General features: G+C 37.7%; 1 protein-coding gene across 1 annotated transcript; it reads right to left on the reverse strand.

Moving 5' to 3' along the window:
• Positions 1 to 2,825: 2,825 nt before the first annotated feature.
• On the reverse strand, positions 2,826 to 60,010 carry BMAL2 (basic helix-loop-helix ARNT like 2). The gene is made up of 15 exons (XM_080811339.1): positions 59,915 to 60,010; positions 49,296 to 49,337; positions 45,984 to 46,141; positions 38,980 to 39,059; positions 37,470 to 37,562; positions 35,469 to 35,586; positions 34,499 to 34,642; positions 15,780 to 16,020; positions 15,316 to 15,422; positions 15,011 to 15,161; positions 14,027 to 14,085; positions 13,204 to 13,312; positions 6,948 to 7,023; positions 5,023 to 5,131; positions 2,826 to 3,651 (listed from the first exon to the last, which is right to left on the reverse strand). Exons 1-15 carry the CDS (start codon positions 60,004 to 60,006, stop codon positions 3,515 to 3,517), a joined length of 1,716 nt encoding a protein of 571 aa, XP_080667465.1. The 5' UTR covers positions 60,007 to 60,010; the 3' UTR covers positions 2,826 to 3,514.
• Positions 60,011 to 63,537: the final 3,527 nt, after the last annotated feature.

Below are 63,537 nucleotides of genomic sequence, written 5' to 3' on the forward strand. Positions count from 1 at the left end.
GTAGGATCTGAAATGACACTAACAAACGTGGTCCAATAACTAGGTAGTGGTTATTTCATTTACTGTGCCCTGATGCTACAGAAATTCCTCAAATAGGACTAATAAATAGAGCCTTTCCCCACTATGACACTGTAATGAAATACTTTAATCCCATTTATTTACCAAAAGCCTCTATCCTCTACTTTCCTGTCTATTTCTCGGTGGATTTCCAGATTTAGTGATTGCAATAGGGTGTCAACATATACACCTGAAGTTTTATTTGATTTCAGGTTATTATCATGTAATGAAATAACTGAGAACATTTTCAGATTTACTAGTTTCAAAAAAAGTTTTAAATTTGGATACATGGATAGAGGTTCACAGTTATTGGATTATACTAAATCAAGGATCAATAAACAATTGTTCCTTAGCATAGCATTTAGAGGTAAATATCAGTTACAGTATAACCTTTGGTCTACTTCAATAATATCCACTTAATAAAATGTTTCAGAGCAGCACTGTCCAATAGAAATATAATATATGTCACATGGGTAATTTAAAATTTTCTTGTAGCCACATTAAAAAAGTAAAAACTAAAATGTTAATGTTTTATATAATTCAGTATATCCAAAATACTTGAGTATGCAATCAGTATAAAACTGCTTTCTTAAAAGATAGTTTTTTATATTTATTTTTCTATTTTTATTTATTTTTAAGTAAGTTCCACGCCCAACGTGGGACTTAAATTCACGACCCTGAGATCAAGAGTCGTGTGTTCCTCTGACTGAACCAGCCAGGTGTCCCATTATAAAACTGTTAATGTGATATCTTATGTTCCCTTTTATACTAAATGTATGAAATCTGGTATGCATTTTACATTTACGGTCTATCTCAATTTGCATTAGCTACATTTCAAGTGCTCAGTAGCCACACGTGGCCTGTGGCTCCATACCAGACAACACAGTTCTAGAGTCTGACCCTAATGCTCAAGTCCCATGGGTTAGAATCATAGAATCAGAACTGGAAGTAAACAGAGAGATCAAACCTCTTGTTACGGAGGAGGAAACTGAGGCACATACAGAGTGTTTAAATGGCTTACTTGAGGTCACACAGGTAAACGTAGGGCGAGCAGGCTCTTTCTGATTCCAGGCTCTTCCCCACTCCACTGTGTTATTGTAAGTAATTCTTAGACTTATGGGGGAAAAAAAAAACACTAAAATTTCCTTTTTATGATCTCTATGATCTCATTCAATGTGTAGATGCTTTTCATCAAAATGCAGAAAATTAATGGTTAGGAGAAAAAGTAATATAGCGTAAGCCATAAAAATATCTGTCTCTCCTAAGCAATTCAATGTAAATGCAATACATTTCAGAGAAAACACTAAACATGGGAGAGTTAGAATTATCCTGCATTGCATGGATTGGATTCTGGGTCCAGGACAAGATCTGCAAAAAAATCCTCCAGTGGGTTATTAAAGGATCAAAGCCTTAAATTGGCTATCTGCCCACCAATCTATGAACTAACACTTCTTCTTGCAAAGAGAAAAAAGTGCTTCTATATGTAGCAGTGATGGTCTCTAGAAATTCTGCCTCCCAGAGCCTTGCATCAGGAGGGTTTGCCCCTCTCCATTCAAGGTCATCCAGTCACAGTGACCCACCTTGCTACCCCTAGCTTAGGTCAACTCTGGAGGCCAAATCCAACCTGCAATGGTTTAGACCCTAAACTGTTAACGTTGGTATGGCCTCAGACTTAAAGAGGAGATGTGATCGTTTTAAGTCTGAAGAAGCAAGAACGACATGATCATTGCCTGCTGCAAGCCAGTCTCCCTCATCCTGTAGGATTTCTCTGGCTTATTGTAAACTTGCCATGTCCCTCAAGTCCCAGAACCAGGAGTGGTGCCGACTCTCCAGTATTGTATTGCCTGGAGGACAATGTGCCAATACCTCCTTCCCCATGAAGCCACTGCAGAGGTCCCAGCTGAAGGGAATTTGTGCTTTTGGCCTGTTACCTGGTGGTATGTTTGCCATTAACCAGTTTGACAAAAGTTCTAATCTATTATGTATAGCCAAAAGAAATACGCAAGGCCAAAATAATGCTTTGTTTTGGTGCGAGACTCGGAGAGCTATCTGCTGTAGCACCACATAGAGGAAGAGAACTGCATTGGCTCCCCCACATCTGAGCTTCCGGCTTCCCTATTAGCTTCCCAGACTATTGTACTTTCATTTGTGGGCACAAAAGAAAGTATATGAAAACACATTTGGTAAACTAGAAAGAACTATGAAAACATACAGTATTATGAAAGTATGACCTTCAGAAAGGTAGACATACATATATGATTTTAAATATTCTTCTTGTAATCTGTATAAGCCACTCCTCAATTACTAGTTAAAAAATGATCTCCAAATTTGTAATGATAGCTAGAAAATTGGTTTTTAAATTCTTTCTCATTGCCTCAGTTTCAAAACTACACTTAGCATTTGTATAATTACCTTTGGTTTCAGGCAACAGTAATTGTAATTGCCTATTCTAGAAGGCCACAGCTAGTTCTTGGGTCAGTTAACTAATAATTTAACCAGTGAGACCATTGTTTTCCCAAATGTGTATCAAGAAACTGATATATACACATTGAACATTTTAAAAATATAAATTTAACTGTGACTTCACACAAGATATTTAACCTGCTTGGGCTTGTATTTTTGTCCAGAGCTAATCTTTCATTAAGCTCATTTTCTGCATCACAAACTGGTTTTATATGTAATGAAAATCTTGACTGGTTACATTAGCAACAATTCTAACATGCAAAGGATAATTACCAAGATCTAGGCCCCAAGATCTTTCCTTTTCTGTAAGCCAAGTGAAAAATCCCTTAACTTTTTTTTTTTTTCCTGAGTTTTAAAAAAATTCTCTCACTTAAAGCCCATCTTAAATGCTTGACCAAGCATAACTATCCTGGTTACATTTGCCCAAGTTTACAGTGACTGAACATAGTATTCACTGCAATTATGACTACCAATTGTACCCTCTAGGTGTTCAAGGGCTCAGAGTTTTCTTAAAGTGTATAAGCCTTATCCTCAATTAAGGAAATATACAAGAAATGGAGATGTTCCAACTTCTATAAATCTACTATTATAAGTCCATTATAAATTAATCTTAGACACAGGAAAATGTCAATATATTAAATTCCCCACACTCAAAAACTGCATCAGAAAATAAAAACAAAACCAAAACAAGATGTATGTGATATTCTTGATGAGAAATATTTTAACAAAAAGATAGCAACTAGTGGGTTTTAAGCCATGTCACTGAGAAAAGGGGTCTGTCTGTAGGAAACTCTGAGCCATTCTTTGTTAAGGGAAACATCACATTTCCCCATACTGCCGTGGAAGTAAGGTGCACACCTGTAACAATTGGTAGACTATTAATAGGAATAAAAGATAAAAACAGTATCAAGACAGTACAGAAGATTATACAGTTTTTTTTTGTCAATGAAATGCTTTAACACATTCCTAATTTGTAAGAATTAAAAATCAAATGCTAGAGTGTCCAGTGGATGTCACTGAAGTCCCCGGGGTCTCCCAGGCCCCCCTCTGCTTCAAAGTAATTCATGAAGGCAGCCATGGCTGTGTCATCATTGTCACACAGGGCATCAAAATCCAGCTGGGCACTGTCACCTATCAAATTAAAATACAGACCTATGTGAGTATGTTTGAAGGTTAAAAGCTGAATATCATTAAGAATGGCAAAGCGAGCAAAAAAAAAAAAAAAAAAAAAAAAAAAAAAAAGAGAGAAAGTCCTAATTACAGAGAACAAACTGATGGTAATCAGAGGGGAGGGGGGCAGGTGGATGGGAGAGATAGGTGATGGGGATGAAGGAGGGCAGTTGTGATGAATGCCCAGTATTGTACATGACTGATGAGTCACTCTATTGTACACCTGAAACTAATATTACACTGTATGTTAGCTAACTGGAATTAAAATAAAAAACTTAAACTAAAAATTGCAAAGCGAGGCTAGAATAATATACAATGAAATTTTGAAAACAAAGCATAGGCCTTATATTGCGGAAGACTGATATATTTTTAAATGAGTCACCTATTATATAATCATGTGCTATCAGAGAAATTGCAGAGAACTCATTTGATGCACATAAATGAGGTGATCTATGAGTTTTCAAATAGAAAATAACAGCACTAAAAGGTACTGACTCCCAGACAATTGGAAGTTAGGGGCCAGTGTTTATGCACGTGTCCACATAGAGCCTGGAAGGATAAACTTAACTTTAATCTGCCTTGTGAAAATACTGTACGTCTTTAATCTGAAAGAGAAGGCTGACACAAAAGCATCCTCTCCCAAAAATCTGAAAAATCTTCTAAAAGGGGAAATAACCAGTTTTTTTATTGAAGAGGGAAATAAGAAGAAACCATAGAAACAAGATTTAAGTTAGAGATAAGGAAGAGGATCTAGAAATTATGGGTTAACATACAGCTACAGTTAGCCACAGTACTCTAGAAATCTTTCGAAGTACAATAGAATTTGAGATGATTAATGTGTGGTTCTCTGTGAAGCTGAAATCCAGTTTCTTTCAAGTTCTTTGATTCTCTTTGACATACATTTCCAGTAGATCAATGTTAGTTATGGATAGTATAAACCCGTGTCACTTCAATTTACTTGGTTTGAGTCTACATAAACATAGTTAAAATGAATAATTACATCTTAAACACTTTATGATTGGTACATTTAAAAGTGCTTATTCTTAGAAGTGGGCATTTTTCCCCTAAATAGAAGTAGCTTTGTTTTATTTAGATAGTATGTGTTAACAATACCCATAACTAGTTCCATTGATAATGGGATTTTTAATGACAGGTACATTCAGTAGCAACCATCTTGAAGTTGAGTATGATCATTGTATTTAGGGTTTTGAATGGAAAAATCTTAGTTTTAAAAGTCTTTGCTCCTTTAGAGCTCTCCTACATCTGAAAATATCATGATTAAGAAAGTGTTTGGAAAACTAAAATGGCGGGCTGTTGCCAAAGAAATTTTACCGAGGAGTGGCTCGTGACTGTGGGGAGGATCAGCACTCTGGTTTTGCCTTGTAGCCTCTGGCTTCCCTATTTCAGAAGGATTTAGTGGAATCGACTCCTTTTTTGAAGTCTGAAAAGAAAGAATGATAAATAGTAAGGTTCCTACTTGAATGAAATGAAACTTCTTAGCAATGATCAGACACAGGCCTGCCTCCTCCGTATGGCCTCTTGCATTCACTGAGGACTGTGTGCCAGGCACCCCCAGGCATTTCATGTTTCAAACGTCATGAGGTCAGGGATCCGAGGGCTAAAGAGGCTAACAGCTTGCCCAAGTGTTGAGGCCATTTTCTAATCGATCCACCTAATGCCGAAGTCCACATTGTTTGTAATAGTAACTGAATGTATATATTATATGGATTGAGGATTTTGGATTGAGGAGGAAGAGCTATTTGTTTTTAAGAAAAATGATGGTCAAACTTTATCTTGCATGAAACTACAATGGGAAATAGTGGTTTGGAGTGGGAAGTGGATTAAACTAAAGGCTTTTACCAAAAAGTTATCATACTATTACACAGTTACAGGTCCAACAATTCAGTAGTTAATGTAGCTCATCAACATACATCATTTATCAATATAATATTACTGACAGCTTATTAGCCTGGCAATTGCCCACTGATCACATCCCCTTTTCTCTTCTGCTAAAGTAACCACAATCTTGAGTTTTAGGTAAATAATTTTTTTTTGCTTTTATAATTTTAGCATCTATATAAATTTCCATAAGCAATGTATGGTGTCTTAAACATTATGTTGAACACTAAATAAATGCAATAATGCTTGGTGGAAAAAAGATATATCATTTACCTATGTTGTCTTATTAAGTTGATGAACTTGATCTATAAAATGTCTACATAATGTACACTGCTTGGAGATTATGTTGGAATGACTTAACCCCCTACTTCTACCCTACTGTCTGACACAAAAGAGCTACCTAATAAACATTGGCTAAATGTATGAGCAAAAGGGTAAATACTAGACCAAAAGACCCATGACATTTGTATAAAAACTTTTTTTTAAAGATTTTATTTACTTATTTGAGAGAGAGACAGCATGAGAAGGGGGAGAAGCAGAGGGAGAAGCAGACTCCCTGCTGAGCAGGGAGCCCGATACGGGACTCGATCCTGGGACTCCAGGATCATGACCTGAGCAGAAGGCAGTTGCTCAACCAACTGAGCCACCCAGGCCCCCTGTATAAAAACATTTTTTAAATTTCCTTTTTGGCCTGATCAGATTTAATTTCTCTTTTCTCCTACTTTATTTTTAAATACCACTTTGTTTATAGACCTACTGTAGATCTTTTTGTTTTCTGGGATCCATTAGAATTAAATTGTATGTCACTCTTCTAGATATTTACCACTATGTTTAGTCAATTTTATATATGCAACAATGTTTTTTGAATAGTGAGTATTTGTTTAATTGAATTAAACAGTATGTAATATTTGTACTGTATAGTATTAAAATTTTTTTCCAGACCATAAGGAGTACATTTAATCCACTGAATTGGAACCCATTACAATAATATCCTAGCTACCATTTATTGAGAGCATATTATGTACCAGGCACTGTTAAGTTTTTGCTTAGTTTTGTATCAAGTCACTTAATTCACACATCACTCTAAGAGTTTGCTATTACTGTCCCTGTTTCACAGAAGAGGAAAGAGAGGCACAGAGTTTAAATAACAAGCATGAGGTTACCCAGCAGTAGGTGTCTGAGTCACAACATGGACCCACATAGCACGTGTCCAGCAACTTTGCGGTCAACCACTAGTCTATATTGCCTCTTAAAAACATGAAAAGAGTTCATTTTTTTATGATGGCATCTTTTCTCAAATAATTAAGAAGAAACAAATTTCACCCACTTATTTCATGAATATTACTTATTCTACTTACTTTCCTGCAGTTGATAGCATGAGAATCTTTCATTAAATTTGTTGGACTTGAGTCATCAAGGGAGGAAGACTGTAACCTTCAAAAAGTGACACATAAACATTTTCTTTATATATATGGTACTTTTTTCTTTAAACACATAATCTGATAAAATACAGTGAAAAACAGGAGATTGAATGTCATGGCAGTTTTCTCAAGTAGACTAACTTTTTCAGTGCCATACTTAATTTTTACTATGGACTGCTGAAAAACACCATGTGGTAAATTGAAACATAAAACTCTGAGGTAAGAGCTCTTAGGTAAATCATGTTGCCTGTCTTAATACAGCATGTGGTAAAGTGATGGAATAATAAATAACCATTCAAAATAGGCATTCACATTAAGAATCCATTCCTTCTTGGTTCCTTAATAACAACAGAACTGAGAATAAAGAAAGCTTTCCTAATATCCTGTAACCTATTTAAGTGAAAAAGGTTATGTTTTTATTATAAATCATGCCCAGGTACAAAATCAGTGAAACCCAAAACAATATAAACAAAATCTTATGCTTTAATCATAAATCTCTTCAAGACTTAATATGACAGTATTAGTGTCTTCAGGACATTAACAGTATCCTATAAAGACAAAGACCATAGGGTTCACTCATGAGCTACTTAGAGTAGTCCCAATTCATAGAGACAAAGTAGAATGGTGAATGTCAGGGGCTAAGGGGAGAGGGAAATGGGAATCATTGTCTAATGGGAGTTTCGGTTTTGCAAGTTGAAGGAAGTTCTAGAGATGGACAATGGTGGTGGTTGCCCACGTGTATTTAATGCTACTGAACTGTATATTAAAAATGGGGAAAATACTCAACTTTGATTATATATTTTACCACAGTTAAACAAATAAAAACCCCTTCACTGATACAATGTTTTTCATTACTTAAGTCACTTAGTTGTAAAACCTTAAATCTGGAAGGAAACCGAATCCTATAGTGAAAATTAGTATAGGATTAAAGACTAAGAATGTTTATACACACTCGAGCATTTAAAAATTCACTATATGCTACTGTCAGTTTTATATATTGAGTGTTGTCAAGAAATTTATGATCAAAGTGTATGAGGGGTTAAATGCATATCCTTGTACATATGATTTATTGTACTTTCAATACTTAAAGTATATAGCATGTTGCAAGTATTCAGTATTGAATAAAATTGGGCAGACAGCAGTCACAAGACGAATGTCTCAGTGATTTTCTTCAATGTAAAGTTTTTAATGTGAAAACTTAAAAAATTTGGACTTATAAAAAGGTAGAAAGTAAAAAATTTCTTCCCTCTTCTACATCTCCCACCCTCCAACACCTAGTTGTATCTACGAGAAGAAACTAGTCTGAACAACTTTCTGTATTATCATATGTTGTGGAGTTTAAGGTTCTTTCTTTACAATTCCAAAATCCAAAATGCCTTGGAAACTGATTTTCCATAATTCATGTGGCAGCAAAATCAGAATTAATCTGAACTCAGCAAAATTTGAAATGATGAGGCTAATGTTTTATCCTACTTTGCCCTGCTAATATTGACAATTCACTCCAGAAATAGATCTTAGAACTTTTTTTATGGAAAACTTCAAAAACTTCAAAAAGATATAAAAGTAGATAATAAAATAAAATAATAAAATATAATAAAATAAAATATCCACCAAACAGCTTCAATAATTCTTTTCTAAATCTTATTTAATGCATTTACCCCAAACTCTTCCCCTCTCCTCCCATGTTTTATTATTTAATCTGTAAATACTTCTCAAAGCATAAATAACAATTTAATTGATTATGGGTGCTGCCCATAATGTAACTAATTGCTCTCTTTAAAAAACTTAAATTCCAGAACAAGGTCTTTCTAAAATCCAAAGATATTCTAGGTTCAAGGACTATCTGGTCTCAAGGGTTTTAGATGAGCAATTATGAGCTTGTATATACACATATTCATATATAAACATGTATCTTGGGGCACCTGGGTGGCCCAGATGATTAAGCGTCTGACTTTGGCTCAGGTCATGATCTCCAAATACTGGGATCAAGCCCCACATCAGGCTCCCAGCTCAGCAAGGAGTCTGCTTTTTCCTCTCCCTCTGCCTCTCTCCCTGCTTGTGTTCTCTCTCTCTGATGGATAAACAAAATCTTAAAAAAAATCTTTTTTCTTATACAAGTGAGTTATTTTTTATATATATCTATACACACACACACACACACACACTCATATAGTTCTTTTCCTGTGCTTTCTACTAACCATATATTTTAAAGACCATTCCATATTAGTATAAATAGACCTAACTCTTAATAGTTGCACAGTACTCCATCGTATGGGTGTGCCATAACAAGCTGTAGTTGTAAATATTTAAATCACTACTGTAAACAAGCATACAATGAATGGCCTTATTCATAGACTTTTGCACAATTATGTAAGAATATTTGCTCCTGGAGTAGAATTTCTGAGTCTAAGACCATATTCGTTTACATTTTTGAGTATTGTCAAATTGCCCTCCAGAGTTGTTACATTAGTTTATTTCCTACAGTTTATGGGTTACTGTTCACTCATGCTGTCACTCACCAATATTGAGTGTTATCAAACTTTCAAATCTTTGACAATCTTATAAATGAAAAAAGTATCACCTTATGGTTTGATTTTGTATATACAGTTGACCCCTGACCAACAGGGTTTGAACTGCATGAGTCTGCTTATACATGAATTGTTTTTGATAAATATAGTACTGTAAATATATTTTTGCTTATGATTTTCATACTTTTTTTTTTTTTTACATCAAAGTTTAGTTGTCACACAATGTTATACTAGTCTCAGGCATACATAGTGATTCAACAACTCTATGCTGTGCTCACCACAACTGTAACTACCATCTGTCACCATTGTTATAATTGTCTATATTCCCTATGCTCTACTTTTTATCCTTATTCATTCTAAAACTGGAAGCTTGCACCCCAACTCCCCTTCACCCATTTTGCCCATCCCACCACGTTCCTCCCCTTTGGTGACCATCAGTTCTCTGTATTTATGGGTCTGTTTCTGCTTTTTGTTTGTTCGTTTGTTTTTTAGACTCCACATATAAGTGAAATCCTACAGTGTTTGTTTTTTTCTGTCAGACTTACTTCATTTAATATAATACCCTCTAGGTCTCTGATGTTGTAAATGGCAAGATCACATTCATTTTTTATGGTTGAGTAATATTCCTGTGTGTGTGTGTGTGTGTGTGTGTACACACACCACTTCTTACTAATAATTGCACCTCTGACAAATCTCATTGATCAGGATACTCTACTATGTAAACACTATTATAACACTTCTTTACCCATTCATCTATCAATGGACACGTAGATTGCTTCCATATCCTGGCTATTATTATTAATGTTGCAATAAACATAGGGGTGCACATATCATTTCAAATTAGTTTACATTTTCTCTGGGTAATTACCCAGCAATGGAATTAACAGGTATATAGGTATATCTATTTTTAAATATTTTATTTATTTGAGAGAGTGTGTGGGTGCAAGTGGGGGGACGGACAGAGAGAGAATCTCAAGCAGACTCTGCACTGGCACGGAGTCCAATGGGGGCTTAATCTTATGACTCCTGAAATCATGGCCCTTTGTTGAAACCAAGAGTCAGACACGTAACTGACTGAGCCACCCAGGTGTCCCAGTATTTTTATTTTTAATTTTTTGAAGAACCTCTATACTGTTTTCCACAATGGCTGCACCAATTTACATGCCTACCAACTGTGCACGTGGGTTCCTTTTTCTCCATATTCTCCCCAACATTTGCTAGTTCTTGTCTTTTGATTTTAGCCATTCTGACAGGTGTGAAGTGGTCTCTCATTGTGGTTTTGATTTGCATTTCCTTGATGATTAGTGATGTTGAACATCTTTACATGTTCTATTGGCCATTGGTATATGTTCTTTGGAGAATGTGTATTCAGATCCTTTGCCCATTTTTAAACTGACCTGGAGAGAGAGAGAGATCCAGCAGCTCCCTTGGGATGTTTTGACAGAGTTCCAAGCTGGTTCCTGTATATTCTGGTTGATCTTCTAAACCATGCTTTTTTGTGTGTGCCCCATGGTAGACTTATCCGCTCATAGTCCCTCAGTACTGTTTTTTCCCACTACTACTTACAGTGTCAAGGGTGGGGATTCCCTCTTTCCATTTGTTACAGTGTCTGTATTTCTCTTACTATTCTTTATGTAGTCTCTATTACTTCACTTGTACAGAAGCTCTTCAGTCAGCCTTCAGTTCTTTAGGAGAAACTGCTTTATAAATAGGTGTAGATTTGGTGTGTCTGGGGCAGAGATGAATTCAGGGTCTTCTTATGTCACCATCTTGGAAGAGAATCTCTTCCTTATGATTTTTCTCTATTTTCTTTTTCTAGCTTACTTTATTGTAAGAATACAGTATTTTATATATATGTGTGTGTGTATGTGTGTGTGTGTATATATATATATAAATAAACATGCAAAATATGTGTTTACTTACAGCTTATGTTATTGGTAAGACTTCTAGTCAACAGTAGGCTATTAGTAGTTAAATTTTGGGGGGAGTTGGAAGTTATATGCAGATTTTTGACTGGGGAGGTGATTGATATCCCCAATCCCAACGTTGTTTAAGGGTCAGCTGTATAGGGGGCACCTGGGTGGCTCAGTTGGTGAAGCGACTGCCTTCGGCTCAGGTCATGATCCTGGAGTCCCGGGATCGAGTCCCACATTGGGCTCCCTGTTTGACAGGGAGTCTGCTTCTCCCTTTGACCCTCCCTCTTCTCATGCTCTCTCTCTTTCATTTTCTCTCTCTCTCTCTCTCAAATAAATAAATAAAATCTTTAAAAAAAAAAAAAGGGGTCAGCTCTATATATTTGTAACTGTGAATGGTGTTGAGCAATCATTTTCTGTTTTTTGTTTTTTGTTTTTTTTAATTTAGTTGGTTAACATACAGTTCAATATTGGCTTCTGGGGTAGAATTCAGTGATTCATCATTTACACACAATACCCAGTGAGGGTTGAGCAATTGTTGAAGATTCTTGACCATTTATGATTTTTTAAAATTCTATTCTCCAACTTTTTTATTGAGCTGTTTTTAAAAATTACTTAATAACTTTATGCTCTATATAAAGTTTAAAATAAGTTAATAAAATTAAAGTTTATTTATAAGGCTTAAATAGCTTAATAACTATTTCTTATACTATAAAACTTCATATAGTAAGATATATTAAGTCCATTTTATCACATGGAACACATTTTTCACAATTTATTCTTTTACCTTTGTCATGATGGTTATTGGCTTAAGTTTTGAGTTTTTAATATAACTTATCTACTTTTTTCTTTATGAATTCCAGATTTTGTGTGATGTTTAGAAAGGACTTTCTAAACTAAGATTAAAAAAACTTGTATTTCTGTCCTTGAAATAGTTCTATAGTTTTTAAATTTTACTTTGAACTCTCTGGTTTATCTGACATTTATTTTAATGTAAAGAATAAAATTGGTGTTCAGCTTTTTTCCCCCAAACAGTTCAAGTTATTATAATGCTCTTAATTGTTTAATCCATTTCCCCTCACTGATTTGAAATGCCACTTTTACCATATAATAAATTCCTATACGTGGGATTTTGTTTTTTGTTTGTTGGTTGGTTGGTTGGTTTTTTTTTTTAGTCATTACATTTATTTTAGTCATTACAATAGGGAAATCTTAAATTCCTATATGTGTTTGAGTCTATTTCTGAAATCTATTCTTTCCCATTAATCTATCTGTGGGTTGTGCTGAAATGTTTTAGTGACTGTCACTTTATAATATATTTTAATATCCGTTAGGGTTAACTCATTCTATTAATTTTTAGAATTTTCCTCAATATGGTTAGTATCATTTGTTGGATTCTAAAAAACAAATGCAAGATGCCCTTTTGACAGGATTCACACTGAATTCATAGATGAGCTTAACAAATATTGACATCCTTACAGTATTGTCTTCCCATTGAAAAACAACTATCCAGAAAGCTATTCAAGTCATCTTTTATGAACCTTTGGAGCATTAACAATTTGTTTTCATAGAGTTCTGGATGCTTCTGAAGTTCATATCTAAATACTTACCTTTTTTGTTGCTACTGTAAAAATTATCTCTTTCATTATCTTATTGAACTAGTTACTGTTTTTATATGGGAAACTTACTGATTTTTGAATATTGGTTTTATAAATACAATAATTCACTTGTGAAAATATTTGAAAACATCACCTCTGGAAATCCAGGACTTCGCTTACAATATCTGTCCCAATACTCCCAGCACCAAGTACTATTCCAGTAGATATTCCAGGCACACTAATACAAGACTGTTTAGAGGATTCTAAATAATAACAAAAGGAAAAATTCAAATGAAGACTTTAAAAATGTATATGTAACTTTTTTTAAAAAATATTTTTTATTTCAACTCCAATATACTTCCTATTTCTTTCTTTGAAAGAAATAGTCATGCTTGTATTATAAACATAACTCCTGATGGTTTAAGGTGCATATGAAGAATGATAGGAATCAACAATGTAGAACATCACTGAGGGTACAATCATAATCCATAACCCTTGGGTATGGATATTTCCTTCCCATTTTAATCTCCACACTAAAGTCAGAGCAATATTGCTTTCTTTTTAGTATTCCTTAATATTTCTTTTATTTATACAAGTAATTTGTTAAAATATTCTCATGGTGGATAAGCAAGATAAACAAAAACTCCCCCTTAATGCTTTCCATTGATTTACCCAACAGATATGTACTGAGTAACACAAACTACAGGGAAATTCTAGGGATAGATAATGGATAAAATATCATTCCTACTCTTGAACTCAGTCTAGTGGCAGGCCAGTTGAACAAACAACTAATTGCAAAAAGATGTAAGATTATAATGGAAGTGTGATCAAAGTATTCTAGAAATTCTGAAGAGGATAACTTAAGCCCTAGAAGTCTTTGCAATTTTATCTTGAAATGTTTCCCTCTCCAAGACAGAAAAAGATGGTATCACAAACAGTCCTAGTAATAAATCTCCATCATTTAAAACTAAGCTTACCTTCTGATGATTGAGAGCTATAAGGAAGTAATGACACTTCTTTCATCTCACTATGTCCCCTAGAATTAAGAAACATTATAGGTGATTTTTTTTTTTTTAAGTGAAGGAAATTGTTAAAGCCACTACATTGTAACTCTGTGTACTTATCAATTCTTGGCCTTTTTGTTTTATATATACACATTGTTAATGTCACAACCAGAGATCAAAGCACTGATGTGCTAAGTACCAGGGCATTTACCCAAGGCCCTATTACCCTGTGAATTACACTTTCTCACGGTTACAAACTCTCACTTTGTATATTAATGATAAGCAGGCAAGGATTATCCGAATGAATAACAGGGAATACTGCTAGAGATACCAAGCTTTGGGGGCCTTTTTAAAAAACTATAGTAGATCAGGAAATAGGATTGGTTTGCTGCAACCTTACAACAATTACAAAGAAAAACCTTACAGAAAGATAATACTTAGAATGGGCTCTGTTAGTTTATTAAGCAAATCAGGAAAAGTTGGCTGTTCTTCCAGGCTGGCTGACACAGCCACAGCCGGGCTTGGCAAGTAATCCTTCGGCTGGATTTCTGCTTCTCCCTCAGCCAAATACTCCCACACAATCCATCACATGTGGTACCTCAGGCTTAGAAGATGTGCATGCAAAAATGACATGCGGGACAAAATGATTTCTTACAATGATCTATAGTTTTAAGTTACAACTACATCATTTTGTGACAGGACAAGACAAGAGCATGAAGGGCAAGAAGAAAGAGCTTGACCTTTTATACCAAGCAAAAAGAAAGCTATTAAAAAAGGGAAAACTTTCAGCTTAATTCTCAGAAGTAATACCAGTGAACAGTGAATGAATTACAAAAAATATATACTCAAGTTATAAAGCCAGATGATCATACAACTTTAATGGTTTAGCAAGATGAGAAAAGACACTCATTTGAAGTTAACAAAAAGGTCTTCACAACATAAAAAAAAATTACTTACAAAACCAAAGTGTTGACAGACACAATGTATTCCAGTTCTTTGGTCCAAGGATTTGTGAAACTAAACCACTGGCTTTTTAAAGTTACAAAAGAGCCATCTTTCTTTCTGAACTTGTATAAATCTGTAAATATTTTCTCTTTACTCTGTAGAACTTAACAAGAAAAGATAATAATCAGCATAATGGGTTACCACGATATAAATCAATCCCCTGAGGATTAATTCAAGTTTCAGATATCACAGAAATGAGAAATGAGTTGAAGCTATAATTAAAAAGTACCCCAAAAATTAGCCCATTCGATGCATACCTGCCTTGTGCTTGTCAGTCAAATTACTATGGTCATCTTGATGAAAATATTCATAGCAAGAAGTTCCCAAAAGCTCCTGAGGCAGATATCCTAAAATTGCTGTCGTCCTGGTTTTAAAATTGAAAATAAACTTCAGATCGGTGAACGCAATCCCTTCCAGAAAACTGTAGGTCCATATATGGTTGGCATAGTAGGAATGTGGAGAGGGGGAATGAGTAACTGATAAGCATCACTGGGATCCCTTTGGCTGCCCTAGACCCAGACTAGAGGTACAACAAAGAATGGACACCCACCCAGTCCAGAGTATACTCTTCTCCTATTCAATAAAACAGACCATGCTCTGTTTCTGCACCACAGGCCGAAAAATATTATTCCAAGTTTTATCCAGCAGTGCTACTAGGCACATCTTTAATAGCCTTAAGTATCTCATTGCACTCTAATCATTATGGTGTATAAATGTTCACCTTTGGTCCACATAGACAAATTTTCCATTCATTGCAAACCGGGTTATAAATTCAGTTGGTTTCACTTTAATCTCTCCACTGTTCTGTGGGACAATATATGGATGTAATCTCCCAATGGCAACAAGGCAGGTAAAATTACTACTGTCTTTCTTCTTGTCCCTTTCTTCTTCCATTCCAACAATATTTGGAGGCCAGCTTCTCAAGTAACCAGTGCAGTGGATAGTACAGAATTTTCTATGATCTAATTCAAAAGTTTGAAAAAAAATTTGAGTAATTGTGAATCAGCTCTTAAATTTCTTTGACATTTATAATAGTTATAATTGTGCTATAAAGCATTCTTTAAGCATGCTAAAATATGAAAGGGGAAAGGTATTGCATTGAAAAGAAGTCATCAATTTCATTAACAACCTTATTCTTAATGGATTATTTTTCTCATAAACTAAATTATACATGCTACAATAAAAAGTTAAAAGATTAATTTAGGTTTAAATAGACCTAGGGCTTAATATATTTTCAAGCCAATTTTTCTAAATTGCTTTAAGCCACAAAGATACCATTTTTAGCTTTGTAACTTTTGGGTATAATGCATATCTAAAAATTCATAAAGATTTAGAGAACATTTAGAGAAATTCATAAAAGCTATAAAAATAAAATTTGATATAAATTTTACTTTTCAGAAAACTCCCAAGCAATTAACTCATAGGAAAAAGCTTGTCACACAGGCCCAATCAAAATAATGAAAGACTGGAAATAATCCATATGCTCAAATGTCAGGAAATTCTTAAAACAGTGAGATACAACACAGGCATAAAACATTGGAAGTATACAGATTACGGCATTCCACACACACACAAAAGCTCACATAAGGGTTTAATAGGGTTAAAGAGAAGGGGGGGGAAAAGCTTGGTAAAAATTATGGAAAACAGTGGTTTGTGATAAGATTTAGAAAAGATCAGAACATTCATTATTTTAAACCAGCACTATTTGGTAAGACTGTTATTACGACAAATCTTAAAAAAGTTGAGCAGATGATATGGGCTGTATTACAAGACAGAAACTGGTAGTAGTCATAGCAAAGACTTGGAGAACACTTTGCGTGCCATGTTGTTTTAAGTGCTTTACATGTATAATTAATTGATCTTAATAGTCCTGTGAAGTGTTCTTATTATCAGTACCACTGTCTCAGGAAACTGAGAGTTAATGCCAAAGTCATAGCAGCAAGGGTGGAGCTGTGAGTGCTTTGTCTTGGAAGGTGTTCAAACAGGAGTTGTCTGGGTGATGGCAGAGGGAGGATACAAAAAGTGTTTGAGTCAGAGGGGACAGCCAGTGTAAACCCAGAGCCAAGAGAGGGTCACATGTGGCTGAAGCCATAGTCTGTGATGGGTAAGTGGCTTGAGAATAAAGCAGAGAACAGATAGGTATCTCTTCTAACCATGCATAGAACATTGCACTCATCACTTAACAGACATCTCCCCCCTCCATGGTCCACAGATGCCTTAAATTATGTCATTATCTCTTCCAATCCCAAACCATATGTGTACGTTTATTGACACCATAATCAACCCAGGTAGTTAAATGAGAAAACCGGGAGTCCTACCAGGTTCCTTTCTTTACAACATCCAAGATACCTTAAGGGAATTAAAATTGGGATAAATGGTAAATACAAGGTTTTCATTCCTATTAAAACTAGATAGTCTTACGTCAAAAAGCTTATACACTGAGTCTGGCATTTCTGATGGCACTTGCTTGCAAACTTACAAATGATACTGATTAAAAATATTCTTTTCAATTAAAAATGTAGATTAGAAAAGTTTCACATTCATATGGAATCTCATCACACAGGACCTAGCATTTTACTTTGATTCTTCTCTAATAACAGGGTTGCTGACCAAGTTTCCAAATTAGTCTGTCTCACAGTTCTTACTGTGAACATTTATTCAATTGGCAGATTTTTAGTTGGGATTATGTAATTCCACCCATTGCAATCCATTTGATAATCGTTTTAGGCTTTTTTTTTAATCCCATAAAATACCGCTTATCTCAAGAATTCCTAGGGGCACATGGGTGGCTCAGTCGGTTAAGCGTTCAACTGTTGATTGCAGCTCAGGTCAAGATCTCAGGGTAGTGAGATCAAGCCCTGTTTCAAGCGCCACACTCAGCCAGGAGTCTGCTTAAAATTCTCTCCCTATGTCCCTCCCTCTGCTCACATGCTCCCTCCTTAAAATAAATAAATCATCATAAAAAAAGAATTCTTTAGATTTTTACCTAAATATTGGGGTCATGCCCCAATCCTTACCAAACTGTTCACATGAGCTCCGCAGGGTAGATTCAAGTATAACTTACTCCATGATTTTTGGAAAGAGGGAAAAATTTATGTTAACCCAAACACAGCCTTCGTTTATAGGATATCTTTTCAAAATCCCTCAAGAAGTTTTTCTTCAGGTGGAGGGCTAGGTCTCTCAATTTGGTATCTTGCTTGAATTCTCAGAGAAGCAGATCCTGAGACAGGGATTCAGATACACAAACACATTTGAGAGGGGATCCCAAGAATACTAGTAGGGAAGTGGGGTGAGAGAGGAAAGGGAAGGAAGCTGTTAAGGATATGTTGTCCAGGAAGTTGCCACTTTGGAAAATCAATGTTATATCTGGGTGGGGTGCATTCTGGGAAAAATTGTAGATCAAGAGCCTCAGAACTAAGTAATCTGAAGAAAAAGAGAATTAGGATATTCATCTACCACCTCCCTTCAGGCAGTGGTTGAGGGGTGCTCACAGGGAGCATTGACTCCCAAGGACTTGAGGTCCACCCCTAGCTAATGTAGGCAGTCTCTGAAGAAGAGAGAAGGTCTAGCAGAGTCATGGATGTTGGACATAGGAAACAAGGTCATATAACCTTCAAGTGGTAGGTGCTAAGAGGATAGGTCACAGTGTACTGACAGCATCTTCCACACTTGCACAGGGAACCAAAGAGATTCTGGGTGTACTGCTCTATTACTGATGATCTTATTAAGATGTCTGGGAGACACCCAAGATATTTGGCAGTAGTCCTCCATCTTTCATCAGCCCTTGATTTCACAAGTAGATACACATGAGTAATTTTATCCCTATCTTAGAAGCTTCTTCAAAGTTTGAATCTCTAACATTCATGTTAGAATCAGGACAGAAATAATGCTTTTAATGTCAATTCTGCTTTAAAAAAAAAAACTTTTTATTGTGGGAAATTTCAAACATACACAATCAGAACAGTATAACGAAACCCCACTTGAGTGATTCATGGCCAATCTTATGAAATGGCTTTTCCATAAATTGTAAGTTCGGTTTTGATTCGCCTAAAAAAGAGCTGCTTTCTAGTTTCTTTTAAATTTAAGTGTAACTAAAACAAAACTATGGAGATAAGAGATGAGCGGTTGCCAGGGGTGGTGGCAGTGGGGAGAGGAGCAGGCAGAGCACAGTGGATTTTAGTGCAGGGAGACCACTCTTTATGTTATAAGGGTAGATATGTGTATTATACATTTGTCTAAACCCACAGAATGTACAACACCAAGAGTGAACCGTAAGACAAACTTTGGACTATGGGTGATGATGATGATGTGTCAATATGGGTTCATCCTTGGTAACAGATGTACTATTTTGGTAGGAGATGTTGGTAATGGGAGAGGCTCTGCATTCGTGGGGCAGAGATAAATGGGAAATCTCTGTCCCTCCCTCTCAATTTCATTGTAGACCTTAAACAACTCTAAAAAATAGTCTTAAAAATAATTGAAAATTTTAAATGTAACTGCCATGACATGGTAAACAGTAAAGGTGTTTTCTTAACTATGAGCTTTCCTGATTAATAGGGAGTCATCTTAAAACATAATCCTATTGGCTAATTATTATTATAATTATTATTGGAAAGACCATGTAGGAGCAACTCTATGTAAAATACAATTATTTCACTCGATACTCTCCTTGGCTAAAGTAGAACACAGATGATCTCATGTGTGGGAACCCATCCATGTGGCCAATCAGGGTTCAATTTTGAGTTACCTCATCCTGCCCCAGCTCTCTGTCTACCTGTCTGTCTCCAGGCAGTTGTTCTCTAACCCAGCACTGCAAGGAAAGGCCACCCTGATTGTCAACACATGCCCTTTCCATTCCTTCAGACAAACTAGCCACATGCCTTTGGCACAGAGCTCTGGAGTATAAAGGGAATATTTGGTGCAAGTGCTTGGGAAGATTAAAAATTCTTTTTCGGAAAGATATTTGACTGACTGCCGGCATCTGTGTGGCCCAGCTTGATGTGGGAGTGAACATCCGTGTGTGGGCAGGAATACGTTCCTTCCACAGAAGCCAGCCCCCTTGCTGGGTGTCTGCTGCAGAAATCATCCAGAGTGGGTCTCTTTCATTAGTAACCTTTTGGCTCCTAGGAAGCTGTTTTAGTAGGTGGTATAGCATAATGGAAAGAATACAGATTTTAAAGCCACGTTCCTGATTCTGCCACTTTCTATGTGACGTTAGACAAATTACATAAGCTTATTGGGGGGGGGGGCTTCTGTTTCTTCAGGTACAAAATAAGGACAGTTTACTCAGGATTGTTATTCAGATTAAATTAGGTATTTACTCAAAGTGCTTGGCATATGGGTTTTAAATAATCACTGATTTTCTTGCCCAGGAAGCAAATTTTATTTTGTTTTCCTTCTATTCTTTCTGAGCCACAAAAAAGGGCTTCCATTTATTGGGTGCCTACTGGGAGCCAAGCACTGCATCAGCCACATGTAATCCTAACTCCCACGAGGGGGTATTATTATTATACCCATTGTATCAGTCTGCTAGGGTTGTGATAACAAAATACACAGACTGGGCTTAAACAAGAGAAATTTATTTTCTACTTATTTCTGGAGGTAAAAGCGTTGGCAGGTTTGGTGTCTCTGAGGCCTCCCTCTTTGGCTTGTAGATGGCTGACTTCTCACTGTCCCCATATGACCTCTTCTTTGTGTGTGTGCATCCCTAGTGTCTCTTCCTCTTCTTCTTCCTTTAAGATTTATTTATTTGGGAGAGAGAGGGAGAGCGAGCGAGAAGGAGAACGAGCAAGGGGGAGAGGGAGGATCCCAAGCAAACTCCCCATGAATGCAGAGCCCAACACCAGGCTCAGTCCCAGGACCCTGAGATGATGACCTGAGCTGAAACCAAGAGTCAGAGGCTTAAGTGACTAAGCCCCCACACCCCCCTCTTTCTCTCCTTAGGAGAAGACCAGTCACACTGGATTAGGGCTCTACTCTATGACCTCATTTGACCTTAATTATCTCTTTAAAGGCCCCATCTCTAAATAGAATCACACTGGGAGTTAGGGTTTCAACATGTGAATTTGGGGGAAACATGATTCAGTCCATAACACCCATTTTCCATATATTGAGAGGAATTTGCTTCCCGTTGCACAATTGTTAAGCAGCAGACATGATGTTAAAACCCTACTGAGGGGAGCCTGGGAGGCTTAGTTGGTTAAGCATCTCCCTTTGGCTCAGGTCATCAGGTCTTGATCCTTTCCCTGCCACTCCTCTCCACCCTGGTGTCCGGCTCCCTGCTCAGCAGGGAGTCTGCTTCTTCCTCTGCCCCTCCCCCCCATCCATGCTCACTCTCTCTCAAATAACATCTTAAAAAAAACAAAACAAAACAAAACACATCCTATCGAATTCAGAGTCCAGACCCCTTCTACTCTGTCCTAAAGTCTGACCAGCAGCATGGCTTATTGTGAGGCAAAGCCTAATATGAGAACTTGGAACACTGGAGAGACTTAAAAATGTGACAGTTCCTTTAGCTCATCATGAAATTCATCTATGAATTAGCTTTAATTTACCACTTGAAATATATTTTTCCAGTAAGGTTACCAATATTTAAAAAGGAAAAAAATCTTCTTTGTCTCTTCTGTAAATTTTAAACTTACAATATAAAAATTCCATTTAGAAACCATGCAGGAAGACTAAAGTGTAATTATTACATCCTTCAAAAATGCTGCTTGGAATTTTTTTTAACCTATGACTAGACACATGTGTTTTGCTTATGATTCAGTATTTACAAAATACTGTAATGGTACAATGCAGTTCATGGAGGACATCTTACTTTCCCTTTTGTATCTTTGCAAAAGGGTTAAAAGATCGGACACAAAGTATCATTCTTCTTAGATTATTATTAGTGACGTACTTGAGCTCCATTATTTAAGAAAAATCCTCCAAGAATGTATATATTCAGTCAAGCGCTGTCCTAGAATTCCACAAAAGCTGAAATAAAAAAAATCTAAGGTGACAGAAGAACCTAGACGAGATAGTGCCCCCCACCGATCTGTGACTCGTAGTTCCATATTTCAAGCCAAATTATAACATGCCTATTTAATAGATGTAGATGTACTCAAGACCCAGATTCCTTTAGTCCCCACTGCAGACGGAGCCCTTCCAGATTTACTTCTCATGAGAATCACGTTACAGAAAATGATCCTGTTGATGGCTGTCTTAGCTAATGAGGGCTCCCGTTACACCGTATCCCAGACTGGGTGGCTTGAACTACAGATTATTTCCTCACAGACCTGGAGCCTAGAATTCTGAGATCAGGATGACTGCATAGTTGAGTTCTGGTGAGAGCTCTCATCCTGGCTAGTAGACAGTGACCACCTCACTATGTGATATAGTAAACTCTCCCCTATCTCTTCTTATAAGGGCACTAATGACCTCATGAGGACCCTGCTCTGACAACTGAAACTTTTTGGGATCAGATATTTTAAAATGTTTAAATTGCCTTTTGGGTGAAACAAAAACATCATGATGTAGATTAATTCACTGGATTCTTAATTGTTCTTGTGGATCTGAGAGCAATTATGTGGTCAATCTGGAAAAAAGACAAGAGGATGGTCACTTAGGACTTCTATAAATGTCTAGAATGTGTCACACATCACAGAAACAAATGAAACTCTCATTCTAATGTGGGACGCAAATACAAAAAAAAAAAATTCTGATACAGTGCATCAAAGACCTCAGGATTATTAATAGGTTACCTACCAAAAGTGGGTAGCTGGGACTTAACCCAGCAGAGAGAGAGGGATGTTAGGGAAGATATCCTGGAAAGAAGTGTTGCCTGTGTTCTAATGGTTCTGGATCTGCCCATAGGCTTTCATTCTCCATTCCTTCCAGCAGGATGGCCTCATGCGGCTGCTGGTATTCTGTTTTGGAGATCTAAGCCTGGTAAACCCCCGGGGCCATCTCGGTCCCTGCTTGGGGCTTCACAGACTCCATCTTCCCTTCCATAATGGCACTTCTCAATTCAAGATAAATGTTTGCTATGGTGAAACAAGTCATCAAGCTGCCCTCTTAAATCTTTGATGTTACCATTGATCGTGCTGTAGAGTCTGCCTTGTTAGGAAACAACAGATCATTTGAAATATTTCTTAAGGTTCTCCCAGCTGGTCTACATGTCTTGGCTCTCCTGTGGTGTTAATGTGAGGTCTTAAGTGGGGGGAACATACTCAGGGTGTCTTATTTGGTATTTCATAATCTACTGTAGTGATGGAAATGGTCACTTAGCTCCCAATGGACCCAATACAACACAGAACATTCTTCCTTACTATCTTGGCAGGGGTGGGGGGGCATTCTACTAAAAATCCAGAAATGTTCCTAGGGGCATCTCTGAGGTTCATTTGTTATTTTTCTAATCTCTAGAGCAATGGTCTTCATTTTTTATTTTGCATGCTATAAAAAAAAATGTAAGCACCCTTCATGGGCCTACATTTTCTCTATCAACTCTTATACAAATATGTGTATTACAAAACATAAAACTAAAATTAAAAAGAAAAAAGTTGAAAACATTTTAAGAATAAATTTTATTAATGGCAAAACTTGTTTAAAAATTATACATCTTGTTTAATGAGCTATTAAATATGCTTTATTATTTTTAAACACCATGTTTTAACACATTGTGAAACCGTGATTGGAAGGTCTGGTTCTAAATCTAACTTGTTCTATTTTCTTTTTCTTCATAGCACTTATTACCATCAGCAAAATTTTTGTTCTGTTCATTGCTTTGGTCCCAGCGTATGGAATAGTGTTTGGCCCATAGTGTATAGTTAATAAGTATTTATTGAAAAAAATTCTTTTTGAACACAGTACCATATAATGGTGTGTTCTTGTGTATCCCTCCCTATTCATGTTCAGTGGCTTCCTGTTGGTAAATGTGTGACTGCTTTTGCCACAGAAATCAGCACAGCTACAAAGTGGGCTTGAGTTATTGTTTATTTTCTTTCCTGGTTGTTTCCATCTATGAAAATGATGGACAAAATATTAATAATGAAGATTAAACTTAAAAGCATGCTGTGCCTATAGTTGTTATATGGTAAATAGCACCAAAATTGAGCAAATAGTTCTCTAATATGAAAAAAATAATCATTTCAGCAAAGTCCCTAATATTTAAAAAATGAGTGAAGTTCTGACCACGAGTCTTCATGATTTCACTTGCATCTTGTTAATGTAAAGGAAAATGTCAACAAACATTCAGACAGAACTACACTCAGAGCTGGTTGTTAAACACTAACCAGCATACCACTGTCCCTCGCCCATGTGGACCTACAAATGTGGCCTCAGCTGCCCCCTTCCTATCACTATCTCCTGTATGTAAGATCTAGTCACACTGTTCTTTGTTAAGCACCCCCCAAATGCCACTTTTTCCTACCTCAAGGTCTTCACACTTGTCTTTCTTTCTTTCTTTTTTTTTTTTTTTCACACTTGTCTTTCTATCAGTAATTTCTTCCCAGAAATGTGTACATAGCTGGCTCCTTACCATTCAGGTCTCAGATCAAATGTCACCTTAGAGAGACACTTTCTGAGTATTCTAAAGTAACTACCTCTTCCTAGTTCCTGTCCTCATTATTGCATTTTATTGACTTCTTTGCACTTCCTACTGCCTAAAATATTTATTAATGTACATGCTGACCGACTGCCTCCTGTCGCTATGATATAATGTTCATTAGAGCAATGACTTGACTGCCTGTCTCCAAGGTATCCTTTGCATTTGGTATGGTGCCTGGCACATAGTAGGAGCTCAGGAAGTAATTATTGAGTGACCAAAATCTATTTAATTAGAAACTACTCTGTCTGACAATGATACCATGCTGGTTGCTACCAGTGTTACTTAAGCATAGCAACTATGCAGGGTTTTCTGAAACCAAGATTATGATAGAAGCTGTGAGAACATTCAAGAGGGGGAGATTCTCCTCCAAGAGAATTTCAGCACCAGTCTTGGGCACTGCTGCCCAGGGCATCTGTTCTCCTCCACTCTCTTTGCTCTTTCGTCCTCTTCTGCTCCCAGATAATCTCATACTTGAGAGAAGTGTCTAAAGCAGTGGTTCTCAAAAAGAAGAGAGAGATTGAGAAAGCTGTGGGGCTGCAAAGTTTAGAAGCAAAGAGTAAGATGGTAGGGCAGGCGGTGGAGGGTGAAGTCAAGTTTTACAGAAGCAGAACAAGGTGACACTGGGCACTAACAATGCACCAAGACAGAGACATGATTAAAATACCAGTACTACATAAGACCATATGGGAAATGCTTCTCTTCCCAGAAGGAAAGACAAATTAATCTGAAAATCTTTTTAATTATAGTTGATACATAATGTTATGTTAGTTTTAGGAGTACAACATAGGGATCTGACTGGTCTATATGTAATGCTTACCACAAGTGCAGCTGCCATCCAACACTATAACAATATCATTGACTGTATTCCCTATGCTGTACCTTTTCTTCCCAGGACTTACTCATTCCATAACTGGAAGCCTGTATCTCTCACTCCCCTTCCCCCATTTTGTCTATTTCTTCCTCCCCACCTTCCCTCAGGCAACTATTGGTTTGTCCTCTCTATTGATGGGTCTGTTTCTGCTCTTTGTTTACTCATTTATTCTGGTTTTTAGATTCTACACAGAAGTGAAATCCTATGGTATTTGCCTTTTTCCATCTGACTTACTTCACTTAACATTATACCCTCTAGGTCCACCCATATTCTTGCAATATTGTTGCGATGTCAAGATCTCATCCTTTTTACGACTAAGGAATAGACCAGTGTGTGTGTGTTGGGGGGTTGGAGTTATTGGGTGATGGGCATTAAGGAGGGCATGTGATGAAATGAGTACTGGGTGTTACATGCAACTCATGAATCGCTGAACTCTACCTCTGAAACCAATAAGAGACTAAATGTTAATTAATTGAATGTAAATAGAATTAAAAATATTCCAGTGTGTGTGTGTACCACTTCTTTACCCATTCATCTACTGTTGGACACTTGGGTTGCTGCTTTATCTTGGCTATTGTAAATAATGTTTCAATGAACATAGGGGTAATAAATTTTTTCAAATTAGTGTTATCATTTTGGGTGTGTTTGGGGGGGGGGTTAAATATCCAGAAGTGGAATTACTGGATGATACGGTATTTCTATTTTTAATTTTTCAAGGAAACTCCGTACTATCTTCCAAATAGCTGCAGCAATTTACATTCCCACCAAAAGTGCACACTTTTTTCTCTAAATCCACACCAACAGTTGTCTTTTTGACTCGAGCCATTCTAACAGGTATAAGGTGATACTTCATTGTGCCTTTGACTTGCATTTCCCTGGTGAGTAGTGATGTTGAGCATCTTTTAATATACTTAGGTCATGTGTAGGTCTTTGGAAACAAGGTCTATTCAGGTCCTTTGCCCACTTTTAAACTGGATTATTTCTTTGATATTTCATGATTTAAGTTATTTATATATTTTGATATTACCCCTTATTGGATGTATCATGTGCAAATATCTTCTCTCATTCATGTCTTTTCATTTTGTTGGTTTCCTTCACTGTGCAAAAATTTTTCATTTTGATGTAGTCAAAACAAAAATAGTTTATGTTTGCTTTTTTCCCCCTTACCTGAGGAGACCCATCTAGACCAAAGAGCTGCTAAGGCCAATGCACCAAGGATTACTGCTAATTTTCTTCTAGGATTTTTGTGATTTCAGCTCTCACATTTTGGTCTTTAATCCATTTTGAGTTTATTTTTATGTGTGGTCTGAGAAAGTGGTCCAGGTTCATTCTTCTGCACATAGCTGTCTAGTTTTCTCAGCATCATCTATTCAATATACTGTCTTTCCCCCTTGTATATTTTTGCCTCCTTTGTTGTAGATTGACTATATGAGTGTGGGTTTATTTCTGGCCTCTCTCTGCCTATTTTTGTGCCAGTATCATACTGTTTCGATTACTATAGCCTTGTAGTCTATCATGAAATTTGATATTGTGATACCTCCAGCTTTGTTCTTTCTCAAAATTGCTTTGGTTATTTGGGTCTTTTATGATTCTATAGAAATTTTAGGATTGTTAGTTTTAGTTCTGGGCTGTTTTTAATAGGGATTGCACTGAATCTATACAATGCTTGGGTAGTATGGACATTTTAGTAATATCCATTCTTCCAATCTGTGAGCATGGTATGTCTTTCCATTCATTTGTGTCACTTTCAATGTCTTTAATCGATGTTTTCAAGGTTTTATCAATGGTTTTCAAGGTATAGGTCTTTCATCTCCTTGGTTACATTTATTCCTAAGTAGTCTAATCTTTTGTGTGCAATTATAAATGGAATAGTTTAATTCTTCTCTTTTGTTATTAGTGTATAGAAAAATGACAAATTTCTGTATATAAATTTTGTATCCTGCAACTTTACTAAATTCATTTCTCAGTTCCAGTAGTCTTTTGGGAGAGTTTTCTATATCTAGTATCATGTCATCTGCAAATTGACCATTTTTTTTCCTCCTGACCCATTCAAATGCCTCTTCTCTTATCTGATAGTTGTGGTTAAAACTCCCAGTATGGTGCTGAATTAAAGTGACAAGAGTGGAACATCCTTGTTCTTTATCTTGGAGGAAAAGCTCTCAGGTTTTCAGCATTGAGTATGATGTCATCTCTGGGTTTGTCACATATGGCCTTTATTATGTTGAAGCATGTACCCTTTAAGCCCACTTCATTGAGTTTTTTCCCATGAACGGATGTTGAATTTTGTCAAATGCTTTTTCTGTATCTATTGAGATGATCATGGCTTTGATTTTCATTAATGTGATGTATCAGTTTCATTGATTTGCAAATATTGAGTCATTCTTGCATCCCCAGAGTAAACCCCACTTGATCATGCAGAATGATTCTTTTAATCTATTATTGAATATGGTTGAATATGGTTTGCTGATATTTTACTGAGGACTTTTGCTCTATGTTCATCAGGGATATGGCCTGAAGTTTTCTTTTTTAATACCGTCTTTGCCTTGTTTTGGTATGGGAGTAATGCTAGCCTTATCAAACAAACTGGGAGGTGTTCTTTTCTATTTTTTGAAACAGTTAGTGGGGAATAGGAATTAACTCCTTAACTGTTTGGTAGAATTCACTTAGGAATCATCCTGGACTTTATTTGTTGGGAATTTATAAATTACCAATTCTATCTTATTACCAGTAACTATTCTGTTACGATTTTCTGTTTCTTCCTGATTCACTTTTAGAAGACTGTATGTTTCTAGGAATTTATCCATTTCTTCTAAGTTATCCAATTTGTTGGTATATAATTTTTCATAGTACTCTCATAATCCTTTGTATTTCTATGGTGTTGTCAATTACTTCTCTTTCATTTCTGATTTTATTTGGGTCCCCTTTTTGATGTATTTGACTAAAGGTTTATGAATTTTAATTGTTTTTTAGTCTTTATTTCATTTATTTCTGCTCTGCTTTTCGTCATTTCCTTTCTCTACTCACCTTGGGCTTTGTTCTTCTTATTCTTTTAGGTGTAAGGTTAGACTGTTTGAGATTTTTGGTTTTTGAGGTAGGCTTGCTATAAACTTCCCTCAGAGCTGCTTTCACTGTGTCCCCCAAATTTCGGACTATTGTGTTTCCATTTTCACTTGTCTCCATGTATTTATTTTTTTATTTTTTTTTAAAGATTTTATTTATTTATTTGACAGACAGAGATCACAAGTAGGCAGAGAGGCAGGCAGAGAGAGGGGGGAGGAAACAGGCTCCCTGCTGAGCAGAGAGCCCAATGCAGGGCTTGATCCCAGGACCCTGGGATCATGACCTGAGCCGAAGGCAGAGGCTTTAACCCACTGAGCCACCCAGGCGCCCCATCCATGTATTTATTTTTTAAAAGATTTATTTTTGAGAGAGAGAGCACAAGACAATGAGTGGGGGAGGGGCAGAGGGACTCCCAACGAGCCCAGAGCCCGAGGTAGGGCTTGATCTCATCACCCTGTGATCAAAACCTGAGGCCAAAACGAACAGTTGGATGCTTACCTGACTGAGCCACCCAGGTACTCCCATCTCCATGTATTTTTTTTATTTCCCCCCTGATTTATTTATTGACCACTGATTGTTTAGTAGCATGTTGTTTAGCCTCCATGTGTTTAAGAGTTTTTTCTTCTGGTTGATTTCTAGTTTCATACTGTTGTGGTTGGAAAAGATGTGTGTATAATTTCTATCCTCTTCAACTTATTGAGACTTGTGTTCTAACCTGGAGAATGTTCTATGTGCATTTGAAAAGAATGTGTACTCTGTTTTAGGATGAAATATTCTGTATGTGTCTGTTAAGTGTATCTAGTCCAATGTGTCATTCAAAGGCACAGCTTCCTTATTGATTTTATGCATGGATGATCTATTCATTGATGTAAGTGGGTGTTATAGTCCCTACTGTTAGTATTACTATCCACTTCTCCCTTTGTCTTATATTTGCTTTATGTATTTAGTAGGTACTCCTATGTTGGATGCATGAATATTTACAATTATTCTATCCTCTTGTTGGATTAATCCTTTTATCATTATTCATTGCCCCTTTGTCACTTGTTATGGTCTCTATGTTAAAGTCTATTTTGTTTGATGTAAGTATTGCTATCCCAGCTTTTTTCCCTGCTTCTATTTGCATAGTGTATCTTTTTTCATCCTTTCACTTTCAGTCTGTATGGGTCTTTGGTTCTGAAGTGAGCCTTTTGTAGGCTGCATATAAGATGGGTGTTGGTTTTTTTTAATCCATTGAATCACCCTGTGTCCTCAGTTGGAACATTTGACCATTTACTTTTAAAGTAATTGCCATTTTGTTTGTTTTCTGGTTGTCGTTGTAGATCTTCTCTGTTCCTTCTTGCTCTCTTCTCTTATGATTGTGGACTTTCTTTAGTGTTATGCTTGGCTTTCTTTCTGTTTATTTTTTGTGTACCTATTATATGTGTTTGCTTTGTGGTCACTATGAGGTTCATATATAACATCCTAAGTATATAGCAGTCTATATTGAGTTGATGGTCACTTAAGTTTGAACATATTCTGAAAGACTTTTTGCTCCCCTTCCCCAAGTTTAATTTACATGTTGTCATATTTTACATCCCGTTATTCATGATTTTCTTACTTCTAAGTATGGCCTTTTCTTTTCCACTTCAGAAAGTCCCTTTAACTTTTCTCGTAATGCCAGCTTAGTGGTGATGAGCTCCTCTAACTTTTGTTTGTCTGGGAACTCTTTATCTGTCTTTTAATTCTCAATGATCATCTTGCCAGGTAGAGTATTCTTGGTTGTAGGTTTTTTCCTTTCAGCACTTTGAATCGGTCATGGAACCCCTTTCCAGTATGCAAAGTTCCTGTTAAAGAATCAGCTGATAGTGTTATGAGATTTCCCTTGTATGGTACTTATTGCTTCTCTCTTGCTGCTTTTAAAATTCTCTCTTTATCTTTCTTTAATCTTTGACATCTTAATTGTGATGTGTCTTGATGCAGAACTTCTTGGGTTCATCTTCTCTGGGGCTCTCTGTGCCTCCTGAGTTAGAGATCTGTTTCCTTTCCTGGGATAGAGAATTTTTAGCTCTTGTTTCTTCAAATAAGTGTGCTGCTCCTTCCTCTCTCTCTCTCTCCTTCTGGGACTCCTATAATGTGAATGCTTGTTTGACTGATGTTGAAGAAATTTTTAACCTACCCTCACTTTTTAAAATTCCTTTTTCTTTTTGCTCTTCAGCTTGTGTTCTTTCCATTACCCTGTCTTCTAGATTGCTGATTGATTCTTCTATATCCATTAATCTGTTGATTCCCCCTAGTATATTTTTCATTTCAATTATTGTATTCCTCAACTCTGTTTAGTTGTCTTCTATATTTTCTATCTCTTTGTTGAAGTTCTGAGTTCTTCCACCCTTCTCTCCAGTCTGGTGAACATCTTTATGATCATTACTCTAAACTCTTTATCAGGCATATTGCTTATTTCTGTTTCATTTAGTTCTTTTTCTCAGATTTTATCTTGTTCTTTCATTTGGAGCATACTCCTATGTCTCCCCATTTTGCTTGTCTATGAATTAGGCTGAAGAGCTATTTCTTTCAAACTTGAAGGAATCATCTTGTGTGTGGTCTTTCCCTGTGTAGACTCTCTATCTGGTGATTTGGGCTGGCTGGTTGGAACTGTAGCTGGTGTCAGTGAGAGTCCTAGGGCACTCCGTGCTGGGACTGCGCTGGAAGGATGGCTGGAGCTGAAGTGGGCACAAGTCGAGGAGGTCTTAGGACTATCTGCACAGAGAGCACCCTGGCAGGACAGCTGAAGTGGACACAGGCTAGGGAGGTCCCTGCATTCTCCACAAAGAAGGTACCTTAGCAACTCAGCTGAAATAGAAGTGGGTACAAGCTAGTGGGTCCTGAGGCTCTCTGCACAGAAGGCATCCTGGTGAAATCGCTGAGACTGAAGTGTTGGCATGGGCTGGGGTGGTTTTTGGGTGCTCTGCACTGATGGTGCTTTGGCAGGTTAGCTAAAGTGGATGCAAGCCAGGGTGTGGGGGTGTTCAGCCTAGAGGTTGCTCTGGCAGGGCAAATGGAGCTGAGATGGTTATGGGCTGGGTGTTCTCAGGGTACTTTGCACAAGGGGCACTCTGGTGGGTGAAACAAGCATAAGCTGGTTGGGGGGTGGGGAGTGTGTTCCAGAGCAGTCTACATTGGGGTTGCTCTAGCAAGCCATCTGGAGCTGAAGTGATGTGGGCCTGGAGTATTCCAGGCTGCTTTGCACTTGTGTCACCTTGGCAAGGCAGCTAGATTAGGGATGTCCTGTTGTGCACTGTTGTGGAGTTGCCTTAGGGTTGCTGTGGACTTGGGGCCTGGGGCTCACTGACAGAGAAGGTTAGCTTGGGCACCCAGACCCTGCTCTCATCCATATTATCAAGGTGGAGGGGGGAATGTAAACTGTGGTGCTCACCAGCTCCTCTGGCCTGGAGAGAGTTCCAGTAGCTCCCTGCCATTTGGTGGGGTTGTAGGGCTGGTTCCTGTGTATTTTAGACTGTGTGCCCTAGTGCAAACAGATCTGCTCACAGTCCCTCAGTACTATCCCTCCACCCTACAGTTCTCAGTGTAACGGTTTCCCTTTGTTATTGTTCTGTATGTGGTCTTTTATTGTGCAGAAGCTATTCAGTTAGCCCTCAGATGTTTTTCTGGAGAAATTGCTCTAAAAAAAGGTGTAGGTTTGGTATCTGTGAAGGCGGTGAGTTCAGGGTCTTCCTATTTCACCATCTTAGACCAGAACTACTACTCCTTAATCTGGTAATCTTTAAAACACTAAAAAACCTGATAATTTAAGACTTTACTCAACTTGTAACTTGTGTAAAACACCACAGAGATTTTCAACTACATTAAGGTAGTTGCGTTGGCTGCCATGTTTTTCTCTCACATGGATTGTTGTCTATGTTAGGTGATTCACTTATGGTTGGAGCTACTCAGTATGGTATTGGTTCACTTCTAGTTAAAGCCTAAGGGTAAAATGTACTACACTCCAGGGTCTACATGGGGTATGACTCCTTGGACCATCCACACAGAAAGCATATTCTTGCCCTTGGAGATTACTTTCACATTATAGTGTCATGTCAAATATAAGATTAATGAAATTAACCTAACTGACTTGGCAAGGAGGACAGAGAAAACAGGCACCCTGAGGTAATGATACCACCATCTGCTTGCACTGTCCTAAGAATTTAGGTGCATTATTTCCAATGATAGAACAGCTCCCCACATTCATCTAGTGTTAACAGTGCTAAGAACCAGGGCAAGCACATCATTTGTGTTAACTCCTTTAATCCTAACAAACACCCTAGGAGGGAGGTTCTATTATTTTCTTTCTGTTGTTGAAAAGAGTGAGACCTAGAAGGCTTTAGCAATTTATCTTGAGTCACAGTTACTCACAAGTTTGGATTCAAACCTGAACAGCTGGGCCTCGGAATCGATGCCTTTACCTAGTCCACAAAGTCATACCAGGCTGTGGATAATCTTGTTTCACAGATTCAGTGGGATTAAGAAACTTGTTCACAGCCACAGAGCTAGCAAGTGATAGAACCAAAATTTGATCCCAGGCAGCTGGATTCCACAGCCTCTTCAACACCAAGTCAACTGTGACTTCAACCCCAGGAGGCCTTACAGGTGACTTTGGACAACCCTTGCGCACTCAGAGTCAAGGGCACGAGGGTGGCCATGGATGGTTTACAAACAGATCCTCTCTTACCACTGCTGAGTCATTCTGCTTCTGTTTTTTTTTTTTACGGTGTAACATGAGAGTAGGGGCGTTAGATTTGAGTGGGAGTTTTGCCGATCTCCTTTTCTGCAAGTTACTGAAACTCTTCAAGTCTCCCTTCCCTGATTCTTAGTCAGTGGAAAGCATTGTGTTTTCATGGGGATTGAAACAGTACAGTCTCTGATCCAGCACAAGTATATGCTTGGTAAGTGAGTATTGAGTGATTATCGTCTTAGGTGGCTGCCAAAAAAGATTTGTCCAAAACTTGTAAATAAACTGAATCTTGCAGCTCAATTATTGTATTCCTCAACTGTTTAATGTCTTTCATATTTTCCATCTCTTTGTTGAAGAGAGAGAGAAGACATAAATAGACTCTTAAAGGATGGGAAAGAAAATCCCACAACAAAATTTGCATAGGAAATCCTATCTCTAATAGGTTAGTATATTCTTAGGCAAAGAAAAGTGGGAGGCATTTTTCAGTCCCCAGAATTTCCCAGTCAAGTAAAATAGATGAGTGTTAAATCAATAAAAAACGTAAATAAGACAAACCTATAAAAGATTCACAGGAAAACAGAACTAGAACTATTTACCAAAGAACTAAAAGCACTGAATGTCTTAAGAAACTGGAATGTCTTAAGAAACGTTTACCAAAATTAATCAAATCAGGCTTCTTGTACTATTGCAGTTTTTAAAAAAGCCCTAACTTGGGGTGCCTGGGTGGCTCAGTGGGTTAAAGCCTCTGCCTCCGGCTCGGGTCATGATCCCAGGGTCCTGGGATCAAGCCCCACATCGTGCTTTCTGCTCAGCAGAGAGCCTGCTTCCTCCTCTCTCTCTGCCTGACTCTCTGCCTACTTGTGATCTCTGTCTGTCAAATAAATAAATAAAATCTTTAAAAAAATAAAAAGCCCTAACTTTCATATTTTAAAACAATGGGATTTCATTCCCCCCCCATTGGAAAGCCCCCAAGCTGCGGTTTCAACAGCACCATTAAAATCATAGACAATAAAGGGCCTGCAGTTACCTGATAAATGTGAAAGATGTGATGAGTCAATCCAAATAATTCTGATTAAAAAACAATCTTATCTCCTCCGGTGCTTTTGGCCTCAAGTATTTGTCTTGACCACACACTTTACTATTTCTGTATAGAAAGCTTTTAGGACATTAATTTTATACCCATGCCTTAAATCACTTGATATTTTAAAATGATGATACCTTTCTTCTTTGAGGTGGATAAGCATTCATGCTCTTCTTTGACAGAGATTTTACAGCTCTTTATCCGACAAAAAAAGGATCGCCTCGAGCCAGAATACACATGCATCCTTCCACTGTGGAAATTACTGTGAACTTGGAAGCCAGCTTTCATGGCAGGAGGCAAGAGAACAGGTGGAAAAGAATATTTTCATATCGATAAGAAATGTTAGGAGACACATTTCAAAACCATTACCTTTTTTTTATACATTGAAAAAGAAAAATGGTTATTTAAAGCAATGACATCATTATATGGTAAACCACTAAGTGAAATATACCAAAAAGAGCATATGCCAAGGAATTATATTTTTATAACTTATAAACACTTATAGTTCATCTTCATTTTTTTCCCTGGAGGGGGAAACAAAGGTAACCAAAATGAAATGAAATTTTTTTTAAAATGAAAAAAACCCCTCAACTTACAGTAGTAATCAATGGCTTTAAGCATCATTACTTTATATTATAAATAAATGTTTGGCACTAAGCATTTCCAAAGTGGTATTTTCAGAGAAGATAAAGAATATTTACACTTCCAAAGCACAATTATACAAGGTATTTCATATTGAGTAGATCTAACTCATATAAGAAAGAGAACTATCTCAGCATATGGCTGAATAATGGAAACCCCAGCAATTTCTTAAATCCCAAATGATACTTTCTTATAAAGATTTTATTAGCATATGAAACATAGTGATTATAAAGCAATCACATATCCCCCAAAGCATCTTCATATGAACATATTTGTTTTTGTATGTGTATACGAATACAGGAGTTCTCTATTGTTTTTTGAACTCTAGGTTAATGACTGTAAGGTTTACTAAATCTCCTCTTGATAAAACCATAATTAGCTAATTTTTCAAAATATTGCATAGCTGTGCTTTTAAGTAATAATTTATTTACATAAAATTATGGACATGCTGACCTGAGCACTTACTTTTGGCATCGATCAGCTTCTCTCTTGGTGAAAGGTCAGAAGAAGAAAGTTGCTCCTTTACTTTGGCAACATCTTTTGGATGTAAGAAGTCAAATAAACTTTGTCCAGTCAAGCTAGCCTATTTATAAGGTAGATGTTCATTTAAAATCAGTACCATCATTTTTCTACATTTCTTCACGTGAACTTATGGTAAATACTGTTAAAACTGCTTTTCCTCAAGCTCAGAGATCCATCTACTACACTGTGACATTAACTTAGTTTTAAAAGCAGGGTTTAATACTTGTAGATAGAAATATACAAAACTGTATCTGGAAAGATACAAATCACAAACACCTAATCACTGATATTTGGTGAACTCTTGTTAACATCCCCCAATTCACTTGTTATCTAAATTATATGATTATTTAAATTTTTTTTATCCTTGCTAAAAGTAAAGAGATTGTATTGTAATATGGAAGTCACAAAGTATCTGTGATTTTACGGTGTGATTCAGATTTTTTAAAAAATCACTGTATTATTAAAAAAAAACAAAATCTAACCTAGAATACCTCCCATTTCCCATTTCACTTCTCCCAATATGTACAGCATTCCCATGTCTATGCCTTTGCTTGCATGGTCTCATCACCTAGAATTCATCACCGCTCTCTACAAACTCATAGTTCCCTTACCACTCCAGCCAACTGACTTTTGATCCCCCGACTTCCTCCTCAACTGAAATGTCTTCCTCCCCTTCTCTGCTCATCTTAATACCTAAGCAGACATTCTACTTTGTATATCAAGCCTTCCCTGATTTCAGTGATCACCCTCGCCTTGTGAAATCCTTTATTACCTAATGTAGACATTCTTATAGAAGGCAGAATACATGGACCAGCTAGCTGGACAAATGGACAAGTAGCCTAGATTGAGTTAGATATCTCATATTTTAAAAAACAGCATTAATCAATCTGCTGTGTGGTTAATAAGAAGTTCTACCCATAACTCTATGCTTCAAAGCAAATCAGGTTCCTGAATCTGAAAAGCTAAGGACCAAATCCTACCTACATCATGGGGATTCCAAAGTCTTCCTGAGAAGTCAGTATGTTTCTTGAATGGTCTGAAATACTAGGTCAGTGCCCAGTGGGACGAGATTCCATGTCACTAATTTGGAACTTACATGCTATCCTGAATTGTGAGCTGTGTGTGTGTGAGAGAGAGAGAGATGTTCTCTATCTCGTGTTAGGAAATAGAATAATCAAGTCTTGACCTCCCCTTGTGTCCCCAATGCCGATAAAAGCAGCTGCATGATTCATTTGGTTCTTACTCCCTCTGTATGTAGGCTCATAATACCTCTTCTTCTGTAACTTAACTCATTATCTACGAATCTTATCTCTCTAAATTTTCATGTTTGGGGAGAATATGGGTGAAGTCATTGGGAATTATTGAAGAGTAAAGCTGTGGTCTGATTCCTATTTTAAAGGTGACCACAGGACCCAGTTTATTCACTCCGTTGGATTAGTGTTAGTGCTAGAGCTTTTGAGTAACTAGCTCAAATTAAATGGTACTTGGGAATGAGGAGGTAAAGAGAAGAGAAAGGTGGTTAAATGAAAGATGACTTTTAAAGTTTGTTGCCAGAGCTTAGATCAAAAACGGTTATGCATGCAACCTAATAATAATGCTGTCTTTTAGAAGAAACAGAAGGACACCAAACATTGTTCAGACAGTCTCAAATGTGACACTTATTTTGTCTTTACAACCCAAGAGACAGGTTTAATCATCATTTCCCCTTGTCACGTAAGAGAAGGCTGCAGCTCAGGAAAATTAAATAACTTGCCAGAGGTAAGGAAGTGAACACTCTTATCAGAAATAAGAACCCATAATCTGTGCACACATTTCCGTCTCTCTAGGAGTTCTAACCTAGTGGAACCTAAACCCACAGCCCAGGGTTCAAGAACAGAACTTGGACATATGTGTGTGTTCAAAGAAATTAAGCCTCATGTGGAAAATAACCTCAGTTTTGGATACCTGATCATAATTAAGTATTTTGGAGACTGATTTAGAAACGAAGAGAATTTTTCCTCTTTCACATCCAACCACAAATAGGAAGCCTTCGGCAGTCTAGAATTTAAAAATATAAAAGTGAATACTTTTAAATATCTTCTGTCTGTCTTACACACTTCAAGTACTGTGAAAATTCCTATAGCGATAAAACAAAGAGTGGTCATAGAGCTAGTAAAATTAGGACATTTTCTTAAGCTACAAAAAGACTGATGAAGAACATCGAACTGAACCCCAGTCTAAACTAGTTTTTGACATGGAAAATTTGGCCATGGAATATTTGGTTGAGATATTTTCTAATATAGAAATGACCTACCCCAAATTCTATACTGCATATGAAACTACAAAGATATCAAAACACTGCAGTAACAACTGCCCGAGGATATGCTGAGATGCAGGGAATGTGTAGAGTGAGGACAAGAAAAAGAGCAGACGTCCTACAATATACCTTGTGAGTAATTACTAACCGCTCATTGGAAACTAAACTTAAAAAACTCTAACCTCAGTTAGATGAAGTCTGCCCAGTACATCCTTTGTGAAGCAACCTATATGGAAATGGACCTGTATGGACATAGGATGAGTCTAGCACTCCCATTGGACGTTGCCTTGAATCATTTCTACTAAGTGGAAACAAACATGAGGTGAGTTTGGCAGACATACTCTAGAAGGGCAGAACAAGTGTTATATTAGGACTGAAAGAAAAAAAAAAACACTTAAAGATTGTGAGAAAGCTTCCAAAGCATACTGTACATGTTGCTAACTTTAGATATCTTGATCTTCAAAAAAACAAAAACAAACAAAAAAAACCCCTTACATTCCTATCAGGAATCTTGTATTTAAATTCAGCTGTTTAGATAAAAGAGCTTTTTCAAAAAAATTGAGAAAAAAATAGACAAGTATGTATATGAAGAATCTGTTTCATCATGCTATGGTTTAAAGCCCAGGAGTCATAGCACAAGATTAAGACATTTATCCCCTCCTGGGGGCAGGAGAAGCCTATGAGATGGTCATATTTTCCATGTCAAATAACCTCTAGAGGAGAGAATCTGAAAACCCATGCATATGAATGGTGAGAACAGAAATGTCAAAGCATCGACTAATAGCTCATTAAGCAGTAACGGGCTAATGTGCTGAGAACAGGATCGAGATGAGAAAAAGATACAAGGTAGATGGCTTTTTAGGAGGTGGTGATGGAGGGGAAGAGACCCCATGGCACAGGAGGTGAGTACAGTGTAAGTTTAGGATCAAAGACAAGCTTGGCTCCATATTATGGAAATTGCATATCCTCTGTCTCTACTTTCATCAGCCCAAATTAAGACACGGTTACTTATGCAACTTATTTTTGTAGGAAGGGAGCTATGGTGTATTTGGGAGCCCTGGCTGTGGCAGCCGGAAGCGAACCGAAAAAAATCTGCCTCCCATCCAAGTAAAACTGAAAGGACAAACACAGCTTAAACAAACAGAACTCTGGACTTACCTTAAGGATTAAGTGTCTGAGCTCATTATCCTGAATAAATGAAGGTCTATAATTACCTCCTTCATAAGAATTTGTCATACCTAAAAATAAGTCCAAAAGTTATGGAAAATAGAGTAGAGTTGGAAATGGAGTAAATACTCAAGGGAAATAAGTACTGTTGCCGCTGCATTGGGAATGGTACTATTACTAGCACATTCTATGACTTCATCGTCCTCATTCTTTAAGTAGTATTAGATTAGGATGTCCTGATTTTATACTGTAAGTTCTTGGAACTACTTATTCCCTTACACTTGAATGTGTGGACAGTAGGAACTGATTTCAAAAGAGAACTATATTTTCTAATACACTATAATTCCTTAGCTTCTTCAAACTGCTCAAGGGCACCAGGGTGGCTCAATCGGTTAAGCATCCAACTCTTGATACCTGCCCAGGTCTTGATCTCAGGGTCGTGAGTTCAAGCCCTATGTTGGGCTCCATGCTGGGCATGGAGACTACTTGAAAAAACAAAAACAAAACAAAACAAAACAACAAAAAAAATGGATTATGTGAATTACCCTAAATAGGAAGATTGTGGAACTTTAAATCACTGCTCTGGATTCATAAGATTTTCCAAATGGCGCTTTAAAGATCATATGGAGACTTCTGATAATATATAAAAATGTATAAAATATAAATGAAATAATTCATTTTAAGCCCTTAGCACAGAGTTTAAAATTTTTTTTTTAAAGATTTTCTTTATTTATTTGACAGACAGAGATCACAAGTAGGCAGAGAGGCAGGCAGAGAGAGAGGAGAAAGCAGGCTCTCCACAGAGCAGAGAGCCCGATGCGGGGCTCGATCCCAGGACCCTGGGATCATGACCTGAGCTGAAGGCAGAGGCTTTAACCCACTGAGCCACCCAGGTGCCCCAGCACAGAGTTTATTGTATCAAAATTAAAGTCTCTAACTGAACAGCTGACAAAAGGAGGAACCAGCAGGCCAGGACCTACGTAAAAGTTTCAATGAGAGAAACACGGGGAGCACCAAAATCACATTTGCCCTAAAGGCATCCACCCTCCATAACAGCCCAAAGCTGTGCGTGGCCACAAGGGGGCGCAAGGGACAGTCCACCAAGTCAAGGTGCCCTGTCCCCAGATAACATCCAGGCAAGCGTAATTCACAGGTAAATCAATTTTCCCTGTTATACTGGTCAACTTTCCTAACCCCAAACCCCTCTTCCTGAGGACTGCAAGAAAAGTTGCTTTTGCAAGTGAAAGATGGGTTAATACCCTGAGAAGTTTTTGTTGTTGTTTTCCCGACCCTGGGACATTTTAACCACACAGTGGCCCTTGGAAAGATTTGCAGCTCAAACTCACAAAATACCTAAGTGCTGGCGGGTGGTGCGGTGGGGGTGGGATGGTGGTGAGGGGGTACCCAGAAAATCAAAAACACCTCATGGTCTTACTTGATAAGGTTTTTTTTCAGACTGGTAGCACCCATATGAGCCTGGCATAAGCAAATGAAATTCTCTTCCAGAATCTACCTTCTAGGTAAGGCTCCAAGAATTCCCTCAAATGATTTCTTATGATTATAAATGAATACACAGCAACCTGACGGGAGGGAGTTGAGAAAGAGCAGAAAGATACAGACTGAGTTCCAGGCCAGGGTCGGCCAAAAATCTATTTGGGCAAAGCAGTGTTATCTTCTTATCTGGCCTGAGGGTCAGAAGAAGTATGGTGGGGAAACCCTGTCGGTGTCAATCAGCCAGAACTGGGAGTGGGGACAGTGAGCAAGGACATGCTAAGGAGAAATGACAGGGGTAAGGGCAGAGCCAAAGCCAGGCTGAGGTATTAATAAAACACATGCTGTGATATTCTGGACCTGTGCCTGTGAGGGATAACAACGTTTTTTTAAAAGATTTTATTTATTTGAGAGAGTGGGGGAGGGGCAGAGGGAGAGGGAAAAGCAGGGATCCCTGCTGAGCAGGGAGCCCAACATGGGACTTGATCCCAGGACTCTGGGATCATGAGCTGAGCTGAAGGCAGATGCTTAACCCACTGAGCCACTAGGGCACACCAAAAGATAACAAACAAGGAAACAAGATCACTTACCTTTGTCACAGTGTTCATTAGGTTAAAGTGATCAAAATCACAGTAACTATTCCTCCTTCCCCCTCCCACCTCCACCCAGAGTAAACACTGCGCTTGCCCTTGATAGGTGTTAGTCTTTACTATTAACAATGACCCTATTCAGTAAATGCTTTTTCCCTATTTTACAGCTATAGAAGTGGAGGATTAGAATGTGAAGTGACTTGGGTAAGTCACAGAGCCATTAAGTAAGGGAGCCAGGCTTTGAACCCAGGAGGTTTGCCTCTGGGACCTCCATGCATGGACCACTGCACCCCCCCCCCCCCGAGTACCAGTACTATGACTGCACACACAGAATGCCCACAGTTTCTCTGAAGGCACCTGCTGAGAAGAAGGGCTACTCCAAGTGTGGTCTGCTGACTGGTGTCATCAGCAAACTATGGCAGGTGAGTACGGAAATGAAAAGCATTTTTAGGGGCACCTGTTTGGCTCAGTTAAGCATCTGCCTTCGCCTCAGGTCATGATCCTAGGGTCCTGGGATCGAGCCCCACATCAGGATCCCTGCTCAGCGGGGAGCCTGCTTCTTCCTCTCCTGCTCCCCCTGCTTGTGCACATGCCTGTTCTCACTCTCTCTGTGTGTCAAATAAATAAATCCTTCTTAAAGAAAGCAATTTTAGACACTTTTATGGAAATGTGACATTGTTGTGGCATCCCAGCCCATGATCATTTTTCCAGGACTTAGCTGTACTTTGTAATGGGTGGGGGTGGGTAACACTTGTCCTTCACCCAGATCATTTGAGAAGCACTATTTAAAGCATGTAGTGCAAAAATTCACTTCACAATCCATTTGTCTTTAAAGTAATTATGTAGGGACCAAAACAACATGCTCCGCAGGCCGCCTTCTGATGATGTGGGGTCCAGGTTTCTGCGGAGCAAGTTGGGTGGTCTACTCCAGTAAGGGCACTGGAAGGCAGGCAGACCCAGTTGCCTGAAGTCCTCTTACTCGTGGGCAGCACTGACCAAAGGGTCTGCTCAGGGTGTGTGATGAGCCCTTGAGCACCTCAGAAAGGCCACTGGCAAAAACTTGTGATCTGGTGTAAGGAATCTGCTCTGGATTTAGACAGTCCGTCCTCCCTACTGAGCTTCTCTTGCTCCTCCTCCCACTCCTACTTCCGCTGTAGCATTTATCACCCTGGATTTTAATGATCTCTGCCTGGGTCTGTCTCCTTCGTCTGCCATGAACCCCAAAGCTCAGAGATCTTGTTCCTTCCTTTTCAAGTTCCCCGCACAGACGGGAACCTACATGATGCTCAGTGCCTGTTTGTTGAATTAGTTGATGGATTCGTGACTTTTCCCCTTAGGTTCTCCTCCCTCCAGGCATTGCGAATGTGGAAATTGTTGGGTAATTTTACAGTTGCAATCAAATGACCTCAGTGGGGCCTGCAAATGTTCAATGCTAAAAGATTTCAGGGAAATATTGCATACAACTTATGCAAGATCCAGTTGTGGGTAAAAGGGAATCCTGTTTCACAATGGATGGTTATGAAAATGAGACCTTCTGTCACACTCCTGAAAGGATCCTGCCAAGCAGTATCCTCACACTTGCACTGTTCTGCCTGCCATCAGCGGGATCAAGGCTGTGCTTTCTTTTCCTCACTGCCTGCCCTCCAGATTTGCACATAGTCAGCCAGGTAGAGTACGGCAGCCACCATTCTGCATGTGGAAATCAAAGGAAGGTGATTTAAAGTATCTGTTTTTTGTGAAATTGACTTCTTAAGCAGGGAAGAAAAGGCCAAGACAAGAAAATTATGCAAGAAAAATATTTCAGTGGTAAAAACTGAATAAAGATGGTGGATGAACCACTTATAAAGCTAGTATGACCATTAAAAGACAAAAATAGTAAAATGATATCTGCAAAAATTAGTCAAGGAATACACAAAGTAAGAAGCTATAAAATGTGACCACATGTGTATAAAATGTGGAAAGGGGGAATACAAATGTAGTGCTTTTAGAATGTGGTCGAAGTTAAGAGACCATCAACTTGGTATACGTTGCTACATACTTAGGATGTTATATATGAAATTTATGGTTAGTACAACCAAAAGCCTATAATACATACAGAAAAAAAAACAAAGAGAAAGAAATCCAAGCATAACACTAAAGAAAGTCCTCAAATCACAAGGGAAGGGATCAAAAGAAGGAGGAAATGGAGAAGAACTACAAAAATAACCAGGAAACGATTTTAAAGATGACCATATGCACCTATCAATAATTATTTTGGAGCGTCACATTTATGTACATTGAATAAAAAATCACAGGGTGATTTTTGGATAACAATGGATAACAAAACGAGACCCAACCACATGCTGCCTCCAAGAGACTCACTTCAGCACTAAAGACACAGGCTGAAAATGAAGGACTGGAAAAAGATATTCCATGCAAATGAAAGCAAAACCAAAGATGGGGTGGCAACAATTATATCAACAAAATAGACTCCAAAACACTGTAACAAGAGACAAAGAAGGCCATTACATAATAATAGTAAAGGGATTTATTCAAAAGAGGAGATCACAATTGTAAATATGCATCAAACACAGGAGCACCTAAATATGTAAGGCAAGCATTAACAGACATCAAGGGAGAAGTTAACAGTGATACAATAATAGGGGACATTAACACCCTATTAGGTCAATGGATAGATTGCCAAGAAGGAAACAGTGGCTTTGAATGACTGATTACAAAAGATGGGCTTAACAGATCTACATACACAAAACATCCCATCCAAAAACAAGAGAATATACATTCAAGTGCACATGAAACATTACCCAGAACGGATCACAAGAAGACAGAAATTTAAAAGAAAGGCAACTGAAATCAAACATCTTTTCTGACTACAACAGTGAAATGAAATCAATCCCCCCGCCAAAAAAACCCCATGCTCCTAAACAACCAATGGATCAGCAAAGAAGTTGTAGAAGAAAGGAAAAAATACATGAAGTCAAATGAAATTAGAGACAATGGTTCAAAATCTCTTGGATGCAGCAAAAGCAATTCTGAGAGGGAAATTTATAGTGATACAGACTCACCTCAAGAAAGAAGAAAATTCTCAAACAACCTAACTTTATACCTAAAGGAGCTAGAAAAAGAAACAAAATCCAGTCAGTAAAAGGAAGAAAACAACAAAGATCAGAGTGGAAATAAATGAAACTGAGACATAAAACTGTTAAAACTTTAGCCAGATTCATCAAGACAAAGAATCAAAATCAGAAATGCAAGAGAAGTTACAACTGACACTATGAAAATGCAAAGATTAAAAAAAAGACTACAAAAATTATGCAAAAAAATTAGACAAAGTAGAAGAAATGGGTAAATTTCTAGAAACCTACAATCTCCCAAAACTAAATCAGGAAGAAAGAATCTGAACAAACTGGTTACCGGCAATGAAGTTGCACCAGTAATCAAAGAACTCTCAATAACCAAAAGTCCAGGGCCAGAAGGCTTCACAGGTGAAATTTACCAAACATTTAAAGAAGAGTTAATACTTCCCCTTCTCAAATCATTCCAAAATATAGAAGAGAAAGGAAAACTGCCAAATTCATTCTATGATGCCAGCATTACTCCAATACCAAAAACAGACTCTACAAAATAAAATTACAGACAAATATCCCTGATGAACACAAAAATCCTCAACAAAATATTTCCATACCAAATTTAAATATACATTAAAAGGATCATTCTCCATGATCAGGTGGGATTTGTTCCAGAGATGCAAGAATGGTTCAGTATCTGCAAATCAATCAACACAACACACATTATAAAATGAAAGATAAAAATTATATGATCACCTCAACAGATGCAGGAAAAGCATTTGACAAATTCGACATCCAGATAAACTCAACAAAGTGGGTACAGAGGGAACATAATAGTATAAATGCTATAAGTGACAAACCCAGAGCTAACTCCATCCTTAGTGGTGAAAAGCTGAAAGGTTTTCCTCTAAGATCAGGAACAAGACAAGGGTGTCCATTCTCACTACTTTTATTCAACATAGTACTGGAAGTCCTAGCCATAGGAATCAGATAAGAAAAAGAAATAAGGGACATCCAGATTGGTAAGGAAGGAGTAGAACTCTCACTATATGCAGATGACAAGATACTACATACAGAAAATCCTAAAGACTCCACTAAAAAACTACAATAAATGAATTCAGTAAAGTTACAGAATACAAAATCAACATACAGAAATCCATTGCATTTCTATACATTATTAACAAACTAGCAGGAAGAGAAATTAAGGGAACAATTATATTTACATTGCATCAAAAAGAATAAAACACCTAGGAATAAATTTTACCGAGACAGTGGAAGGATTGTACTCTGAAAACTCTAAGACATTGAAGATGTCTTAGACAATGAAAGACATTGAAGATGACACAAATGGAAAGACACACTATATGCATTTAAGATAAAGCTTTTAGTGAAACCAAGATTTTCAATATCCAGATTAGTATTCTCTCCACATACAGAATATGAGCAAGCATCAAAATTGATGCCTGTAAACAAACTGCTGCCTATAAAGCTGAAGACACACCTGTATAGAGTTTCAGGAGCCAACAACCACAAAAATGAATCCGGGATCTCATTTACAGGGTGGACTTCACAAATCCAAGTGCGGGGCCACCTGTGTGGCTCAGTCAGTTCAGTGTCTGCCTTTGGCTCAAGTCATGATCCCAAGGTCCTGGGATCAGGGTCCCTGCTCAGTGGGGAGCCTGCTTCTCCCTCTCCTCCCTCCTCATGCTATCACCACATCACTATCTCTCATATAAGTACATTTTTATAAAATCTCTAACATTTTATGATTTCATAAAATCTTTTAAAAAAAATCTTTAAAAACAACAACAACAAAAAATCCAAGTGCAGAAGCCATTTCCAAACTCACCTTTTAAAGATTTCAAGTGTTGGACGGCCATTCTTAACACTGTGAGCTTGTCCAGTTTCCGTGCCATGGGATTGCACTGAGGGATCATTGCTGACAGTTCTTCAATCAGGTTATTCATTTTATCTCTCCTCCGCTTTTCGGTTTGGCTATGAGCTTCTCTAAGAAGGAAAAGAACCTCCTTTATTTTTAACAACGAACAGACCCCCGGTTACCGGGGAGGCGCTGGCTGGAGCCTGAGGAGGCCAGCGAGCACACCCTCCTTGCTTCCAACTCTGGCCCTGCACTCCCGGTTCAGGGAAGAAGAGGGAGCTGCTGAGCACCAAAATGGCGCTCATCTCTCATCCCACCAACTACCCCTGCTCCTTCCGCCCTATCTTATTTCCAGAAACCTTTAAGAACTAAGATGTGTCTGAAGGCCACATGAGTAGTTTTAGAAATTCCCTCAGTCTTAGAAGGCTACCCAGCTCTTCCTTTCACTACAGATCACTGCTCTCTGGTATTCGCTTCAGCATCTTAACTTCATTCTCTTCTATAGCAGCTTCCCATAGGGTTGCAAGTGTGTGCAAATCTCTCTCTTTGGGGGAAAAAAAAACCCCACCTTTCCCCATTCTGAGGGGTTTTTACCTTGCTACTGTCTTCCCTTCTCAGCCAGCTTCCTGGATGAACACCATCTCCGCTCTTTTCTCTTCTCAAGCAGGCACCTTTCCACCCATCTATTAAAATCAACCTTCTGCAAACCCTGCCCCACAGACACTATTTCTAGCGGAGGTCATCCTTATATTATGCAAGGCCTTGCTGATCTTTGCCTTGAATTTGACGGTACTGACATTCCTTATTCTTCTGCTGGCTCCTGTGACCCTCCCCTGCTCCGCTGTCCTCCCTGCTCCGCTCAGTCCCCTTAGTCTCTTTACCAGCTCTTCCTCTTTCCTTAAAAGCAGTGTCCCCAAGATTCCCCAGTTGGCTCTACTCTTTCCTCACCTTACAACTTCACCCTGAGATAGCTCCTTCTCTCAGAGGCTTTACAGCTCTTCCTAAGCTACTATTAAATCTCTAACTCGTTCATACTTCACACCATTCCTGACCTTCATAACTTGCACTACACACTTAAATGATTCACAAGTGCCTTAAACCTCAGGTAAACCCATACTGAATATGTCCTTTACAGTTTACCCCCATTTTACATCTCCTTCCTCCATTACCCTTGACTTACTCCTGTAGAATTTATCTTGGTTGCTGATATCACTAGGCTCATTCTAGACCCTTCCTCCTTCTTCACTCTGAAGAGCCAAATAATCACAAACTTCTATAGGTTCTAGTTCTTAAAATGGTCCTTACATAGGTCTTCTCTTCCTCCCTATCCACTGTGTCACTACCTTGATTCATGAGGTGACAGCTCATTGCACTACCCCCAAAAGCCTTTTAACCTGCTATACTTCCAGTGTCTTCCCCTTTCAGTCTACACAAGCTCCGACTTCCAGAATTATCACTCTAAAACAAATGAAGTCATCTAATTCCATTGCATCAAACTGCTAAAATATATTTGTACTGCCTAAGAGGAAGGGTCAAACTCCCTCATGACATCCCAAAGTTCTCCATTTGAGAACCTCCAAATGAGGTTGCACCCTCATTTCCAGGTTCATCTCTCCGTGCATTCCCTACATCTCCACGTTACTCCACAGCAATGCCAAACAACCTGCCTAGTCCTCACACATGCCAAGTCACCTCACATCTCCTCTGACTCACTCTTTGCTAAGCTTATAATGTCCTTCCCTTCTGTGTTCTTGGAAAAATCCTCTTCCTTCTTCAAAACCCACCTCAGTTATTCTTCCGGGAAACTGTCTGTGACTACTATATGATGAATCCCTTTCCTCTCTCAGCTGCCTCTATGTCTTCTATTCTTCTACCATGTCACCAGACCTAAGTCACCATCTGCTGGAAATTCAGTAATATTTAATACATCACAAGGAAAGAAAAACGTTGCCCATTAACAGGAAGAGGCCATTGATGAGACCTTTTTCGTGGATGATAAAATGTAGGGGAAAATTGTATATCTTACATTTACATTTTACATTTGAGTTAGGCTCTTTTACTCTTCACACTTAACTGTAAACATCTGTCTGTTTCTCCTACAACAGTCAGATTGTGGCGCTTCCAGAATTTCCACAGAAGAGTTTAAAAAGGACAATCTGATGGGAAAAGAGGAGACTTGTTCTGACCTGTATTTATGGGAAGTTTAAATTAGACAAAAGAAAATGTAATTTTTCCACATAAAAGTGGGGGAGGGGAGAACACTAATGAAAACCAATGGAGATAATATTCCCCTTCCCACCCAACCATTCACCCTTGGGTCACACTACTCCTGGAACAAGATAAGTATTTTTGAGTGAATTGAATAGAATTCAAATTATATGTATGTTCACATAAAATTTAGTTATATACTCATACTTTGGTCCATTCAGGAACAATTTTTAGATTAAAATCTTATGTTTAGAAGAATGTTAGAGTTATCCTCCTGCTAGAATTATCACCTCTCATTTCTACCAGTATTACCCACTAGCACAGACATCAACAATGGGCAGAGATGCCTGTTTCCAGGAATGTACAGCAGATGGGGTCTTCTGTCTCTGAGGTAGGGGTTACAGAAAGGTGAGAACATGTGGGAGCAAGGCCCTGTGGAGAACAATGAATGATGATGGCAGGAGCTAGGAAACCCAGAAGAAGGCAAAATAGCTAGTTTTTGAAGGAGATGCACCTAAAGGATTTCTGGAAGACTGTATTAGGGAAAGACCTATTTACCAGAGGCTGGTTGTCTGATAATTTAGTGGCAGGGGTCTGGCTCTTAATTCTGCATACTCTTACTGCCACTTTGATCCTTGTTAGTGTTTTGTAAATTAGACACAAAACCAGAATAAATGAAGAAAAAGCAAAACTGAGATCTGGCCATGTTGCCAGATATAGAAAAATTTTTGTTGATGCTGAGAATATGTTGAAACAATTGACAAAGACTAACAATCAGATGCTCCTCAGAAGTAACTGGGATTTCTTTACAGCATGGATCAGCTTTGCTCTAGTGCTTAAAGAATAAACAGTCCCTCTAAGAAAAATTTAAAGGCACATTAAAACAAATGTTATTCCAGTAGATAGAAAAGGTAACAGGTACTTAACATTCACCACTTCTCAGAGCATATGGGATGAGAAAAACCTAATATTCGTGAATCAATTCTATCTTGGCGTCACCTTTTACTTTGGCTAAAGGTTTGTATCTGCAACATTTTCCACCCACCATCTGCCAGTCTCAATGGTTCAGTGTACCTGAAGGACTTCGTTTTTACTTGTTGTTCACCATCTTCCATTCTACAAAAAAGCAGGATAAAGTGTCAAACTACATGAAACAGCTTTTATGTCATTCTTGAAAGAAAATAAATGTGAGATTAACTACTATCACCCTACATCCTAAATCCTATTAAGTCTTTAGTTAGAAATGCTACCCTGAGCTCCTAATGACTGGAAATGATTATTACTGTTGACACAAGTGGTGGTGGTGGTTCTCCTCCTGAGGCTCACAGGCCCCTCCTCCCCATCAGGGCAATGAAAACTGTTAACTTGTGACAATGAACAAAAATTATCTCGTGAGTCCTGAGAAATATAATTTTCATATGAATAATATTAAATAGAATAATTTTTAGACAATTGGCTCCACCAAAAATTTTGTGGTGACGATATTAAAATAGCCTGAAAATGAATGAAAAGGAATTTATTTTGTTAAAATTTATTTTTTAATTAAAAATATCATTGAAAACTGGAAACTCCGGTCACTTGGCAATAATATTAATAGTCACAGTAGTGTATTCCCTAGCAGAATATGGCAAATGTGTATATGCATGTGGGGCTATATATGTATATATACACATGTGTGTGTATGTGTATGTAAGACACGTAGTTACCACCAGACCACTACTATAGTGGAATATACTGATGGTGACAGAATACACTCCACATTAAAAATGATGCAGGCTGAGTAGTTTTTAAAAATGCATATTTTAAAAAATATATTTCCAAATATATCAGAACAAACAAAAATAGACTCTTAAATACAGAGACCAAACTGGTGATTGCCAGAGGGGAGGTAGATGAGGGGATGGGCAAAATAGGTGAAGGGAATTAAGAAGTACAAAATTCCAGTTATAAATAAGTCACAGGAGGGGCGCCTGGGTGGCTCGGTGGGTTAAAGCCTCTGCCTTTGGCTCAGGTCATGATCCTAGGGTCCTGGGATCAAGCCCTGCATCGGGCTCTCTGCTTGGCAAAGAGACTGCTTCCTCCTTTCTCTCTGCCTACTTGTGATCTCTGTCAAATAAATAAATAGAATCTTAAAAAAATAAAAAATAAATAAGTCACAGGAATGAAAAGTATAGCGTAGGGAGTATAGTCAAGAATATTGTAATAACATTATATCCTGATAGTACATATATCATAGTGAGCACCGAGTCCTGTGTGGAATTTGTGTGTTGCACACACAATCTAATATAACAGTGTCAACTGAACTACAAAGGGGAAAAAAAAACTCGAAAGAAACGGTGAAATCCAAACCTACTGTACTTATGAAATCCAAACATACTGTTATTTAATGGTCCCTGGTAGAACAGAGAAAAAGCACGATCATATATTAGCCAAACAATTCATTTCTTGTTTGCAGCATAAACCTAGGTAAGTGCAAATGCAATCAAAACATTCTCTGGATTTGCTCCTTTTCATGCCTTCTTCTTTTTAAAACCTTCCTTTGGTTTCTGAGATACTACCCTACTTCAGAGCCATGTCTTCTCACATTTGGGGTAGGATTTCCTTCTCCTTTTACAGTGTTTAGGCCTGAATCCCCCCAGAGTATATCCTCAGTCCCCAAATCTTCCTACTCTCTACACTTCCCCCAGTGACCGCATCCATGCCAATCACTGCAATGGCTTCCTCAACATTAGAGATGTGTGAATCTCTATCTCCAGACCAGGTGTCACCCCTAAGTACCAGGTCCTCATATCCAACTGCCCGGTTGAAGAACTGAGAATTACCATGTTCTCATTGTGTCCAAAACTGAATTCACCATCTATCCCTTGATCTTAGCATATGACATCCTCCACATAGGTAACCAAGTCAGAAAATTTGGACACTTCCTGTATGCCTGCTCTCCTTAACCAACAATCATGAATTCTCTTTTAAACTTCTCATAACATGCCCTTCCCTTTCCATGCCCCGCTGTCCAGGACCTTACTCTCTTAGACCAATGCTCAGAAAACAATCCCTGGCAAAACTTCTCAGCTATTTTCTCCTGGGTTTCCTCCCTTCAGCCCATCCTCCGTGTTGTTTCCCAAGTGATTCTTTGAACATAGAAGTCTATACCACTTCTCACCTGGTAGGGTAGCTATATTCTTTTTAAAAATGGACAATAACAAATATCAGCAATATGGAGAAACTGCATCCTTCACACATTGCTGGTGGGAACGTATATGCTGGTGTAATGTAAATGTAATGCTGGTGGGTACAGCCACTGTTAAAAACAGTTTTTGTGATTCCTCAAAAACTAAACATAGGATTACCATATGACCCAGAAAGTCTTCTGAATATATACCAAAAAGAATTTAAAGCAAGGACACCCAAACACATACTGATACATCAACATTGATAACAGCATTATTCACAGTAGCCAAAAGATAGGAACAACCTAAATGTCCACCAGCAGATGAATGGATAAACAAAATGTGATATATGGCAACCCCTGTGCAGAGTACCCCAGAACCCCTCCCTGGCAGGCATGTACCCTGCCTCAGCTCCAGCTGACATCCCTCCAAGGCACTCTCTCTACGGAGAGTCCTGGAACATACCTGTTTGCACCCACTTCAGATATCCTACCAGGACACCTCTGTAAAAAGAACTCCAGGGTCTCCTGGTCTACACACTGTTTCAGCTCCAGCCACTCCACTGGGGCACCCCCTCCAAATAGTACCCCAGAAATCCCAGCTTCCCTTCACCTCAGCCATCCTTCCAGAGTGCCCTCAGTGTATAGAACCTGAAACTTTGCAACACATTGTTGGGACAGGGTGCCCACTCCACAGAGAGCCCTGAAATCCCCTGGCATATACCCACTTCAGCTTCACCTGTCCTGCCAGGGTGCCCTCTGTGTGGAGAGCTCCAGGATACCCTGAATAATACCCACGTCAGCGTCAGCTACACTGCCAAGGTTCCCTCTGGGTGTAGAGCCTTGGGACACCCCAGCACGCACTCAACTCTAGCTTTAACTATCCTGCTAGGGCACCTGCTGCAGGGAGGTTCAGGGACCACACTGACCTGTACCCACTTCAGCTATCCTGCCACAGTGCCTACTATGTGGAGAGTCCTGAGACACCCAACCCATGCCAGCCACATCTCCAGCCAGTGAAAGTTGCCAAGCGCACCAAGCCTTCCTTCAAATTTAGAAGTTGTTATTCTGCTTAATTCATAGAAACAAACATGGGGAGTCAGGCAAAATGGGGAGACAGAAATATGCTCCAAAAGAAAGAACAAGACAAAACCTCAGAGAAAGGAGCTAAATGAAATGGAGATAAACAATATGCCTGATAAAGAATTTAAAGTAATGATCATAAAGCTGCTCACTAGGCTGGAGAAAAGAGTGAGTGAACTTCACAGCGAGACCTTCAATAATTAAAAAATGTAAAAAAGAACCAATCAGAGCTGAATAATACAGTAACTGAAATAAAAAATACTTTAGAGAGACTCAATAGTAGATTAGAGGATGCAGAATATATCAGCGATATGGAAAAACAGGCTAATGAAAGGCACACAAGCTGAATGACAGAAGGAGAAAATAATAAACAAATGAAGGTTGATTAAGAGAGCTGTTAGACAGCAGTAAGTGAAAAAACATTCCCATTACAGGGAACCTAGAAGCAGCAGCAAGAGGGAAAGGAAAATATGTATTTGAAGAAGTAATAGGTGAAAATTTCCCTAACATAGGGAAGGAAATAGATATCTAGGTTCAAGAAGCACAGAGTTCTAAGCAAGATGAACCCAAGGAGGTCCAAACCAAGACACATAATAATTAAAATGCCGAAGGTTAAAGATAAAGTGAGACTTTGGATGCACCTGGCTGGCTCGGTCAGTACAGCATACTACTCTTGATCTTAGGGTCGTGAGTTCAAACCCCAAATTAGACATAGAGCCTACTTAAAAACTAAATATATAAAGAGAGACTTTTAAAGGTAGCAAGAGAGAAGCAAAAATTTACCTATAAGAAAAACCCTGTAAGGCTATCAGCCGAGTTTTCAGCAGAAACTTTGTAGGTCGAAAGAAAGTGATATGATATATTCAAAGTACTGATGGAAAAAACCTACAACCAGGAATACTCTACCTGGCAAGAGTATCAATCAGAATTGAAATTCCCCCCAAAATGATTTTTTACCACTGAACTAGCCTTACAAGAAATGTTGATGGAACTTCTTTAAGTGGAAAAGAAGTCATAATTAGATGTTAGAAAATTATGAATAAAGATAGAAAATATGATAGCACATACATAAAACGTGAGGGAAAGGGTGAAATAAGTTTTTTTTTTTTTTCCCCCGGATTGTTTGAATTTAAATGACTATCAACTTAGAGTACCATATACTTTGGATGTGATATATGAACCTCATGGTAGCACAAACACAAAACCTGTAATAGACACCAAAAAAGGAAAAAGAAAGCCAAATATAATGCTACAGAAACCCATCAATCTCAAAAAAAAGAAATAGAGAAGAACTACAAAAACAACGAGGGGAAAAAAAAAAAAGAAATGGCAATAAGTACATACCTATCAATAATTACTTTAAATGGCCTAAATGCTATAACCAAAAGATATATGATGGCAGAATGGATAAAAAAACAAATGCTGTCTACAAAAGACTCACCTCAGACCTAAAAACACGTATAGACTGAAAGTAAAACTACAGAAAAAATATTCCATGCAAACGGAAGTGGGGGGAAATACATCCAGGGTAGCAATACTTGTGTCAGACAAAATAGACTTTAAAATAAAGACTGTAACAAGACTCAAAGAAGACCATTATGTATTGATAAATGGATCAATCCAAAAAGAGGATAGAACAATTGCAAATATCCATGCATCCAACATAGAAGCACCTAAATACAGAAAGCAAACATTAATGAACATAGAGAAACTGACAGTAATACAATAATGACAGAGGACTTTAACACCCCTACTTACATCAATGGGCATTTCATCCAGCCAGAAAATCAATAAAGAAACAGTGGGTTTGAACAACACATTAGACCAGATGGACTTAACACACACATATATAGAACATTCCATCTAAAAGTAACAGAACACACATTCTTTTTAAGTGCACATGAAACATTCTGCAGAATACACCACATATTACACCACAAAACAAGTCTCAATAAATTTAAGAAGATTGAAATCCATACCATGCATCTTTTCCAACCACAATTGTATGAGACTAGACATCAAGCATGAAAAAAACCATAAAAACCCCAGAAACACATGGATGCTAAACAACAATGGGTCAACAAAGAAATCAAAGAAAAAATTAAAAAATACATAGAGAAAAATGGAGATACAATAGTCCAAAATCTTTGGAACATGGCAAAAGCAATTCTAGGAAGGAAATACATACCCATACAGGCCTACCTCAAAAAAAAAAAAAAAGGGACGCCTGGGTGGCTCAGTTGGTTAAGCAGCTGCCTTCGGCTCAGGTCATGATCCCAGCGCCCTGGGATCGAGTCCCACATCGGGCTCCTTGCTCAGCAGGGATCCTGCTTCTCCCTCTGCCTGCCACTCTGTCTGCTTGTGCTCACTCTCGCTCTTCTCTCTCTCTCTCTCTCTCTGACAAATAAATAAATAAATAAATCTTTAAAAAAAAAAAAAAAAAAAAAGAAAGAAAGAAAAAGAAAAGAAAACAAAGAAAAAAGCTCAATCTAACTATACACCTAAAAGAACTAGAAAAAGAGATACAAAGCCCAAGATGAGTAGAAGGAAGAAAATAAAGATCAGAGGAGAAATAAATGTAGAGACTGAATTTAAAAAAAAGAAAAAAATCAATAAAACCAAGAGCTGGTTCTTTGAAAAGATAAACAAAATCGATAAACCCTTAGCCAGACTCATCAAGGAAAAAAAAAGAGAGAGAAAGGGCCCAAATAAATAAAATTAGAAACAAAGGAGGAAAACTAAGAACAGCACAGAAATATGGAAGGATTATAAGAAAACACTACAAAAATTACATAACAAAAATTAGACAAGCTAGAAGAAATGGATAAATTCCTAGAAACATACAATCTTCTAAAACTGAATCAAGAAGAAATAGAACATCTAAACAGACCAATTACTAGTGATGAAATTGAATTGGTAATAGAAAAATATCCAGGGTACCTGGGTGGCTCAGTTGGTTGAGCATCTGACTCCTGATTTCAGCTCAGGTCATGATCTCACAGTTGTGAGACTGAGCTGAGCATGGAGCCTTCTTAGGATTCTCCCTCTCCCTGTCTGCACCCTGAATCCACTCACACTCTCTTTAAAAGAAAAAATAAAGTGCAAGGCCTGATGGATTCGCAGGTGAATTCTAAATATTCAAAGAAGAGTTAATACCTATTGTCCTCAGTCTATTAAAAAAAAAAAAATAGAAGGAAAGCTTCCAAATACATTCCATGAGGCTAGCATTACCCTGATACCAAAACCAAAGACATCACACACACACACACACACACACACACAAACACACCAACTATAAGCCAATATTTCCGATGAGCATAGATTCAAAAATCCTCAAAAAAAATATTGCTAAAATATTAGCAAATCACATTCAACAATACATTAAAAAGATCATTTACCATGATCAGATTTATTCTGGGGATGCAAGGATGGGTCAATATTTGCAATTCGATCAACATGATACACCATATCAACAAAATGAAGAATAAAAATCATATCTTCTCAAGGCACCTGGGTGGCTAAGTCAGTTAAACATCTGACTCTTGGTTTTGGCTCAGATCATGATCTCAGGGTCCTGGGATCAAGCTCTGTGTAGGGTTCCCTGCTCGGTGGGGCTCTGCTTGTCTCCCTCTCACTTTGCTTCTCCCCCTGCTAATACTCTCAATTTCTCTAAAATAAATAAATCTTTTTTTTAAAAAAATCATGATTTTCTCAATAGATTAAAAAAAAAGTATTTGACAAAATTGAACACCGATTCATGATAAAAACTCTCAACAAAGTGGGTTTAGAGGGAACATATCTCAATGTAATATAGGCCATAAGTGAAAAAACCACAGTCAACATCATACTCAGTGATGAAGGACTAAGAGATTTTCCACTAAGATCAGGGACAACACAAGGATGTCCACTCACCACTTCTATTCAAGATGGTATTGGAAGTCCTAGTCAGAGCAATCAGACTAGAAAAAGAAATAAGAGGCAATCATATCAGTAAGGAAGAAGTGAAACTGTCACTATTTGCAGACGTGGTTCTACATATAGAAAACCCTAAAGACTCCATCAAAAAATTATTAAAACTAGTAAATTCAGTAAAGTTGCAGGATGCAAAATTAATATACTGAAATTCACTGCATTTTTTTTGCATTTTTATACACTAATAACAAACTAGCAGAAAGAGATTTTAAGTGAACATTCCCATTTACAATTTCATCAAAAAGACTAAAATACCTAGGAATAAACTTAACTAAGGTGGTGAGAGATGGGTGCTCTGCAAACTGTAAAGACTTTGATGAAAGAAACTAAAGGAGACACATAAATGGAAAGATACTCTGTGTTCATGGAATTAATATTATTATATGCAATGAATGAATCATTGAACACTACATCAAAAACTAATGATGGACTATATGTTAGCCAATTGAATTTAAATTTTAAAAATGTCCCTTCTATGCAAGACAATGTAAAGATTCAATGCAATCCCTATCAAAATACCAAGAGCATTTTTCAGAACTACAACAAACAATCCTGCAATGGGTCTGGAACCACAAAAGACCCTGAATAACCAAAGCAATCTTGAAAAAGAGCAAAACTGAAGGTATCACAGTTCCAGATTTCAAGATATGCTACAAAGCTATAGTAATCAAAACACTATGGTACTGGCACAAAAACAGACACACAGAACGAAGGGAAAGAATAAAGGGCCAGAAATAAACCCACCACTACATGGTCAATTAATGTATGACAAAGGAGGCAAGACAATGCCACGGGCAAAAGAAAGTCTCTTCAACAAATGGTGCTGGGAAAACTGAAACACTTTCTAATACTATTTCACAAAAATAAACTCAAAATGGATGAAAGACCTATATGTGAGAACTGAAACCATAAAAATTCTAGAAGAGAACACAGGCAGTAATTTCTCTGATGTTGGCTGTAACAATATTTTTCTAGATATTCCTTTTAACACAAGCGAAACAAAAGCAAAAATAAGCTATATTGGACCTATATCAAAATTAAAAGCTTTTGTGCGGCTTTCATATAAGGCAACCTACTAAGGAGAAGATATTTTCAAACTCCATATTCAATAAGGTATTAATGTCCAAAATAAAAAAGAACTTATAAAACTCAACACCTGAAAAGCAAACAATCTGATTTAAAAATGGGCAGAGGTCCTGAATAGACATTTTCCCAAAGACATACAGATGGCCAATAGACACGAGAGAAGATGCTAATCACTAATCATCAGGAAAAGGCAAATCAAAACCATGAGATAACACTTTTCACCTATCAGAATAGCTGAAAACAAAGAAATGAGAAATAACAAGTGTTGGAGAGGATGTACCGAAAATGAAACCCTTGTGGCTGCAAATTAGTACAGCCACTGTGGAAGGCACTATGGATATAGATACGGATAATTTTATGGAAAAATTATCAGAAAAATTAAAAACAGAAATACCATATGATCCAAGAATCCCACTACTGGGTATTTACCCAAGAAAACCAAAGCACTAATTAAAAAAGATACATGCACCCCTATGTTTATTGCAACATTATTTATAGTAGCCAAGATATGGAAGCAACCTAAGGGTCCATCAATAAACAAAAGTAGTAGTACACACACCACGTGTGTGCGCGCAAACACACACATACATGAATATTCCACAGCCATATGAGATGAAATCCTACCATTTGCAACATGGATGGTCCTACAGTGTATTAAGCTAAATGAAACAGTCAGACTGAGAAAGATAAAAACCATATGATTTCATTCATGTGGCATCATCTAAAAAACAAATGAATAAACTAAAAGCAGAATCAGACCTGTAAATACAGAGAATTAATGGCTGTCAGAGGGAAGGAGGGTGGGGAATGGGCAAAATGGTAAGGGGTGTGGGAGATATGGGTTTCCACTTATAGAATGAATAAGTCATGGGAATAAAAGGCACAGAACTGGGAATATTGTCAATGATATTGAAATTGCAGTATATGTGACAGACTGCAGCTATGTGGTAAGCATAGCATAATGTATAGAGAAGTTGACTAGGCTGTACACCTGATATTAATGTGACATTGTTACAGAAATGTGGTATATACATACAATGGAATGTTAGCCATAAAAAGAATGAATTTCTGATATATGCTATAATGTACAGAAAACTGGAAATATGTTAAGTGAAATAAGCCAGACAAAAAAGGATAAACATTGCATGACCCTACTTATGTAAAATATCTAGAATAGTCAAAATCATAGAGCTAGAAAGTAGATTAGAGGTTACCAGGGACTGAAGGGAACAAGGTATGGAATATTATTATTTAATGCATACGGAGTTTCTAGTCAGGGTAATAAAAAAAAAAGTTTTGGAAATAGGCAGTAGGAATAGTTGTACAACATTGTGACTGTAACTAATGCCACTGAATTGTACGTTAAAAATGGTTGAAATGGCAATTTTTATGTTATATATATTTTACCAAATAAAAAAAGTCCAAAGACTCACAGTTTTTGTTTAAATGTAATTTGACATGCTTAAAATCCTTGTGTTTTCCTGACTGCATGCAAGATGATTTCTATATTCTTTAGTTCAACAGATCTCTTTGACCTAGTCCATGTTCATTTCCCAAGTCTCACAGCTCACCGACCTCTACGTACACCCTCTGCTCTATTGTGCCGGTCACTGGTTTCCTGATTAGCAGGGTGCTATTTCATATTCCATGCCCTATGCCTATGCACAGTTCTTCCTTCCACCTAAAGTACCTCCTCTACTCCTGCTCGGAATGGTTCACTTCCCTTCTTCATTTAAAACTTAGCTTAAATCAACCTCTGCAGGAAGCTGTCCTTCCCTCCTAATCCCAGTCTTATTTAAATGCCCAACTGTCCTTGTTGTCAGGGTACCTGGAGTATGTATTATGGCGGTTATCATAATGTGTAATACTTACCTGTATCTTTCTAACTTGTAGATGTTTCTTTTGTCTTTGTATTTCTCCCTCCTAGTCCACTGGGTGTCACATAGTAGGTACTCAAGAAATATTTAATGACTATATTCCAGGGAATCTTCATCAATGACCCTTTAAAAGAATCAGCTCTCCATTCAAACCAAGAGTGCTACAGAAATGGCAAACATTCTCATACATTCTTCTTTGTTTAAAAATGCCCAATATTCTGGGGCTCCACCAATGAAATCAACTTCATGTCTACTGACTGGCTTTCATGCCCTGAGTCTCTGGAAAGGATGCTATACAATCAGTACTTTGTAAAACACATAAAGTACTTTGACATCCATCATTTCACTAGAGGAATGGAAAATGGTGGAATGAAAGAAGGATTGGGGCAGAATGGAGAAGCTCTAAGGCAGACAATGAGCAAATCAGTGGGATATATATACTCCCTGTCTACTGCCATTACATGCTTTCTTTAAGCAGGGATTATGTCAAATGGAAGTCCAGGACTTACCTGCTGCTACGGGATGCTGATATTTCTATCCTTGTTGAAAGAAGATAGGTAAAAGGATTCTGAGAGAGCTTTTCCACCACTTTTTCTGTCATGATTCCTGACCTGGAAGGAAGGAGGTCTTGGGTCACCTCTACCCATACATGTTGGGAAATGGACAGCATGATTATCCTCATGTGCCACAAGTCCCCTACCCTGTCCAGTTGCAGAGAGACAGGAAGCAGGGTGTAATGAAGAAAGTACCACACCAACAGTCAGGCGTTCTAACTATTTGTGTAACGTTAGGCAAGCCACTCAATATTTCTGTATCCGGGCTTCATTTTCTAAACTGTGGGCAACTGGCTAATCTTCAGTTGTTGTCTTCTGCCAAAAAATCACTATCTGCCAGTACTTTGCATGTTTCCATTACTTCCCCTACCATGAACTCCACTTCCCATTCACTCCCCAAACCACTGAAGGTCGCAGCCATGCCGGCTCTGCGGCATAAAACTGTCGCCTCTAGGACTCACGCCTCCACTTCAGCAGCTCACAGTCTTATTTGGATACTAAGAAAGAACAATGGTGCTTATGATTCCGAAGAAAAAGAAAATAAAAAGGACTGACAATCACTTCGAGCTTGAGCTGAGTGGGGACTACAAACTGCTGACTCAGGATGTAAAACGGTAAACAGTTCTAGACCAGTCACTTGGTCAACTGTAGTTATTTATGATCATTCACATTAGTAGAACAGTCTGAGAGAATACAGACAACCCAAAACAGTAGATAACCTTCCAGTCGTTTATACGTGGCTTGGGAAGTGCACTGGTTCTTACATTTGAATAAACACTGATTCTGCTGTCTTGGGAGTTTTAACTAAATCAGAAAGTATACTGGAAAGAACAGTCTTAAAAAGAGCTGGTTTCTTCCAGTATGTCATCTTGTCCCCCTATTCAAAAATTTTCCCTTCCTTGATGGAGACCTATCATCAACTTTCTCATTTATGTAAAGTACCAGCCTAAAATGGAATACTCTAGATCGTAATATTTACTTTGCCTTATCATTTTCACCATACAAACCCTAGCTTTGGGGAGTTTATTAATGAATATTTGGGGCTGCGAGCTGCGTTAAGCAATGGAAGTAAACAAGAAGAAAGCAAGTATCCTCAACATTGACTTTGTTATCTACTTGGCTTAATAAACATGGAAAACAAGAGTTTTATATGATTCAGCTGGCCACAGATGACCAAGGGTTGGTTATTATGTAAGTGATGGATAAGGTAAGAAGCAACATGGTATTTGTTAAGTGAAACACACAGAAAGATGTTCTCCTCATGGTTAAGCAATTCAGTTAGGAAGGTTAGTATCGTGCTGTAATCATAAATGTTGAGCAAATTAGCCCTATGTTCCTATGTCTTTCAGACTCTAACTGACCCTCCCTAGGTACCTAATAAGCTTCAAAGTTGGATGGAAAAGTTACAGATCAGTCAGTGACAGGTGGTGGTTGGGTGGATAAGTAATTGTCCCTATCCAAATGTTACCATGTAACATTTTCAAATCGATTTAAAAAGTTTTTTTTTTTTTTTTTTCCCTTAGAATGAAAGATTTCATGGGCTTAAAGGAATAAATTCACTTACTGGGATGGGCCTGAGTCACTTCCTTTTCGTTTTCTTGGGAACTCTATCACATGTGGGCTGAGGGATCCAACAGCTGTTGGTTTTGTCCATGGGCTCATATGACTGGAAACCACAGGAGAAATGCACTGGTTCTCTTCAAGGAGTATTCTGTCTATGAGAGATAAAGCACAATAACACATCTACTTTTAACATCAACTTTGACTTTATACATATCCCTATCACACGCTTTAAGTGGTTTTTATCTTTATATTTTAAAAATATCAATTACAACATAGAATGAAAGATAAACTATGAACACTCAACTACTAGTTAGAAATATATTTGTTAGTCCATATTTTTAAGCTCATTTCCATTGTTTATTGTAAAAAGATTGTAGAAAATAGGGAAAATGCAAAAAATAGAAAGGAAGGGGGAAATCATATATCACCAACTGATGTTACTATTTAGAGATATTTCCCTTTAGAATTTTTTCATAGTTATCATTAAAGTAATTGAAATCATAGCATATGGTATATTCTACTTTATTTACAAATCACTGTGATAACTTTATAGTACTATTACAAATTCTTTGTGTCGTAGCTACTTAAAAATTCTTTTTTTAAAGATTTTATTTATTTATGTATTTATTTATAGCAAGAGATTGCATGTGCAAGCAGCAGAAGGAGCAGAGGGAGAGGGAGAGAGAATCCCAAGCAGACTCCCCACTTGGTATGGAGTGTGATGAGGGGCTTGAACACACATGACTCTGAGATAATGACCTGAGCCAAAATCAAGAGTCAGTTGCTTAACTGACTGAGCCACCCCGGTGCCTTGCTACTTAAACATTCTTCTATTGTGACAATCTAAGTTTCTTTTAACCATCACAAATATGTATTGTGGTACATAAAGCTTTTCATTGACTGGTTGTTTCATTTAGGTGGCATTCCAGAATAACATCAGGGATGTGAATATTTTTAACCCTAAATTGCAAAATATGATGATAAAATCCTTCTTGTATAAAGTGTGGTTTATTAAATGCTTTATAAAATATAAAAATAAGAATCATTGAACTAAAAATAACAGATATTCCAAAAGTAGGCCTCCCTGAGTAACTGTATTTCTCATATTAAAATGGATATAACAGGTTAAAGATCATCTGTAACTTACAACATAGATTGAAAATATATAAGAAGTATTAACAAAGAAAATGCAATAAATCTACAAGAGTGGGAGATTTTTAACACCTCTCTAGCAGTACCTAACAGATCAAGCATTCAGAAACACTGATGTAGAAAATTTGATCCACACAATGGACAAGCTTGGTGTAATAGACATCTACAGACCCCTACTCTTAGCCAGTGTCTGTTTTGCAGTACCCATGGAGCATTTATAAAAACTGACAATATACTGGACAAAAAGCACATCTTAACGGTTTCAAAAGAATGATATCCTACATCAAACATTTACTGACTCAGTGTAATTATGCTAGACACCAGTAACAAAAAGATAATAGAAAATCCCTATATCTTCAAAAATTAAGAAATACACAAATAACTCATTCAAAGCAGAATTCATTAGCAATCAGGAAGATCCCGAGTAATCTACATCAGCATCCCCATCCCACGGCTACAATGGAAAAGTTGTAGGACTCCAAGTGTAAGCGAAGATGTGAAGGAATGGGAAGTTTTCTGTCTTGCTGGTGGGAACATAAATTGCTACAAACACTTTGGAAGCCACTTTTGTATCATCTAAAAAGTGGGATATTCATATAACCTGTGATTCAGCATTCCAGTCCTAGGTATATAGAAAAACTCCATGCATATTAAGAGACATGTACAAAAAAATGCATTGGTAGCACTGCTTGTAACTGAAAAACAAAAATAAAAACCCAAGAAAACTGGAAGCTAAATTTCCTCCAATAGATGGATTGTTTTGTTTATAATGAAATACTAGGGCACCTGGGTGGCTCAGTGGGTTAAGCCTCTGCCCTCAGCTCAGGTTGTGATCTCAGAGTCTTGGGATCGAGTCCCACATC

The sequence above is a fragment of the Martes martes genome, assembly GCF_963455335.1.
Source record: "Martes martes genome assembly, chromosome: 8".
NCBI lineage: Eukaryota > Metazoa > Chordata > Mammalia > Carnivora > Mustelidae > Martes > Martes martes.

Bases quoted from the DNA above. Each gene is read 5' to 3' on its own strand.
- BMAL2 (XM_080811339.1), bottom strand. From the start codon at position 60,006: ATGACAGAAAAAGTGGTGGAAAAGCTCTCTCAGAATCCTTTTACCTAT. The intron at 34,643-35,468 runs GTAAGTGCTCAG...CTGCCATGAAAG, and splicing joins GAAGCTGATCGATGCCAAAA to CTGGCTTCCAAGTTCACAGT. The intron at 5,132-6,947 runs GTAAGTAGAATA...CTTTCTTTTCAG, and splicing joins ATGCTATCAACTGCAGGAAA to ACTTCAAAAAAGGAGTCGAT.